The following is a 72,089-nucleotide window of genomic DNA, read 5'->3' on the forward strand; positions in this document are numbered from 1 at the left end:
ATCTACTAGTTTCTGTCATTGTCTTTTGCATCTCAACTCGATGCATAGCAACCATCTCATTAAGAGTATCGTAATTTCTCAAACCATTCTCAATGAATGACAACCCTTTTAAAATTACCTGACTAGCCCAACCATCAGCTGCTTTGTCTATGGCTTGTGATCGTTTGACAAGCTCTAACTTATCAAAATTGATAAATTTTGTGATGGATACTCTCGAGGACGAACTAGTTGCAATTTTTTTGGCAGATCAAGTAGATCAAATGAAGGAAGTGAGGGTGTTTGCATATTATGCAAGCTCCTGACTCTTCCTTTCTACAGCTTTAGTACTTTTAGATAAGACAAAATCAAAGTGTTTAGCGTGATAAATATCACCTTCAGTTGTCAATGGACCCATGTCAATTCTACTTATGTTGAATTCCCCTTCTGTGATTTCTTGCTCAGTTTTGTCTACATTGGGTTCAGCAATCTCCAACACATGATACTCTGTTTGTGGGTCCACAATCATCCTATCCATTCACTTTGCCTTCTTAGGTTTGGATGTTTCCCCTAACAAGCACGTGATGGTATCAGCTCTGATCTCAGTGACCAATGAATTTTGTTTCCTCTATTTCTCAATTGCCTTCTTGAGCCATGGGGTGGACGAAGTGCTTGTTGGAATTTTGATAAACAAAGTAGTGATGGCAGCATCAAGTGTCAACATGGGAACAATAGAGTTGGGTGTTTGTGGATCTACGTCATCAATCAGGGAAATTAGAGGATTGTGTTCTCCTAATTAATGAATAAACTGAGTATCCTCTTCACTATAACTGATCTGCAAGGCTTTTCTTTTCTTCTTTGGTGGTGTTGCAACACTTGTTTCACAAATAAATTTCAGTTTCTGATTTTTCTCAGGGGGATTATTATCTCCACCCGATTGTGAATCTACCTGAGATGCACCAGTCACTAATATCAATTTCCCTGTCACCCATTGAGAGGTTTGAATAGTTGTATTGGTCTCCTTGGGTGTTCCCTTCTATGACGAAGAGCCAGAATGATTTTTAACCACATGACTCAACCAAGCGTGCGACCTATCTAGAACTTGAGAAGTTCTAACTTTGACATATGTTTCTTCTTCATCCTCTGACCATTGGAAAGGGAGAAAGATGGCATCTTGATACAAGTTATCTATCATATTTGAGCCATCATCTGTAACATTTTTCGGGAATAGAAGAGATAATATAGAAATTCAACATTTGGCTTAAGGTTAGTCACATGAAACTTCTTGTGAAAACTTCATTTTCATCAACAGAGTCTTCCTATAAATCTTGTAGCTTGGGTACGTGAACATAGTGAGAAGCTCCACAAAATTTTTATCTAATGTAACCCTTACTATCAAAATGGTCCCTCGTGGGTAGAGAACGGAAACCCAACTTAGCTAGAAACTTATTAGAAAACTTTGCAGACTCATTGTTTTTGCATGAAAAATGAGATAAGCTCATTGGAAAAGAATATCCTTTCTTTCTCATCTATACATATTTAATATTCACAAAAGTCATTTGGCAGCACAGTTCCAAGAAGACGAGATAATAAAATGCATAACCTGGGTAGTATCGATGGGGCCTTCTCGTAGGAGCTTTCGAACTGAATATAGAAGTTGTCATAATTCTGAATTAGGGTCATAGCTCCTTCTGACATTCTCTTCTTAGGCTTCCTTTCAATGTCTCTTATGACTATCATTAAGAAAACATCATAGACGTAAGCTAAATTCCTCATACCTTCTCTTCTCTTTAGTTGAGGAAAACAATTATAGACAGGGGCATCATCCGTGAGATTGCCTACTTGTCTCAAACTCAGCCAACATATTCTCTCGGCAACTAATACATAGGAAAGTACAAAGCACAAATGAATTTTTTTCCTATCATTAAACTTTACAAGTTGCTCATGAAGGGAATCACATATTAACCTTTCCCAATCAATCTAATTTATATCATCACAAACATTGAGGACAAATTAACACATCCATTCTTCAAAGAATTTTGTCCCAGGTCGGCCAACCAAATGGCAAAAAAAAATAATGATATTGACGATATCATCTCTGAAAAACTCTGTTTTCATCCAAGAAGGTAACCTAGATTTACTAGGACAAGGGGTTCTGAACCATCCTTGAGCAATAGTGTCCAAACACCAATCTACCTGGTTTTGAAAGAACTCCCATCCTGTCTGACAAGACGAACTCACCTCCCCTTCTCTTTCAGGAATGTGCAATGCAAGAGAAACATTATTTGTGTCTATTTTGGCTATCAAAGTTTGATTCACACTTCAGATTTCACGAGAGTCGGGGTAATAATGTTGTACACAAGAGAGGACCAATTCTAGACATGCAACGGCAGAAGGATAACCTTCGGCCTGAGATAGAGAAGATTCAATGATTTTCTGTGTATTGGGGGACTTCTCCAAACTATGCAACCTCCTATGAATATCATGCATTGTGAATGGCGCAATTTTTATGTCTTTAACATTGTTCAACTTGCTTTCAATTGGTTGAGAAGGTTTAGGTGCCATCAAAGCTGAATGTGAAAAGGATAGGGTTTTGAACAGAGGATGAAAACTCAAATTGGGATAAAACAGAGGGGAACTATGAGAAGAGCGGATGTTCATGAATGTTGAATGAACAAACTTCCTCTATTTTATCAACAAGAGAACTGAAAAATTCAACAATATGGACAAAGAAAGTTTTTCTCCTCAAACCTAGTTCTATGCTTTCGCTTGAACGCTCCTTCAAGTTCACCAGAAATTTTGAATGTGAATGGAAAGAACAAAGGTGACAAGCATATGAGAGCCTAGAGCAATTAATTCATGTGTTTTGGCGACTATTGTATTGAATTGAGATTTGAAACGAAACATTTTATTAATGTCTCATTTATTGTCCATTACGAAAATGTACTTTATTGATGTCATCGCATGAGTTATTGGTCTTGAGGCTGCTACTATCGAAGTGTCGAGCAATCATGTTCTTTAAGAACTGTGGAACAAGAGAAGTGTGTGTTGAAAAGTCCCTAATGTGCAATCAGCTGATATGACTTGTGAGAGACCCACTAACAGTATTGGGTGGAACAAGGCTCAATGACAATGAAACCTATTGAATTAAGCTTCCATTTCGTAGCGATAAGCCGACAAAGCAAGGTGGGCTCCTTTGGGATATAACAAAGATGTCGCACTTAAAAGAAAAGAGGTTGATTTGTCAATTGGGGATTTTAAGAACTAAAGCAAAGTGGAGTGCTCCCGTGGTGAAGTGGAAATTATGACTTGAGAGAGTGACTATGACCCGATTGAAAAGGCGGGTAACACATTTATATTTCAGATTATTGCTTACATGCAAAAGAAATAAATATTTTATTTTTTTTTAAATTCCATGTGTGTGAAATAGACCTTGATTTTTTATGAAAAACCTATATTCAGTAGAATTTTTTTAAAAAAAACCTTTATTCAATGGTATAATTCTGAATGAAAGTCCCTTTTATGACTTAAAAATATTAAAAATTTGAGGGCCCGTTAAACCAAGGTTTACCTTCTCTTAGAGTTGATTATGGAGTCACCTTCAAACGAAGGTTTTTTTTAATTTATATCTTGACCATCCAAATTTCTAATGTCCCACACGTGGGTCACACAAATGTGGGTCTACCCAAAGAGATATATCATCTAACATCTTATCTTCTATTTTAAAGATATCAATTCTCCTTATCATTTTTAGAAGACTATAAGACTCATCAATTGTTCTCATACCTTGATTGTATACATTATTAATCTATTATTAATTCACCCTTCTGTATGCAACCAGATAACTGAGTTGATTCATCTAAGCGTTATTAATCAGTTCCTTAGTTGGAGATTGTGTGGAAGCACTTTTTGATACATACTTCAACAAATGTGTAAAGTAATTTTACAATTATTTGATATGGTCATTTAATGATTTCATAGCTTTGTCATCCCTAATCACACTATCTTATATATTATCTAAATAAAATTGTAGAAGATTGAGTTTATCTTTGCCTAAATGGTGAACCCAAATCTATTTCTATTACATAAAAATTCAATGCTTCTACCCCTTAATATCTTTACCATTGTTTAGAATGGTCATTGTTGCCATTACATGACCATGGGGATCCTCTTTCAACCTTAAATGCTTCTTTACTTCATTTGAAGCTCTCCCCTAGAGGAGTGAAGAAAAGGCACTCACATTAAAAGGTATTTCTCAAGCAATATTTTTTTGTTAGCTTCGATAGTCTTCACCCAATCAAGAATCCCTTGAATTGTTGCTCGCTTCAAAGGAACACTAGTGGAAGGGGAATAAATTATACAAAGTATATAATAATGAATTGAAGGAGTAGGATAAAGGAGATTATGAGTAGCAAGAGGAGAATGTTGTGAAGTTTGAGTTAATTGCAAGGATTGTTCGAAAGCCTAGTCTTATGAGAAGTAGAAGGCAAATGGAATAATGAAGATGGTGAAGAAAGAAGGGGAAAAGGAGAAATTACTTGTGAAGCATGTTGAGGATCTCCTTGCATAACTAGAGGATATTTTACACTTTTTCATGTAACCAATTTAATTTTCTTCCTATGAAGAGAAGTTGTCTTATACATTATTTTTTTTAAAAATCCTAAATTCTTCTTATCCAACATCACTTCCTCCATTGTCTATTGAATTTAATACTATTTATTCTTGAGTAAATGTTTTAGTCTTCTTCATCTAACCTTGTTATGACCTAGATAATTTTTGTCCTTGTTTGTCTCTATTTTTTTTGTTTAGAGATAATCAATCCATCAATGAGGCAACATATCCTGGAGCTTGTAATTTTTTTAAAATCTAATAAGTTCTAAAGTGATTCTTCTTATACTATAATGTACCTTCTATTTTAGTTTCATGAAGTAATGATTGTGCCCTCTAACCTAACCGCATTTGAATAAGTATCCCAGTAATATTCAATGTTAGGCACATGTGCATAATTATTCCTAAGTCTTTCAACTATAGTTCCCCTGGAATCATGTACCATCTTCATATAAAATTAATTGAGTTAAATTTAGATGATTTAGCATCCATATATTTGGCTTCATTTATTATGTGACATGTTTTGATGTTTATTTAGATTCATAACTTGATGAATAATTTGTAAGAGCAAGTGAGGAATTATATAAAACAATCAACCCACTACAATAGGGTTGACATTGCTTGTTTTAATAACCTTGTATAAAAATGGTTATCTTAAGTTTATAATGAAAATCAAACCCTAATCCCTTGCAAGTGAGACATTCAAAATTGAACCCTAGACCACCTCTCCTTGGGAATGACCTCTTAAAATGTTGGTGTTTTTGTACACACCAAACTCTAGGATTGAAATCGAAATCTAATGCTTTTAGAGGTTACAACAAGCCTATTGTCTTGTTTTGATCCATCCACTATTCTGATGCATGAATCATACATTTTAGCCCCCTCGATACTTTTAAAACGTATGAACCAAAGCACCCAATTATGTATGGAACATATCTCTCTAATCTTGCTACTTCATATAGAAATCACACATCATTGATTTCACTCATGTTTTTATCTCCTTAGCAGTATCTTCCTTTCTTAGACTTTCATTTTCACTTCATTCAAAGTGTTAGAAATATATTTATCTTGACTACATGATAAAATTTGTTAGAGAATTGTTACAACCCTCCTTCTGATATCGATAATGTTTTCTTATTTGCATAGTAATTTTGTGGTGAATATATGATTAGATGTGGAATTGCATCATATAGTTTGTTCCAAGTGAGCTTTCATGGAATGAACGTTTAACTCTAATGTTTAATAAATTTGATTAATGCTTCAATGTTCATTATATTGTAAATGGATATCTTTTATGGCCTAACTACAGTCGTGGCTATAAGTTGGTTGTGGGGCATAAAACCCCACCCTCCAAAAAGGGAGGGAGAGCATTACTATAGAGAGGGTTACAAACACAAGAATAGGCAAGGTTGTCATTTGAGCCATCACACACACTCATGTCAAGATAGGTTGTCCTTGATTGTACCCTTGGTTAGTTATCTTGTGTCGTGTCAAGTAAGTGTCACCGTATTATGTTACCCTATTGTCTAGACCTAGACCTAGTGTTTATTGGTTTAACCGATATCTAGATCGTCACCCTTTAGATCATATTCTATTATTTTAATTAAATTTATCAATATTAGTATTGCTCATTTTCAATATGAATATAGATAGGATGTATAACTACACAATATATATGTACATATACTTACATATATAAATATAAATATATGTATATACATATACGTACATATACATATATGTATATTAGTAATGATGTGATAAGAAAAGAGATCATTTAATACTTAACTCATGATGTGGAAATTAAACCAAGAGCATCAACATAAAGTTGATTAAGTAATCAAGTAGCCCAAGGAACAACTTCTCATTTCTCTTCCTTTCATTGATAGAATATGCCAATATAGTAGAGACTCATTCAGTGTATTGAGCCGCTTGATGCATATGCCAATTTTGATAACCTTTGATGACTTAAAAACAAAGCGATGAAGAAATGTCATACGCATATCATAAATATTAATGACAAGCTTTCTTCAAGCTGATACAAGCTTTGCTTTTAAATTCGGCATTGAATGATAAATGGCAATATGGCAATCTCATTGTGATTGGGAATAACTTTAAACTATTTCTTGAATTATTTTCAATGCAATAGAGTTGAGCGATAAGCTTGCACAACTTTCTCTCTATATGTTATGTTATTTCAATACTTAAAAAGAACAGATGCAGATATTCAAAAAGATGTACATGGAAATTACTTGCTTTAGCATTGTGTAGCATTTCCCATTGTCATTACTTGAAGAAAAGCATAAAAAAATCGTATTCTTAATGATGTTTGTACATTGTCATTACTTGAAGAAAAGCATAAAAAAAATCGTATGCATATTTAGTTAGTATCTTTTACTTTTGTTGAGTGATATTTAGTTACTTTTGATGTTACAGGAACATGTAACATGGTCACAATTCAAGGTTGGTTAGGAAATGGTCAATGTTTTCAAATAAAATATGATCCAATATAAAAATTGTGTATATATATAACACATTACCTTTACTTTTAACTCTTCCTTTGAAATAATCTCATTTGATCATTAAAGAAATCAACAAAAGAAAAATAATATCATCCAAAGGCATAGCAATCCAAGGACATTTGTAAATTGATTAGTGAAGAATAAGACCATCATTGTTCAAGAAGGAAGAAATCAATTTGATCAAGAGTAAATAATTCATTAATAATGTTGTTAAGGAGGAGATCTAATTAAAGATGAAGGAACAATTAATTAAGTTTGTTTACAAGGGATATGGTTGATTATGAGATTCAACTCCTCACATCATGTCCATTCGATGGATACTAAAGGGGAATCATGACTCACCAAGAAGACATATTGAATAATTGTAAATTTGAATATTAGAACTCAAATTCGAAGTGCTCTTTAGAGCCTACAACCTATCAGGTAAGGGTGGCATATGATCCACATATTACAAGATTAAAGATGCAGAAGCACATAGATAATATTTAGACAAGGCATCAAGGAATCACCTCATGAGTATAAGATTTTATTCAGGAGCAACAATCAAATAGAGGCATTATCTCTTACACATAAATGCATGATCATAAGGAAGCAATTCGAAAATAATAATTAAATGTTTTTGTCAAACTTCCATCCTTAAACCAATAATCAAATAAGATTTTATTACTTCGAACAAAACTCCAAAATTCAAAGCCAACTTGGACTTTCCTCTATAAGAGGAGTTGGCATTATTATTGATTACATTCTACCTTCTTCAATTAATGTATAATTTGTTCAATAATCAAGTTTATTGTTGATGAACTTGAGTTAGAGTTATTCTTAATATAATCAAAGGTGTCATATTATATATCTACATCCATTTATATAATCTGATAAATCCTTTAAGAGATATTGGTTTATTTGCAATATTGGTCATTTTAATCTTTTAGATTGAAGAAAAACTTAAGAGATTTCATAAGGGACATTACAGTGGTACTAGAGCCAGTGAACCTACTATCCTTTGGGTAAATGTCAAAAAACTTGATTAATCATGGCAACAGAAGATATCAAACCATTGGCAAGATCACTATTTGAATCGAGCAAGAAGCTTAGCACTCAATTGCAATCAAGGGATGACATATTGAACATGCTTCAATTGGTAGAACAATGTTTGATGCACATTGAGAAGTCGTCCTCTCAAGTGTTAGATATAGCCCTAACTCCTATAGTGACCACCTTTAGACAACACAAATGGTTAGGAATTGTGATGAGTAGATCAAGTTGAGGGTGACCTCTTATTTAAGTGAGATAATGAGAATCTTGGTACCTCTAGTTCCCTATAACGATGACACAATAAAAGAGGTAGTATGCTTGATTGTAGATAGTTTCAAATATCTTGATGAAACTAATAGTACACATTATTCAAGAAGGGTGACCATATTAAAGATATTTGGGTAAACTAGTACAAGTATCCTTCTTGTGGACTTTGTATTGTCGGACCTGGTCCACGACATGTTCCATCAATTCGTCGCCAGATCAAGAACATACATGACAAAGATATTTTTGCAGTCATGAAAGATATTTTGATTCTAACTATCAACAAGAGTGATGTTATCTCCCAACCCATCACATCTATGTTATGGACCCTTTGGAAACAAGAATGGGTTCTCTCTTCATCCACATATACATTATTTCGTGAGGTGTTCTAACAATGTAAGGAAAAATAAAAGCCTCACTTGAACAAAGAAGAATTGGAAAGAATCAAGTTAGAAAATAAATGGGAAGAAGATTCTTAGAATCTTCCCTTATGGTACATGCAAAAATTGAAGGTAGCAGCATACAAGGAGAGGAAATAGTTTATGACACTTCTAAAGAAATAGAAGCAGTTGATTCATGAGGATTGTGAGATAGTCATTAATGTGGAGTTGATGCATGAGGAGCAAGCTAATAATGATAATGGTGTCACATCTATTGTAGGTGATTAATTCTTTCATTTCAATGATACGGGAGTCTTTTGATTTGACTATCAAAAGGATTCTATAAAGAAATTACAAGTCAAATTCATTTTAAACCTAAGATTGATCTTACTCCATCTCAAAGATCATGCATTGAGAAATACATAGAAGGGATTGAATCTAGTGATCATAAATCATATTATTTGAAGTTGCTTAGAGATAAGGATGTCGATCATAATTCGTCTTCACCTTTTGAGTACATGGTATCCACTAATAAGTCAATGATTATGGATGAGAGCAGTAATCTTTCAAATGATAGTGAATCAAAAGATGCAGTGTGCATCAACTCCAATCACTTAGAGGGAAACAAACAAAGAACTATGGCATTGACATATGGGAAAAGGCAATTATGGGTCACAAAAGAGAGAACCAAAGTTAAAGAGTCCACAAAAACACAAAATTCAAAAGATGATAAAGACAAGTAGATGAGGTTGAGGAACCAATGGCAAGCAAAGAACCAGGGAAACTAATGGATAGTGTTGAAGATGTGGAGAGAGCTCTATGACTATGTAAATGGTGAAATGAGAAAGCTAAACATGCTAAGTTGATAGCTTCTCAAGCAAGAAAAAACTTGTAGAAAATCAAGAAAAGGCATGCACACTTAGATGGACAAGAGATGAGTTTCCAAATTAATAGTGTGACGAGAGTCCAGCACACACACACACCTAGTCAAATACCTGAAAAAATAGCATTGAAGGCTTTGGAGAATGAGGCGCCAAAGTTAAAGTGTAAAAATATCAACAGGTAGATGCCATAAGGTCTTAAATTTACACAAGCAAGAAACAAATAAGTGGGAAGATGTTCATAAGACTTTTCAAGAGGCATAAATCGAATGTAGTAACTGAACACTTCAAGGGGCAAGAAGACAAAGGAAGCACTTTAAAGAGATAGAAGAACCAGACAACACACAAGAAACCTATGAAAATTATCCCAAAGAATTGGCTTATAGAAGTTTGGACCAACTAAAAGATAGGTTTGATTTCAGAATCAAGGGTAACTTTAGGTTTTTTTATAACCCTTTATTTGAAGTTGAAGCTTATGCAACTTATGACAACCCGTTCTTTGAGTTGAATAAATTATTTCTTCATGGATGTTGTGACAAGATTGAAGACAATCATAGAACTTGGAACCCGAGAATTGCTATGGTAGATAGATTGCATGATGATGGATTGCTTCATAGTGTGATAAAGGTTGGCAAATTTTGTAAGTTTAGTAACAACACCATGAAGCAATGAATAGGTGTTGAAGCATTCTACGGGCTTATCTAGGACCTTGGTATCAAGATGAAAGTCTAAGGTTGCTTGTGGGCAAGATATTCCAAGGGAAGGAGAGTGAAATAATCACATTCGGTCACTAAAGAAATCAACCAAGGAAAATGTCATCATCCAAAGGCATAGAAATCCAAGGATGTTTTATACATTAATTAGTTAAGAATAAGACCATCACTGTCTAATAAGGAAGAAATCAATTTGGTCAAGAGTAATTAATTTGTTAATGATGATGATAAGGAGGGGATCCAATTAGATATAGGGACATAATTAATTTTGTTTACAAAGGACATGGTTGATTGTGAGATACAACTCTTCACATCATGTCCATTCGATCAATACTTAAGGGGAATTGTGGCTCACTAGGAAGACATATTGAAGAATTATAAATTTGAATATTAGAACTCAAATCAGAAATGCTCTTTATAGCCTATGACCTATCAGGTAAAGGTGGCATATGATCCACCTTTACAAGGTTAAGGACACACAAGCACATAGATAATATTTAGACAAGGCGTCAAGGAATCATCGCATGAGTATATGGTTTTATCTAGAAACAACGATTAGATAGAGGCATTCTCTCTTACATATACAAATGCATAATCATAAGGAAACAATTCAAAAACAATGATTAAATATTCTTCTCAAGCTTCCATCCTCGAATCAATAATCAAATCAAATTTCATTACTTCAAGCAAAACTCCAGAATTCATAACCGACTTGGACTTTCCTCTATAAGAGGAGTTGGCATCATTATTGATTGTATTTCACCTTCTTCAGTTAATATATAATTTGTTCAATAATCAAGTCTATTTTTTTTTATTAGGGTATAATCAAGTCTATTGTTAATGAACTTAAGTTAGAGATATTCTTGATATAATCAAAAGTATCATAGTAAATTTGATACAATCATTTAAGAGCTATTGGTTTCATTGCAATATTGGTCATTTTAATCTTTTAGATTAAATGCAAACTTAAGAGATTCTACAATGGACATTACAACCCTTTTAGTGTCAACCTCCAATATATTATAGTTTCTTATACTAATTATACTACTAGTGCCACTTCAACCACTACATCGAAGCCTATTTATACCCACATGTCCACCCCTCCATCAACTATTAACCAATATATTATTGATACAATCATGAATAAAAATAATGGCACTCAAAGTAGAGTGAAAAAATTAGCTTTAGACACATAATATTACTAGTGAGATTAAGCATAATCCTCTTTTTCTATACAAACATGTGTGATAAAGGTAGACATGTATCATTTGCACTACTTCCTATGCTTAAATATATGTGTTTCTCAAGTAATAAATCAAACAAAGAATGTAAGAATGTAAGAATAATAATATGTAGACAAAAAAGAAGAAAAGAAAATAGAAAAGCAAGACCAAAAAACATTGAATCCGAATGTTGAGAAACAAGATCAACAAATAAAGTGATGCTTCAAAAAGAAAATAAAAACAGATTTGAGTACAACAAAAAAAAAAAAAATTAAAAAAACCTCTTAACTAAACATTTATAAAGGTGCCTACATTACATGGTGATCCTAAGCCAATCACAAGAAAAATCCTACATGATTACTTTTAGAGATTTCACCATTGATGATTAGAATGATTATGATCTCTTAATTTATCACAAATTTTATAATTTGTGTTTGATTCATATATTTACTAAATTCCCTTTACATTTCATGTTCTATTTTGTCTTTCTTTTGATTGTGTTTTATAATTTTCTCACATTTTGTTAGTATATGGATGAGGCAAACATGTTTTAGTGATGCATGTTAAAAAAAAGTGGTCATGGAGACTTTTTGATTCATGTCTCCTTGTTTTCCTATGTTATCTCTTTGTGCATTGGTCCATAGGGACGTGACCCCAAAAAAAACCTTATGTCCCATGTGTGGGGATGTTTATGAGATTTGGGGACTTGGGTAAATGTCCCCCTACAATAGAACCACCTCTACCACCTCCATAGGAATGTTGTTGGGTCACTTGATATATGGCACATGTCATTACATATTGATTGCAACCTTTAACTTTGTGAAAACTAATTTGCATTTCATGGGGCACGCATAGAGATATTATATTGCATATTTTGGATTTCAATTCACCTCAATTTATATATTAGTGTTTCTCTCCCATCATCACTCTATCGTCATTCCCCACCATCCCCTCGCCATCTACAAATTTAGACCCTTGGCCCCCCATCCTTGAAAGCCATCCCAACGTCCCCACATCCCCCATCAAGAAACTCTATGCAACTATGCCTTTGTGCTCTTTCCTATGGATTTGGGATTATGCAAAATCAATACATATCCTCAATATTTTTATCATGTCAACCAAAAGCAAAATTGATTTTGATCTTTAGCTTTATGCCCTAGACTTTTTTATGGTGCCACAATTTTTATGATTCTCTTTTTATCATTATTTTTCAAAAGCGTTGCTTCTTTTGACCTTTGCATCCACCTCATCTATTGTTTTCTCCTTTACCTCTCTCTTTTTTGTTGAATGAGATACTTAGAATCCCCTGTATGCTTTGCTATGTTTCACTTATGCATTCACTATATATTTGGAATGAAGCAAAATCACATTGTGTTAAAAGACACTCATTATGTTTTAGCAAACATAGTTGCTTCGAGTTCTTGGTTTTACACCGCAACCTTTGCTACATGGTTGTTGTGATCTTTCTTTTATTGCTTTTCATTTGCCATTTCTTTTCTCTTGGCATTTCTTTTGACCTTTTACTTTAGCATGCTTCTTGTACTTCTCCTTTATTTATCTCTTCCTTAATGGTTTATATTCTTTAGCTACTTTAATTACACCTTATTTGTTGTGATTTGCCTACGCACATTTCAAACTTCCCTTTTACACTTCTTCCTCCACACTCGTGGCACATAAAATTTGGTTTGTTTTCCCCTACTTGGGGACATTCCTCAAGATATTTCCATCTATTTTTGGAATAGAACATATTGATACACATTGTACTGTGCTTTACACATTCCCATCTTATTTACCCTTTTCTTACATCATATCTTCTTTTACTTGTATACTTGGAAGAAAAGCCTCTTCAAAAATGTGCTTTCATTGCTTTATCATTTTCACACACTAGGGCCAACATTGCTATGTGATTATTTTACTATCTTCTCTTCAAATTGAATCCATCATACTGCACACATATCTAATTTGAGGGAGGCATGTGATCAGTGTGCTATCTTGGGCTCATCTGTACGTATAGAGGGGGCCATATCAATACCAACTCTTCCATGACCCTATGTATGGGAATTTTCATTTTCAACTCTCCTCGACAACCCTACACATATCCCCTTTTCAACTTTGTGTAGATAAAGTGAGCCACACTAGTTCAAGCTCCAGCCCTTATTACCTATTTCCTCCTATACAACTTGGAACCTATTTCCTTCTTACAACCTTTCACATGGTTTCTTTTAGGCCAACTTGGTAAATTCCATAACTCCATCTTCACCTACTGATTTTCACTTGAAATGAAAATTCACACAAATATATGCAATCCAAAATATTCTATTCATATTCATTTTATATATTTTTCAAAATGACACTTTCATGACACACTTCTTCAATTGTAAATCCTTTTTGAAAACCCTTATAGGGATATGAAACCCATCATTGATGATTTAAAAAATTCAAGGATGAAGCTAGAGATAAATCTATAGATCACTCACAAGAATAAGCAAACCCCTTTCATTGAATTTTTCAATACTTATTGACCTCGAGAGACATTTTCATTGACCTACCCTTAACCCTGATTGACACAAAAGCCTACCTTTTGCCTAATCACTATCCTACTCATCTCAACAAATCTTTCTTTGCCTCACCTTCACCACTTCCATGGTTCCTTTGCTTCTTTCTTAGCTCACAAACTTTGTCTCCGTGCTCATCTCTCACTTAATCTCTCATTTCCCTAGGTTAAATCACTGTGGTTTAAAATATACATAGTTATTGTAAAAATGTCAATAGAAAACACATTTCAACCTATATTGATCGTCTCTTCAATTTTTTTAAACCTGGCGAGAGAAACAAAGCCCATTATCATATGTTACAACCAATTGCTTCTAATTTTGCCCTATAATCAAATATTTATTTTTCCCGAGTGTGAGCAAGAGAGGGAACACGTAGCTAGCTTCAACATGTTAACTCTCTCGCACAAGGCCAGCATATAAAAACGTTACATTTTTACAAATAACTATATGATTTGCTTATAAATTTTATATTTTTGTTAAATTTAAACAACATTTATTCTTATACATTTAGATTTATCTTGGCGGCCTCGTTGAAAACACCCAAGTTTTTTATGTTTCTTTGCATTTTTCAAGTTGAGACCAAATTATTGACCCAGTTTTAACATAGTTTTAGAGAATACTTAATGAAGATGTTTTAGCTTGTTTACCCGATTCAGGCTACATAATCACTTTCTGGCAAAATTCTGTAGTTTTTGAGAACAAAATTTTCAACTCTGCCATCAAATTCAGTTAGTGTATGGGTGTAATCCTAAACAAAGCAACTAACAAATTTAAGAAGCCATGAATTTCATGTTGAACACATAAACCCAAGGTCTTCAAAACATGGTTCTTGGACATTTTACTTTACAGATATTTCTTCTTTATTCTGGGTCCTGCTCATATTATAAACGTTATTAGCCATTTCCACTTCTAACTAAAAGCCAAAAGGAATTCAGGGTTTCAGTTCATTCAAAAATGGGCATTTATCCCACAGTTAAACCAAAAATTTCCATTCGTTTATTAGATAATATTCAAATGATAGTGCTGATGACAAGAGACAACACCAGATAAAGTGAAACCATTGTAATGTGTGACCAATAAAATGTATAGTATACGCTACCAAGAGTGGTGATGGCATGATGCAGATTAAATACAGTTCTTAATTATCTGCAAGTTGTGAGATATATGTGTGTACATTAAGTAAAATATGAGCATATGCATACATAACCGCCACTTGAAAAAAGTATTGTGTAAAAGAATCTTAGACTGCTAAATATATCAGATAAATCATCATTGATCATAGAGGCCCAAAATATACATCAAACACTGTCAACTACATTATGGAAAAGATTATAATGATGCACAGAGAATCTGAAATATTACTTTCAATCCTTTAACGAATACTTTTTTCCAGTGAATGCCTGGAACTTTGGTTCTTCCTTTGGTACTTCCTGTTTGATCTCCTTCGCGGAAGACTACAGGACGGCAAAAACAACAAATTAGAATGATATTTGAATTAAGTATCAACTCTCTCGTCCTGTGAGGTAAAAAATTTCAATATACCTTGGGTTCATCAACATGATTACTTCCAGCACTTGAACCAAATACAAGTTTCCCTGAGGGGCGACGCTGTGGAGCACTTGAGGGAGGGCCAGAACTCGATGACTTATTTTTCACAGCATCAGAACTTCCGGAAGAAGTTATTGGTGCTACTGAATACTTCAGAGGTTTCCCATCCAGACGCCTTGCAACTCCAGTGAAGGGACTAAATTTAGCTTCTTCTGCCTCCTTTGTTTCCTCTAGATTTACACAACCACCATGTTATAGGCTCAATATATATAAGCACAAATCCACTGAAAGCAAGAAAGCTGAAACAAAATGATTCCTTGAACCAATCACGCATAGTCAAACCTAAAATCTGAATATGATAGAGGTTGCACAATATGCAAATATGCAGACCTGAAATTATCTGATTATGTAATGATTTCTAACAAGCATGTAAATTGATAGACTGCTCGGTGAAGTAAGCTTAATGAAGAAAGTAGCTCTATTTTTCCTTTCTAATATTCTTCTAAGCAATTGTACCGAATCTGCTGATGCAAGTACTGCTATAGAACTATGTTTTCATAAACTAGAATTTGCACATTGAAAGGAAGCAATCCATGCACTCATAATATACAAAGGCTAAAACTAATCTGATATTTGGTCCTTGCTTTTGTGAAAAATCACACATACGATTTTCTGAAAAATCACATATACGACATATAGAAGACCCATTTATGCTACAAAACAACAAACCCAACCCCAGCCAATTTTGGAGCAGCAGTGTCAGATGCCCACATACATTGCTCAAATGTGCAAGCAACCTCTAGAGAAGGCCAATTCCTATCTATCAGGAAATGCAGAGAAAAGCGATTACAAGCAAAGGGTAAAAAACAAAAAAAATAGGAGACAATGCACCAAAATAATAGATAAATAGGATCTCCTCATCCGAAGCATTATGATTGACCAAAGCTGGTTCAACCCGCTTTTCACAAGGACCATAAGGAAGCAGCTGTTATGCACAAAACAGCAACTCCAAGGAGAATGTTTAGCAACAAAAGCAAATACAATATACTGATTAACAAACCCAAAGATCCTTTACAAAGAGGGAAAACCCTGTATATATAGACTGCCACAGGGGAAAAGCAATCTTAACCATTGATCCAAAACGGCAATCCGATGGATGAAATTAAATAGCAAACTAACCTAAAATGAACCTCCTTATTTTTACTTGCCATTAATTTTATGGGTTGTCATTAAAAATAACAATCCTAACATGCTATGCTCAAAAGGATTTTAATAAACCAGTTTCTTGAGGTTTATGCCCCATCATAATTGGAAATTTAAAATTCTCCTTTCAACAACCAGAATGTATCTTCCACAAATTCATATTGTTTTCCTACAGAAACTGTTCTATTGCATTGTCCCTCCCTGCTATGCCTCTCTTGTTCTACCTGCTTAAGATTGTCTATGGTGGATGCCAGCTTTTTTTACTCTGTTTTCAGATGACTACATGTATCTTGATTAGGCTAGGTTGTGTACTTCTGGTTATTTGTGGATAAATTTAGATTCAGGTTAAATTATGCATTCTGGTGATGATGATTTTTATATAAGGGCTGTAAGTTGAATGCTCTAATCAAAATTTATGATATAAATGCAATCTTAAAATCATTGTGGAAAATGTTGTGTTTACCAGATACCTTTGGATAGTAATTTTAATGTTAAAAATGTTACAAGGTAATGCAATCCCATGTAATTGCATGTGCGCAGATCATACATACTAAGAATCACCAAAAACAGAGTTAAGTATAAGGGGGCGTCTAGTTCCATGAAGCACAATTGAGTCAACCAAACAGTGTTAGCCCAAACAATTGCCAACGGGGCAGCCAGAAGTCAGAAGTCTTACCGGTCAGTATCTGAATCAGAGTGGTGCAGCGGAAGGGGGAATGCAGTGAGTCTGCAGACCAGTTAATGATAACTTAAGTTCTAGATTAGAAAATCTCTCATTGTGAAGTGTGAACTGCTGAGGAAAAACAAGGTTAAATGCAGTAGAAAGCTTTGGTTCTTAAAAAGAAAAACTGCAACTATACAAGTGAAGGCAGCAGCAGTGACAGCAGAGTTTATTTCTTTATACATATGTATGTATGTTCATAACTTATAAACTATAAGTCCACGGGGTACGTCACAAATACATTACCCACATAAGGTCCACCATTAGGAGACATCCCCTATGGTAAGGAGTCATCCCTAAGACATTCCAATTTTTTTCAAAAAGATGGGGCAAAGGAACAGGCTAGGGATGTTCTATCCCCACCCCTCTGTCCCAAAAACACCCATCCCCAACACAGGGTAAAAACTCCAATGACGCATCCCCAGGGAACACTAGATATGAGCAAGAATGTAAGATATGCATTCTCACTAGATATGAAATTTGAATATATACCAGTATTCTTATGTTTTTCTATAATCATACGTAGTGCAGAAAGCAACATGAACTAGCCCATGGTTTAATCAAGGAAGGTGGCTTGTCTGAAGATGAAAGATGAGAATAGTAATTGAGTCCTCAAAGAACAAACATGTTAAATGAGATGTAGTGTTGTCTTTGCTTTGTAAAGACAGAATGGAATCATGCTTTGTATGTAAATGCATTGGATCTTAATATATAAAAACTTTGTTAGATTTTTTCATTCTAATCACCTAACTCTAAGTCCAAGTTCAAATCTGGAAATATATTATAATTGTCAACTGGTTTGAATTCTGTTGGATAGCCTATAGTCGCCCAGCCTGTAAATTCTTTTGAGACTTGAGAATTTGTAATAACTTTGAAATAAACTGAGTTTCTCAGAGTGTAGAAGTACTTATAGTTGCTGAGATTACACGGTGATTAAACTTGATTGATCGAGTCCCAGTACTCTTCTTGGTAATACACAATCTCCAATTATTTCTACTTTTAAAATAAAAAGCATCAATGCCTCAAACATCAATACCTCGCTCTTCTAGAAAACTGTTATAATCTTCTTTATTACTATTTGCACATAGAAAACTACAATTTAAGGACTTTCAAGGATTTTTTATGCATGTTTGCTTTAAAATAGGCAACTAGATAACTCAAGAATTGATTGGAATAAATGAGATTCACATTGATAGAGCAAGAAGTGGAATTACCATCCTGTTTATTAATCAGATTATGTAATGTCCCCTTGTATTATTCTTTGTGAATTTAGGAACAATAACTCAACCAATAAATTTTGAGAGACTTCTTCTCTTACAGTCTTTCTTACACCCAAGAATGATGGACTATGGCACCATTTATGAATGCTTAAGTATATAATAGATAGCTAGATTACTGCTACCTCTGATAAGTAAAGTGGAAATATGCAAGTGATTAAGTCTCTATGATATGAGCAGTCTGTATTTAACACGAAGATTGGATACTGGATTGCTACTGTATCTGATATGTCTTTAGGAATTAAGCCAAGTAAGATATTCCAATCTGCAGATAATTAAGGATCTCTGCAACGAATCTCTTCCTGAAGATAACAATAAAACTATATAATACTGTGACTGATGTATCGGTCTAATGTGCAATTATAATTCCATTGTAACATCCGATATGTCAAATTAATTATATAATTAGGAGTGTACTGTTGTGTTTGATGTATCAATATGAATGCACAGTTACATTTGCTGGTATCACATATAGTGGTATGTCACTATCCCGATCTGAAGATGTGTGCTTGCAACCAGACTTAATGGTACTCTTCCTGGTTTCGATTTTGTTCTCTATGCAACTTTACTGACACTTGGCCAATCTGCTCATCTTTTAAAGATCCAAGGGATCCGAAATTCCGATAATAAAAACTTCTTGCTTTGGAAAGTCTTGGAACCGCCTTTATGTATCTTGCAATAAGATACATTGGGCAAAGTTGTTTCCTTCACAACCCTTGACCAAACCATGCCTCTTCTTTACACTTAATGTGTCGTTAGTTAATTTACTAATGCAGATCGAACACCTCCTCTTTGGACAATGATATTATAGAAGATAACCTCTTGTGCAGGGGTCAACCAGGAGTATTCTCTTGACAGCGGTTAACTAGACGGATATTGCTTGTTCCTTGATTGGTGTTGCCTCCTTATAGACTCGCTTGAGTCGTGGATGACAGCCAGACAACAGGATCGCAGCCACGAACATATAATGTCTACCTCGATACAAACTCTCTTCCCTAATAATAATATCGCATAGAAAGAATATATTTGCAGGGAAAATATAATCCCAATTATCGCAAACCATACACAAAATTAATTAAAGGCTCAATAATATTTGCCTCACGGCGGCTAAAGAATGAAGAATAACTTCTTAGGTGATCGCAAGGACCAAACACCTGAGAAATCTTCTTCCAAGGATTATTTACGCCCATCATACAAAGTGTTGCCCGATCTTTAAATCTCTAATTATTACAAGTCATGCGGTTTTCTCTCCTCCATTTAGCATATCATGAAGCATAACGAATTGGCTTCAACCATTAAATGGGTTGATTATTACAAACTCAGTTTCTATGTGTAATTCCTTCGCTGATTAATATTAACCCGCTATCTTACAGATATTTCTCATTCACTTACAGGAATCACTCCCTACAAACTTAACTCTTGTAGGAGACTGACCCATGATGCATCCTGGATAATATTCTAGTGTTCAACACCAATCAAGATCCTACATTTGCAGCACGTCATGACCTTAGTCTTATCTCCTGGCGTCAATAAACTTCTTTCAAATTCCTTAATTCACAGCGAAGTCGGTAATACCTCAACTCATCATCGTTGATAATGGCTGTCTTGGGACGCTGATTACTATGTAAGTTGACCACAGACTGTATAGCATAAGGTCAATCATGTGCTGTATAAAAAGTTGATCATACATTGACCATACTTTGACCATTACTAATCACATAAAGTCAGTTGCCACCCTCTAGCGAAGCCAATTGTTATAATGTTGCCTGTATAGTTTTTGGTCTTATGAATCATTATCATATATCATAGACTATTCACTGTTCCTTATTTGCACCATGGTAAGATAATACAAGGAGCTTTCTCCATATTAACAATACTTGAGGGAAACTTATTTGGGGGACATCACAGATTACTATCAAAGCATGGTTTTTCTATTCCTGTTCATGTGGTTTGTGTTGTGTGTTTGCAGTTTTGTCCCTCAACAGATCAACTAGTACAAGAAAAGATGATTCCTTCATTCCTTAGCAACAAGCAATGTCCACAAGAAAGTGAAAAAAGAAATCAAAAGCTTCGTCTTTGAAGAGGGAGGTAGAAGAGCTTTCCATGATGAATGAATTTGAAGATGACATTGCCAACATCACTCGATTTATGTGGAATCTTGAAAGAATAGTAAAATATTGGACGTGTTCATGGAGAAACTTGGAATGTTTGTTGAGATGCCAAACAAGTAAGAGCTATAGACTCAAGCAGAATAAGAAGTAATCTTCAACATTCCCAAGCTCTTCCTCCCTTCAAAGTGCAGGCCGAAATAGAGAATCATCTGTATGAGGATACAAAGTTGGATGCTACAAAACTTTATCGTTGGCTTGCTCAACTAGAGGTCTATTTCATTGAATCCTCTTAGTGAAGAGCAGCAAATTTCTTTTGCAAGATTAAAGCTAGAAATTTATGTTTTGACATGGTTTGAGATTTATGTTAATTCATTGACTATGAGAAAATTACCACCCAAAGTACATGAGATGAATTAAAAACATTGATTAAGAGAATTTATATGTCATGACAAGGATGGATATATTGATTGTCAATATTTGAGCTAAACAAGGGCATAGTGTGTAGTTCTACAAAAAGCGAGGTTGGCAGGAACACAGTCCAAATGGGTGAAGAAGACATGGACTGTGATGTGCCTATGAAACATGTAGGTGGGCTACATAGTACATAGTGAACTAAGCTAGAGGTTAATCCCCATAACCATCCTTTACTATTTGAACTTCTCTGCATTCACAGGCTTCAACATGATGAGCTGAGCTAGAGGTTGATCACCATTGCCATCCTTCACGATCTACAATTCTTTGCATTCACAAGATTTGTCAAAACATCTACAACATTCATTGAGACATCCACTTTTTGTATCATGACCCTCTTGTCCACCACCATGTCACGAACAAAGTAATATTGCACATCAATGTGCTTTGTTCGGACACAAAACCTAGAGTTCTTTGTTAAGCCAATGGCACTCTATCACATTGAATCATCTTTGTTTGTTGCTTCAACCCAATGTCCGAGCATAACCTTTGAAGCCAAACTACTTCCTTACAAGCATGAGCTACCATTTATTTTGCCTCTACAGTTGAAAAAGGAATCACAACTTATTGTTTTCTCATCCAACTAATCACACCACTAGACAAAGTAAGCACATACCCACAAGTAGACCTGCTTTTATCTACATCACTAGCTCGATCAAAATTCATGAATCCCTATATATCCATTGTCCTACTCAAAGTCAATCCTCGGTAGCAAATTGAATAGTCTAATATGTTTCTAAGATACATGATGACCATCTTTACTATAGTCCAATGCTCTTTATTTGGATTGGACTTCCATTGCTTGGGCAATGCCTAGTCTAATGTTGACCATCGAATACATAAGGCTACCAAAAGCACTTGCATTGAAGACTTGGCTCATGTCCTCTATCTTAGTGTTGAAGGGCACTAATAAACCAAAAGTTTGGTTATCACAAGAATGGGAATACTTGTTGGTTTGCAATCTTGTACCATGAACCACTACAAAACAAACTTAAAGTACATCATCCAACTGATCTTCAGTTTTTTGTTTGTTATCTCTCTCTCAATCTCCATCTCTAAGATGAACTTAGCTGCTCCCAATTCCTTCGTATCAAATGGTGCTGAGAGTTGAGTTCTCAAACCCTAAGCATATCTTTACCATTACTTATCAATAACATGTCATTAACAAAGACAAATAAAAATAAAAATCTACCATCCTATTTAAAGTAAACATAGTGATCTCACTCAGCTCTAAAATAGCTTAACTTCAAATAAGTGTCAAACTTTGATACAACATCCTAGGGAGCCATTTACAACCATATAGAGACTTTTTCAACCTATAAACCAAGTCTTTCTTACCCTTGACCATAAAGTGCTTTGGCTATGTCATGTAGATCTCCTCTAGATCCCCTTGTAGAAAAGTTTATCTTTTAACCCATGTAATCAACCTCAAGGTCAAACACAACAACAACAAATAACCAAAATCTGGTGGATGTCAGTTTCACAAGTGATCTCACTAAAATCAATTCCCTCTATGTGGAAATAACCCTTACCCACTAGCCTTGCTATGTACTTCTCAACTTTGCCCTCTAAGTTTATAATTGTTCTTGAAAACCCATTTGCAGCCAACGAGTTTCTTATTCTCGAGCCGCTTCACCAATTCGCATGTGTTATTGTTCTCTAGTGTGGCTATCTTCTCATCCATATCCTTCTTCAAAGACTTATTCTTTGCAAATTCCACTACCACTTTTAATATTCTACGCCCATCCTCATTAGTAGACAAAGCAAAAAAATGCACTTGAAATCAAGTGGTTGTATCTATCAAGTTGCATACTCTATCAAGTAGATCTCCTCAAGAGTGGGGTTTGAGATTGTTCTTCATCTAAACTCTTTCAATCATCCTCCACATCCAACCCATTCTTAACCTCTAGTTAAATATCAAGTGAAACATTTTCATTCTTTGGCTTTATTTGCACCAATTTGTACTTCTCATCTTTAGATTGCACAAGTATAGGAGATGATTCGATCTTCCTAAAGATCACATTCTAACTATACATTGTCTTTCCAAGCTCAATATTTGAAAGCTTGTACCCTATCACACCATCACTACACCTGATGAAGATACACGTATCTGCTTTGAAATCCAACTTATATCTCCTCTTTATGCACATGTACAAATCTCTCAGAACCGAAAACCACAATTTGCTACAACAGAGGCTTCTTTCTTGACCAAGCCTCCACAAGAACTAAGAGACCTAAAAATCAAGTAACAAACCATGCTCACAACTACCGAAAATTTTTGCTCCAAACTCTCTACAACTTTTTCCATCAACATCCTGTTTAAACTCTCTACAACACCATTTTGTTGAAGCGTATCTATAATTGTCTTATGCCTTGCAATTCCATGTTTCATGCAAGTGTTGTCAAAATATATAGAACAAAATTCCCAGCCATTATCCATCCTCAACACCTTAGTCTTTTTATTTATCAAGTTCTTAATAAACGATTTGAACTCTTTGAACTTTGAGAAGACCTTGGATTTATGCCTTAAAAAAAAAACCTATGATTTGTTAGAGAAACCATCAATAAAAGAAACATGATATAAGAATCTACCTAGTGATGGTACATCCATAGGACTAAAGACATCTCCATGAATTAAACTTAAAAACCCCTATAGACCTAGCAAAGCTCAAAAAAGACTCAACATAACTCTTTTTTTTCATATATACAATGTTCACCCCTCTACTAAGTTTTTATATTTCAAAACTTGTAGACCTTTTTCACCAATGCGGCCCATATACTTGTGACACACATGGTCTTCTATATTGGAAGCTTGTGATTCCTTGAATCAAGAATCTCAAAACTATAACGTTCAATGATGCCAGCATCCAAACAAAACAAGCTTCCAAATCGAACTCCTTTAGCCACAATCATGATCCCAAGCACCATTTTGCATCCACCTTTGTTGAAAAGCACCTATACACCAACATCATTCAATTTATTAGGTTTCTTGCCAAACCAAAACATGCAAAACATTGAGAGTGTTTTGGTCCTTCTATCTCCAAATGCAAACATGACTCCACCTCGATCAATGAATTTGAGAGAAGAGTTATCTCCCAAGTAATGCCATTCACCAATGAAGCTCTCATAATCAAAAACAACTTCATGTTAAGAATCCTCTGAAACAAGGCTCCATAATCAATTAGCCATGCACCCCTATGTGAATATGTAGCAAGGCTTCCATGAAAGCATCACCACCATCATTTTTATATACTCTCAAGTTTGAATCACCACTACACTCCTTTGCCTTCTTTTCCTTTAATGCATCCAACATTGACACAATTCCAATAGTTGACCTTGGATTTGCCATGAGACTTAAATCTCCCCTTAAACTTAACCCTTGTCCTTAGCACAACCTTTGATAATTGGAGCACTTCTAACAAAAAAAATTATTTTTTCTGCCTCATCTCCTCAAAGAGTATTGCACCCACCACCTCATCAAGTTTCAACTTTGAGACAATGCTACTAATTGTCATGGCCAATTTATGCATTGATCCTCTTCATCCATCTCCAAATCCACAAATGTTGACTAGCTCACCAAACTGTTGATTGTATTTTGTTGCTCTATTATAGCATCTACATCACCCATCCTCAAGGAGTAAATCTAATTTTGCAAGTTTAGTTTGTTTACACGAGACTTTGCCTACTACAAGTTCCATACTTCTAGAGGCTCTTAGTAGTAATTTCTCCAATAATATTCAAGAGCACTGAATCTGCAAGACAAAGGCAAACCAGGCTCCTTACCTTTCTCTCAGCAACTACCTAGTCTTCATCTTTCATTCAGAAGGGTTTCTATCCAAAAACTACAACCCATAAACCTTTATGAACAAAGAGATGCTCCATCTTGCCTCAAATGTGAGATCTACCACAAAACTCTCACTCAAGAGAGCTTAATACAAAAAAGTCATACAACTCCCATGAATATAATAAGCTACTTAGGCTTGAAAACCAAATGAAAGGAAATGTGCACTAAATCCTATTTAATCCAAGAGAAGAGCATTGCAAGTTACTTTGATCTATGTATATTTCAACATAGTTACGACACTTAGAAAGCAAGTAACAAAACATAAAAGAATAGAACACGACACAAAACATATCTTGAGAAAACCCCTACAAAGGGAAACACCTAGCCTCAAAAGCACATACCCAATGTATTATTCAACAACAAATAGTTTAAATACAATAATAGAGTCTCAATACTTCAATGACACCTACACTTTGATCTTGAAGGTATGATGGCAACATAACCCTATATAAACATCCAATCTTCACCTCAAGCCCTACATATAGACCAAGAAAACCCAAGAAATCATGCACTCAAGTCCAAGAGATCCACACTCAACCCATGCACCCCACTCCAAATGTAGCTCCTCTCCAAGCCCTTCATATAGGCCAAGAAAACCCAAGAAACATGCGCTCAAGTCCAAGAGATTCACAGTCAACCCATGCGCCCACTCCAAAAGTAGCTCCTCTCCACATAGAATGTAACTCTCAATTTGACCATTTTGAACCCTATGACCAAGTGTCCAATTGTAACTCCCAAGTGCTACAACATGAGACAATTTTTACACTTACAAAACTCTTACACATGGCTATAAATACACATTCAAATATGCTATTCGTAATCCACCTAATAACAACCTATTCAACGACTTCTTGTAACTATTAGAAGACCACTAACACATGGCAAAGAGTGCCAACGATGAAGTATCCAAATTCCATGTAAATGGGATTCCCTTTCCCATTTGGGTACATTATTTACAATATTACAAATATTAAATAATTAAACCTAGATCTAGGTCATTACAAGGTGTACAACAACACCTAGACCACTAATCCTAACAATATTCTTTGAGAACATCATCGAATAGGCAATATCATAGCACGAGTTCATGATGAGGTTTTTTATATTGAAAAAAAAAGATAAATGTATTGCTAGATATTAAGGGTACACAAAGTAGTTTTGTTAATGTTTCTTCTCAAGTATTAGGGGTAATAAAGTGGAAGGGCTGGAGGTTTGGCGTAAAGGATGTGAAATTGAGTGAATAAAAAAACATGTGTAAATCTATCCCTCTTTTCTTTTGGATTACAAGAAGGCACGGTGAAAAAAATTTATGGCATTTTATGAAAGACTTGCAACAAAAAAATTTAACTCCTAAGTTGACATGTAATTGAAGCACACATTGCCCAATCAGCTCATCAACAACAGACTTATTCTCTCTCTCTACAAATGATTCAAAATAATATAAGATAAATGGAAAAGGAATTCTCGTAGACATCCACCAAGAGGATCTCATATATCAAGTTGATGCTAACTTAACAAAGATAAGAAAAGCAATCTTTAATTTTTTTACCCCTTCAAAATAATTTAACAATTTATGTTGGCATATTGTGGATTGTTAAATAATATTTTATTTTAAAGATTGCAACATAATAAAGCAGGAGAGGAATTTTTAAATGTTTGTGGATAGATCCAAGGTGGGTGAAAAAAAAAATTTTAAGATTCTTGCAGTTTACCCTGGGCATAAGTATTAATTTATTTTGTCAATCCAAAGGCGACAATCCTATATTCACATGAACTATTTCCCCTTAATTTTCTTGAATTAGACTATTGATCATTTTAAGAAAAAATATTTCTAATGTATTTCATTTTCATAATCTCATATCCAAACTCATTAAGAGTTCTCATTTGGAGATGGATGTTATTGTGGTTGAAATGAAATTTAGTAAAAGTTAAAGCATGAGACGCATTAAAAAACATTATGAAAAAATACAAACTCAAGATATATGGAAAAAAGAAAGGTATAATTTATTAAAATATTTAATTATATTTTAGTCACCTATATTTAGTTCCTTGTTTAATGGTCATTTAGCTTTTTTGTTAATTAGCTTTTAAGCTTTATTTAGCATTTAGCTTTTTCTTTTTAGTTAATTAGCTTTTAAGCTTAATTTAACTTTCATGCTTAATTTAGCGATTAGCTCTTTAATCTTTTACTTCAACGTTATGTTTTAATTATAGAACATCATCTTGTAACCTCTATATATACGTGTGTATATCTTTCAATGTAATCATCCGATTATTGAATCATTCATTCAATTTATTTTTCATGGTATCAAAGCGGGTCGATGGGATTCTTTAAAGTTTGGCGAATTTTTTAATAAAAAATCATGGCCTTCTTTCTGGAATATTTTCCAGATTTTTTTTAATTGTTTTTAGAAAAAAAAAACGATTTTGCTTTTTTGAAGGCTTTTTTAGGGTTTCGAGGGTTTCTGGTTCGTGGGCGATTTTCTTTGTGTTGGGCAGCAGTTCATGTTTTTTTTAGCGTTCTGGAGATTTTCGGGCTTGCAACCTGGAGTTTTTTTGCAGATTGAAAATTTTCCTAGGGTTTCTGCAATTTTCGACTAGGGTTTTGACCCTTCAGTTCAAGTCGAAATTTTATTTTTCTTGCAGATTCTTGGTGGGTTTTTTGAGACCTCAACTGGGTCGTCGTCAGATTTTTCGGGGTGCATCGTTTTCCGTGCCTCGATTTTTGAGCCGTCGGATCTGTATTCTGATTTTAGATTCTTGGTGGGTTTTTCGAGAGCTTTTTTGGGTTGATCTCAAATTTTTCTGGTTGTCTCGTTTTCCGTGCCTCGAATTTTGTGCCAACGAATTTGCCTTGGAATTTAAAAACAGTCAGCGATTTCTGCTAATTATGTGGGCGCTATTTATGCCATACATCCAACCTAGGGTTTCTGCCCTATTTTTTTTTGCGTTTTTTTTGGAAAAAATGTCGTCAATATTTTTCTATTTTTTTTACAAAAACAAAAAAGAGGTATTTTTTTATTTTCTGCAGATTATTATTTTTTTCTGATTATTTTCAAGAAAAATTTCAAGTTTTAAGTTTGCAGAAAATTTTAATTTCTGGGTTTCTTTCAAACCTCGAAATTTGCGCTTTGGAATTCATGCCAGAATTCTCCTCCAGGGTTTCAAATTTTTTGTGCAACTGCTTCTATTCTGATTTTTGAATCAGATTCTTTTGTCTCGTGCCTTCACTAGGTTGACCACGTTCAACCTCAGTTTCTGTGATGACATCTTTGACCAACATCATGTTGGAACACAGAGAGAAGTTCAACAGCTGCCACAACACCTGGAAACAGTGCATGTTCACGATATCTGAATATCGTTGCCTTCATCAGATTGATTTAGGCCAGACTTCGTCTTACAGGTCCCGGGGTTTTCACGATTTTTTCCTGAAAAAATCGTGAAGTCGGTTTTCTGATTTTTTCCACAAAAAATCATGGGAGGGTTTTCACGATTTTTTGCTCAAAAATTGTTCGTAGGGTTTATAATTTTCCCTTAAAAATTATCTCATCTGTAATCCGCGATATTCGCGTAAGATTTTAGTTATCTGGGTTTTACCGTTTTTTTCTACAAAAACAATGATTTGTAACCTCAGATTTCTTGGTTTTTCGATTTTCTCCTCAAAATCGTAAATTCTCTTTTCAAGGGTTCCTATTTCAGGGTTTGACAGTTTTTTCCCCAAAATTGTGCTTTGTTGCAGTTAGTTTGGGTCGCACCTGCCAAGGCGAACATCTGCAACCGTGGTATCTTGCAGTCAGTTTTGGAGTTGATACTCTTCTTCAAAAGGGTTTGCCGATTTTCCTCAAAATCATGGTTTCAGGTTTCAATTTGGTTACCCAACGTCAGGTTGGATGGATTCTGGTATTCTTGGTCATTAACACTTTTCAGATCCAGGGAGAGTCTCCATAAAGCAAAGTGTTCTTTTCATTTGTGATCAAAAGACCTGCAATGTCTTCTGTAGGGTAGTTAGTAGATAGAATGACCATTAAGGGAGGGTATTAGAATATTTAATTATATTTTAGTCACCTATATTTAGTTCCTTGTTTAATGGTCATTTAGCTTTTTAGTTAATTAACTTTTAAGCTTTATTTAGCATTTAGCTTTTTCTTTTTAGTTAATTAGCTTTTAAGCTTAATTTAGCTTTCACGCTTAATTTAGCGTTTAGCTCTTTAATCTTCTACTTCAACGTTATGTTCTAATTATAGAACATCGTCTTGTACCCTCTATATATACATGTGTATATCTTTCAATGTAATCATCCGATTATTGAATCATTCATTCAATTTATTTTTCATAATTTGACATTCTATGAACACAAGTGCAAAAGGATAACTTCACTAAATGGATACCATGGGTGATCTTCCTTTCTGCTACTTGCACTTAATAACTACAATTTAAGAGCATAGGACTGTTTAATATGTGTTGTCATCAATGTCAGCAAATAGATTAATCAAGTATTGAGATTGTGACAAATGAGATTTGTATTGATAATGAAGGAGTGGAATATCCAAACTATTTACAAATCAAATTTGTCCTTGAGAAGAGATCTTTGCCATCCAATTTGAGATTGCATACAATAAAGAGCTTTATATTGATAATTTTACATGGATTTGTAATTTTCTATGATGATTATCAACCATCATGACATTATGATGTTTGTTGTAACCCTTTTTGGCTTAAAACTTATAGAAAATAATACCCATGTGTTCTCTAAATTCATTTTCTATGCTTTTAAACAGTATTATGTTAGTTATTTAAGTTTATTTACAAATTCATTTTTTTTCTCGATATCTTGAGTCCCTAGTTTGAGTCAAACTTTTGAATTCCAAGGTTTTTGCCTAGTCCAAATTTGAAAACTATGCTTTGACCATTAGAAATGATAATATGGTAATAATGATTAACTACATAAAATGTCATAGTACTAAAATCTCATTTAATGGGATACACCAAGGTATGTTCCACCTAGGCTCTAGTGTTATCAAAAATTCAAATTCTAAAATACATTTAACAAATAAATCTCAATAGCACAACACCCAAAAAATGAAACAACAATTGGAAGAAACTCACTGCTAGAGCTCATCAATTAATTCCATTTCTTAAATAAATCTATAGTTTGTGGATTAGCTTAATTGCTCAAGTAAATCTATAGCTCAAGATTTGATTTCATAGAGACATGTTAACCCTCATAAAAAACGATAAATTTCAATAAAAATTAGCTTTGATGAATATTTCAAACGAAATACCATGCTAAAGAAAGAAGCTAGTGTTTCCAAGGTAAGTAGTGGGTCCCTTACAAGATTCTGCACTATACAACATGTCAATATATCTATGAAACATGCTTCAGAAACAATGCCACTATATACCGCTTAGTTTATTAATTGATCACTGTTTCTTCAATTATCCATCAAAATAAATTCTCTAAAATAAGGAAAACAAGGGTTTATACTTCAGACCTACCCACTTCACTTGCATGCTAGTCAATGAAATATCTATAATTTATAAGTTATTGAAATTCATAGAATCAAAGATTTTTGGAGGTAAAGTAAAAGGAAGATTTTTAGGTCACTTTCAAGAAAAACACCAATTTGCTGTGTGAGACTCTTGTCGAAGCCCAGAAGGAAATTAGTTTCTTGTTTTTCAAGTTATATGTTGAACAGTGAGGCACATATTACCTACCCTCTTCCAGGTTCCAGCCTGTGCCTCCTCTATGGATTACACATAGCCTTCACCGTTGGCCTTACTCGGATTGTACTATTGCTTTCAATCTCAGTATTAAACAGCTACTAAATTGCTAAAAATGTTAATCATAGAAAGTGCCAAATTAGAGAAGCAAATATAGACCAATAAATGTGCACCTTGAGAAGTACTTGCGGCAGCAGGTGCAGCTGGTACTTTTTCTGGTTCTTTATAATCAAGAGGAGGAGCAAAGTCCACTTCACAATCCGTCTCAATAATAGTTATTGCAGAGGCAGGTTTTGTTTCAATTATATCTATGTAATATTTCTTGTTGTTATATGCTACCATAATGCTATCACCTGTGGTCAAACAGGAGAAATTCCTTAAGGTAGTCTCCAACCTGTAAGAATTAAAAGAAATAATTAACCAACTTTTCGAAATAAATAATCCAAATCGATGCATGTTGCATTACATATAAATAATTGCCACAAATCCTTATCATCAAGCAGAGAATTTGAATCTTTAGACTTTGTGCTTAGAATGTGAGGTATAAAACATAGAGCATATGAACTCACACAGCTTTTGGATTGGATATGTCCAGAAAATCCTTTGTGTGAGGCTGCAATTTGACATATGTCCCTTTTGGAAGAGTAGCATTTTTTACTTTCACTGTATCTCCCTCTTCTAATAGCATATTTTGCATCATCTAATAACAATAAGAGCTCAAACACAGTGTGAGTTTTGTAATTCCAAAAATGGTATAAGAATCCGAGTGAAACAAACCTGAAAGAACTCTCACAAAAATTATTGATATAGATCATAATGCATACCCAATAGGGCATATAAATCATGCCCTCCTCTGCAATGAATTCAAGCACCCCACAGTGTGACATGCGCTGTGTGCTTGGATTCTGAAGCTCAAAAAGCATGGGATAGTCTATGTGTAAAGATGCTGCAAATGAGTAAAACAAAATCTATAAGGCTTAGGGTCTATGACACAAGAAAGAAAACCTACTATCATTATTGGATGCACACAGAAAACAATGACTAAAATAGAGTAGATGGACTTTTAACTTTTTTTTTCTTAGAACCAAGAAATACCATTAAGGCACATACTCACCCAGACGATCAAGAGCCGAAGGAGGCATTATAACTGTAAGTTGACACAGACATTTATATGAGTAACCAATCTGAACGAGATGAGACCAAAAAAGTGTTGGTCTCTAAATTATTGACTAATAAGAATGATGTGAAATAATTCTAGAGAGCACATTCAAACGATTTCAATTAACATACCCTTGTCACCACTTTCCAACTGTGGCTGTAAAAGGAAACCAAAGCACCATCATTAGAACTATATAACAAGAAGAAAACAAATGACTACCATCAGAATCATACAGCACTACTTACTTCATAAAAATGAAACTTGTATAAATCAAATGATCATATTCTAATTGAATGAGACAAGCAATTTCAAGTTTTGCTTTTTATGGTCTACAATTAGTGAATTTGAAACAAGAAGATTTGCACGAAATGAAACAATATTTTCTAACTGGATTAGACAATAAAACTAATTTCAGGTGCTCCTTTTAAGATCTACATTAATTGACCTGCTCAAAAGATACCAAAACAGAAGATGTCGGCATCAAGCAAGTACATGCTCAACAAAAGGCAAATTACTATGATATCAAATGCTACCGAACTGAAATAACAAGAAACATAAAATTAGTTATTACCAGAGTGTAATCAAAAGCTTGTCTTTGTAAATGATGCACAGTTACTAAGTGCACACACTAAGTCAAGATGCTAACTCTCATGAGGACTAAAATATGATGCATTCTAGAATATGCTACAATAATTAGAGAAGATTAAATGTCATACCAAAAAAGACCAATGAATAATATCCAGTATTAAAGGGTACAGTAGCTTGCACGATACAAAAACTCGGTGAAGAAAACAATCAGGGCATTGGTTTCTTTCATTTGCACATTACAGTGATCAGAAATTTTTGCAAAACCATGGAATAAATAAATTGCACAGATAAAATTGATGTAAATAACAGATTTATTTCAAAGAATATCCATGCGTCAGCATAAATAAAAACTGTGCAGTTAATTGACACCATTTTGCAAATTCATGCAGCACACACAAGAACAACCTTGAACTGCAAAAGTTGTGAACTTAAGGTGACTTTTTCTTCTTAAGAGTTGAGTTTCACAATTCATTCATGGATGAGATATAAAGAAGCACTAAGTTACACAAAAAAAAACAAATTGAAAGAATGATATCCAACAGTAGGAGAAGGGTATTTATTCATGATAACATTCTTTTAGTTTTGAGGCTTTCTCCAGACCAAGACCAGACATGAGCTTTAACCCAAGTTACGAAATATGCCACCCTGAATAGGCTCGAAGAGTCCTTGCATATAGACTCTTTATACACAAAGCAACATATAGCGATTTGTTGCTTATGGACTATTGATCCACCAAACAAAAAGTGGTTATATTGCACACCTATGGTCTCAGTGAGGCTTACTAGGATTGGCTTACTGCAATAAGGAACGCTGCTTACAATAACTTACATTCTATGATATCCTGTATAAAATTGTGTATGCATAAATGAAATTCAACTAGATCTAGCATTACTTTCCAAAAGAAGAAAGTTACAGTGCAAAAAAAAAATAGCACTTAAAGCCTGAAATACCTTATCAATAAACGAAGCTGGATAACATCGATAGGTCTGCTCAAATGAAGTAGGATACCCATAGCCTCCGAAAAACTGCAAACATGGCCAATTATTAACAAATTTATTAGACAAATCCTCCCTCTCACCTAAAGCTGCCCTCAGAAAACAAATTTGGACTTGATCAAACCAAATTTGCCTTTTTCGTAAAGCCTTGAGAGCACCAAAAACAAAATTTCAACTCAATTGCCCTCTATGATGCTGGCTAAAACAGCTGACATAGAATAATATTACCTTTAAAGTCCTTTGTAGAACTGACAAGCATAAATTTTCATTCAAAAACAAACAACTTCCCAAATTTGGTAGCAGATTGTAATAAAAAGCATACCATAGTGAAAACAGTCTGAACAAGCAGGCACCTTGAATTTGCAAGATGGGCACTGCAAAGAACAAACCACCACATTAATTGACCTATTAAATCAAATCAATCCCACAAAGACTGCAATATTATCTCGTAATATGCAAAAATTTAACAAAGTTTTTTTCTAAAAGCATTCCATTGATTCACACTCCTAAACTGTGAACATCCTATGTTTATTATATGTAAAACAGTAAAAGTAATATGACTGTTCAATCAGTCTCATATAACACTATAAACTTTGTTAGCTTCATAAGCCATGCAATATAAATAAATTATCAAACAATTAAAATGAAATCATATCACAAAGCTAACAGTGAAAATTATTCTGGAATTATCATGATAAACGTAAATCTGGAATTATCGCTGAGAGATTGTTTGGCATTAGTGCTCACATGGGTGAATGCTACTGTGTTGGTACTCCACATTATTAGTTGTGCATGTGGGTAAATAATAGGTGGTGAGAATAATGTAAATGATTAATTATCACATTAAATTTGTTATTAGTTAGTAAGGTTGTCATGGAAGTAGTTATAGCTGAATTTGTATACATATATAGCTCATGTTAATGAATAAATGTGGAAGAGACTGATTGATTATGTTTTTTGAGCCTTTGGCTCTCTTATTTTCAATATGGTATCAGAGCAGGTTTCCTGTGAGACCCCCCTGTTTGCCCTTCATTTGATTTTCCTTGCTTTAAAATGGTTGACACAATGGCTATGCAATGCAGACCACATGCAAGTTATGGACTAAATGTGGAAGAGACTGATTGATTATGTTTTTTGAGCCTTTGGCTCTCTTGTTTTCAATATGGTATCAGAGCAGGTTTCCTGTGAGACCCCTTTGTTTGCCCTCCATTTGATTTTCCTTGCTTTAAAATGGTTGACACAAAATGGCTATGCAGTGCAGACCGCATGCAACAACCGTTGTTTTCCCCATCCACCATTCTTGCATTTTGCCAACAATTTTGCAGTGCATACCACATTTGTGCTTACCGTCATGCATCATTCACCTGCACTCTCTTCTCTTTCCCTCACTCTGTCGTCTCCATTTTGTTCATTGTTTTTTCATACAAAAAATAATGGAAAAATAAAAAATATATAGAATCAGATCTATATTTCAGTTGCAGTTGTTCCCAGCACCCTAGCACTCGTATTCAAAGCCCTGAAGGATGCCTCCATGGAAATGAATGGTGAACAAAGCATACAATTATCATTTTGTCTTGGTCAAAAAGATCATTTGATTTTGCTGAAGGAATAATCTTCATAGGAGAGAACCAAAAGATTACTTGGTAGTTGTCAATGGCAGTTGTGTACAATAAGTAATCTGTTCTCATTATTTTGGATTAAAAACTGTGGCCAGTCCCACTGGATGCTTTCCAAAGGTAATGCTCTGTTTTATGGTTATGTATTTTTTGTGTTGATTGGTAACAAACACAAAACTGTAGTTTTCCTCTATATAGCACTTATTCTGTGTTTTCAGCATCTCAAGCCTTGTGCCTACTACTTGTCAGTGAGCCTGTACATGCAACACTGTCACTGCTGTGTCGATTATGCCACCGCACCTATTTGTCACAAACAGAGAAGTCAGTTTTCTTCACTTATGAAAAATGTTGTTGGGATCATTACAACAGCAGGCATTGAAACCAGTTTTTGGCTGAATTTAGCATTAAGAGAAAAATCTTAGAGATCCAAGCATCTGTTAGGTTTTTTATAAATGTCTCAAGTGCCAACCTACACAAGTTTATCCAGTGAAGAAGCAATTGCGCCGTTTGTGGTATCTTTAATTTTATTTCACAGCATTCTATTTCGAGACACAGTTGCTGGAAAATCAAAATCTCTATGATGTCAGTCAAAAACAGGAAAATTCAAATAGAAAGATTCAGTTACAAACATATTTATTCAGCAGGTGTGACAATTGTCAACTTTTTCATAGCATTTGTATGCTTGCCACAGTAATGGTACCGCACCTTATTTGTGGTGTATATTATTTTACAATTGATGATTTGTTCCCCACCTGACTATCATTAACAATTTGTCTGTTATTCGTAAATAACACAGATTTTCTTGATTCTTGTAAATGGTTATAAAAGGGGGGATATTGTATCAAATTTTTGTTTCACGATCAAAAATTTGTTAGGGGAAATACATTTCTCGAAGTGTAAATTTATTTTGTAAAAAGTGTAATTGCATATTGCATGGAAAAAATTTCAAAAAAGGGAGGAAATTAATCATTTTTTGTATAATGGGTCGAGTGATTAGTTTATTGGATGCATTATCAGTAGAAACCAACATCCAAGGAGATTCAAGATTTTCCATTGTCGGGTAAATATGAAACAAGTGAACATCACCAAAAGAAGACAAGCAATGACTAGCCAAGCAAACTGTCGATGTAGCACCAGCATAAAGTTCCTCACCGCATGTTAGCACTAGTGGGGGGGAACGCTGGGAATAGTACTTACATGGGTGCATGTTAGTCAGTTGGTTCTCCAGATTATTATTTGTGTGTGTAGGTAAATAATATTTAGAGGGAACAATGTGAATGATTAATAATCACATTATTTTTGTTATTAGTTAGTAAGGTGATTGTAGAAGTCATTATAGGTGAAGTTCTTTTAAATAAATGTAACTCATGTTACCGAATAAATCTTGAAGATGACAGATTAATTAAGTTGTTTAAGCCTTTGAATCTCTCCTTTTCAATAGAGATACATCTGGCTTGAATTCTAAGTCACAATAATAATGTTTAACCACATAGATTTACTAAGGAAATCTAGGGCTGCTTTTAGTCAGATGGACTCATCATTCATGCTGCAGCTCAAAACCCAAAAACATAGACTGTATCTTAGATTTTGGAATTTAATCCTTAATTATAGATTTGCAAGACCTCATACAATTACTGACCTGATATTTACATTTGAAGCTATAAATCAATATTCATAAATCTAACACTGACTTGTGAGAAACAACATCCCATAAACATGGGTGCCAAATTTGAAACTATGTCTAGGCTTGTGTATTTATGGGCATCATCCTATAAGACTTTCATTGTCAAATTAGTAGCACTTTCCAAAGACCTCATACAATTACTGACCTGATATTTACATTTGAAGCTATCAATCAATATTCATAAATCTAACACTGACTTGTGAGAAACAACATCCCATAAACATGGGTGCCAAATTTGAAACTATGTCTAGGCTTGTGTATTTATGGGCATCATCCTATAAGACTTTCATTGGCAATTAGTAGCAATTTCCAAAGACCTCATACAATTACTGACCTGATATTAACATTTGAACCTATAAATCAATATTCATAAATCTAACACTGACTTGTGAGAAACAACATCCCATAAACATGGGTGCCAAATTTGAAACTATGGCTAGGCTTGTGTATTTATGGGCATCATCCTATAAGACTTTCATTGTCAATTAGTAGCACTTTCCAAAGACCTCATACAATTACTGACCTGATATTAACATTTGAACCTATAAATCAATATTCATAAATCTAACACTGACTTGTGAGAAGCAACATCCCATAAACATGGGTGCTAAATTTGAAACTATGTCTAGGCTTGTGTATTTATGGGCATCATCCTATAAGACTTTCATTGTCAATTAGTAGCACTTTCCAATTACAATATCACACAAAATGTAATTAATTGGCACCAAACACAGTTACTCGACATTGTCTTGACCCTCCCTTAGACATCTTTTTATGATAGGAAGAATCGGCAACCCAATGACAAAGTCCCCAAAAACTTCCAAAGATTCCTAGAAGTGGGAGAGTGCCCTACACTTGGCAAAGCTTGTATGTTGGGTTTCTAACATATAAACATTGTCTATGTCTTTCAAAGGCTCGATCATCCAATCTAGCCTAGGGGAAACCCTCCACTTTAGAGTTATTGTTGATCATTTTATAGATTTGTTATATCTAATTTAAATGTTTATACCTACTAACTTGATAGTTAATCACTTGTTGAAACTAACAGTAAGGTCCTCTACCTGCTATTTCAATATATTAAAGTTGATTGATATTCTTCAATTAGTTATTAACAAGTGCTTATCTATTTTCCTCATTAGATGATTAATATCATTATTAATATAGATATCAAACCCTGCTACTACTTCAGTTTTAAGGGATAAGGGTTTACGTATGTTACCAAAGCGCTTAGAGACCAACTACAACAGGTTCCCTCAAAGTTTACAGATCCAAGCCCTTACCAATCTTGGATCTATACCCTCAAGGTTTATACCCTCACCTATCTTGGGTCTATACCCTCAAGGCTTATGGGTCACTGATCCCCACCCTATCTTGGGACTTAACCTATTGCTTGGATTTAGACTGCCCCTCTTTGGAACATCTACATTAATAAAATGATTTAGACTATAAGTACACTAACTTCTAATGTATTATGAACATATATGATATTAAGTATGACTGTCATACATATTGCAGTTTATAACAATATTATTACTAGATTCTGCATAACAACTTTATCAGGCTTCATATACTAAGCATACATATTAAGCACATCCCCATGCATACCACCAAGAAAACAAATGTTACTGCCTGTAACTTGACAACAATTCTGATCTGATCTGATCAATGGTGATGTTATTGGTTGCTTTGATTCCTTTCCTTTATATCTCTCAATGTGAGGGAGAGGTCACACCTCTTCATCATGCATGCCCTTTGGCAAGAGACACGCCCTTTCACCATTAGCACCTTTTGAAAGAGTGCAACTCTTCATTATTTCTGCCCTTTGAAAGGGACATAACCTTTCATAATCAGATCTGCACTTCTCATTTTTACAAATTCTCCCCCTCTCAAATGAGTTTCTCTTCTCCCTTTTATATCTCACGTTTGAGGAAGTCACAACTTATCATTTCATGCCTTTTGACTTTTCATTAACTTTAATCAAATTTTAATGATATTTAATTATATTCTTTTATATTTTAATTTTAATTTTTATATTTATTCATTTGTATTTTAATTTTATTATTATTTATTATTAAATTATATTTCAAAGTAGGGACATTACACTAACATTCTTTTGCAGCATGTAATGTCCCCTACAGGAACCTTACTCAATTTGCCCTAAATTTCCCTAATTAGAGTTTGGATGATGCTTAAAAATGTGTATTGTCGAATTAGTATCTTAATCTTGACCCTGCAACCAGGTTAGTATCACAACAAAATATACATAATATTCAATAATGTACATATAGAGTTACAATTTTCAAGATATTCAATAGATACCTTTGAAGTTCTATCTAAACAATTCATAGCCATTATGGAGCACCCATGGGAGATCATACAAGGCGCCTTTGAGCCTATCCAACAAGTTCAGGGGCATGGAAGTACAACCACCATACTGCCTCCTGCTTAACTCCTCGGAGTTCAGGGGTATGAAAGCACATCCATAATTCTACCTCCTGATTAACCCAGATGGATCTTCGGCTACCTACCCTCCTTGTATGTTCCATATCTTCCCTCCACAATGGAATGACTAGTTGGATAGAGTTCTAAAAAAATCATTACAGCTATCCTATATCATATATATATGCAGATTAAGAATATGGAATAGTAACAGTAATATCATATTCTGAACAATGATCCCCACGACAATATTATAGTATATGTCATGCCACAATTATAAATATGGAAATGCAAGCTGCTGAGAACAAGGTTTATATCTGAATCTGAAGACGTTTCAGAGTACTTGTGATTGTACTTCTTTTTGCCTATGATCCTAAGATCTGAAGATATATTGGATTGTTTGCTGATGATTGAGGCTGCTATCTGAAGATGTGTTTTTTATTGATTGATGCTCAGTACTCTGGAAATATCTTCTTCTTCCATATCTTTCTCAATGGCCAAAGTGCTCCATATATATCCCTTCAATATGAATGGGAGGTCATGTCTCTCCCAGTGGTCACCGTCTTTGCAAAGGTGGTGACTCTTGTAACTAATTAAGTGGCTGCCCCTTCAACAGTGGACACAACTCCTTTGTTAATTGCACCCTTTCACTTAATCGCTGTCTCCTTAATCTTATTTCCATTAACCATCAGTTTATTAATCACTGCATCTGGTATTTAAGCCTACATACTGTGATCACTTAGTCAATTGCAATCGCTGTCCTAAGTGTCTTAATTGCTATTAGTCATGGACTGCCTTTGTTTCCTTAAAGTTAATATTAATCAGTGCTCTTTTTTGGATAGAGCCACTGTCCAAATTTTATAGGGGTCGTTGCTTAGTTAAGATTAAGAATCACAGTTTTAACGAACATAAATTCCTGCTTCTTAACTGGCATAAAGTCTCTCCTTGCTAAAGTCTTTGGCCAAGGTTGTATAGCTGTCTTATGCATCGGTGCAGGGTCGATTTATTTGGTAGGATGCGATCAGTCTTAGAAAATTGTGAAGTGTCATAAATAAGACAATTTTCTATCAATGATGCCTTTAGATTTATTTATTTCTGTTACCTCCCTGCTTGAAGACAGGTAAGAGGTTGTTAATAGGCAGGGACATGACACAGCATTGTTGCACTTGCAGGATTCGAAATGGCAAATTGTTACAAATTTGGTTGATAAAGTTATTGATCTTATGATGTTATGATACTGACATAATAATCAGATTATTCACTATTATATGATATAATGATGATGCTAACTTAAGTACGGTTACTGTTTTAAGTGTACCAATCAATCTACACAAAACATTAGTGCATTAAACACTAAGCAAGGATTGTTTGTGTATAAACTCAATCAACAAATTCAAAAGATAAAATCTAAAATAAATTCTTGAATATAAATCTCTTGCGCTTAACTTAAAGAGAGGTAAACCCTGAAAGTAGATGTGGGGGAAATGTACAACTGAGTTTACATTCATAATATTTCCATTTGATCTATCATATTGATTGAACTATTAAGTAAGAAAATTAATAGGTAATAATAATTTGCTATACTTGCACAATTCATCCTGGAGAATTTTAACCCCTAAGCTTAAAACAAGTTTAATCAATTCAATATATTCAATTGATCTAGCATTATTTACAAAGCAGCTAATATTTGTGATAAAAAAAAGTAACTATATACACTAATATATTCAAAAGAGAACCTTACAAATAAAGCCATGAAAGGTTATAAGTCCTAAGCTGAATGAGAGTATTAAATAAATTAGATATGCTTAAATGTCATTTCTGCAGATACATACAAGCACTCAATTGAAAGCCTTTAGTTAGTTGGATGGATCAACAGGGGCCCAAGAGAAGCAAAAGGGTTAAAGAGAAAGGTATCCAGAAATGGCTATTCCATGAATGCCTTGAGAGACAGGGGCTGATCAAAACTCATTGATCTGACCACATGTTCCTCAAACCAAAGCCAATGTCATTTGTTTCACTTTGCCCCTATTTTGAACCCCGAGTGCATTGATTGCAGTGCCTATTTGTTCAATCACCAAGTAGCTAGCCAGTGTAGGTTTGAAATTTAAATTAAGATCAATGGTAGAGCTAGGGAACTTTAGAAATGGAATAAGCTACACAATCAATACAAGTGTTAGTAAGAAAGTTGGTAGAATGTAAAGGGCTAAGGACATTCGATGTAAGTCTTGAGCTCATAGGTCTCATATATCTCGCAGAAGGATCAATCGGAGTAGCTCCAAGGTTCTGATTGTAGGTTCTCTATGTGTGGATAAGCTTCTCGCAGTATGATGTGATTTTGCTGGAATCACAAGGGGACTTACATTCGATGACCTGAGCGTCTGATTTGCTTTGGATATTACTGGAACGTGGAATTTCACTGGCCCTTGATTTTGAAAAAGGAAAAAAGGATAAGGGTTGAAACGGGATCTATTTCTAACACTAAGAATGTAAGAGCAATGGATGACCTATGATGAAACTCTAACTAAGTCTTGCTTTGACATGCTAGGATCATCTCCACAAGGTTAGTGCGATCTTCTAAGGATGGCTTTATGATGTTCAAATCACCACTACAAGCATAGATACCGTCAAGTTGATGCATATCAATGAAGAAGCGATAATTGAAGTTAAGCTTAAGCTGAATGATTCTAGTTGACTACACAAGGCAAGTTTGCAATCAACAAACTGCTAGTAGTATGGATATACAAATTTCACCATCGATCATACACATTTCTTCCACTCATCTAATAACATGAAATCAAATTTGAGAAGTATAGAGACCATGCAAATTGTTGAATCGACACATAGAATTCACCATTTCTTCAATGAAGTTTACAAGTCTTGGCAACAATCTTTGCCTTCTCTTTCTACTCTACTCTAAAATGCTACGAATTACTGACTATTCTCTCTAACTGTTTCCTATTCTCTGACTATTAACTATTAACTCACTATTAACCCTTACAAATGAGGAGTCAGGGCTTTATATAGAGAACCTTTTACAAATTGACAGCTCTGATTAGCTTAGAATCAATGGCTAGGATTACAAGATAGAAACCCTTATTAGGGTTTGTTATAACAAACTTCCTTAACCAATGAGAAAATTACATTCCAGGAGTGAGGACCAATAGGAAGCATGGGTAGGTACATCGAAGTTTGTGCCGCCTCCGATAGATTAGATACATTGAATCGGGTCCTGCTGAGGTGGACCAATCCGACCGGAGGAATGATGACTAGGATGCCACCTTGTTAACGCTTGTGACTTGGTTGATCCTCCTCTGTCTCTAACGCGATAAATGATGTACTTCCTTTACTCCCATGCTTGACGAGGTTTCCTTATTGTCAAGTCTTCTTGCTCCGGTAGCATATCTCGCCTTGAAGTGCTGGCAAAGCCTTTCTTTGTCATCTTGTGGTTCCTTAGTGTGGCGAAATGAAGGTTTTGGAGATGGCTGGCAACTTCTTGAACACCTATAGTCTTCTGAAGCTTCAAAACACCTTGAGTCCACCTTTATGCCTTAGGAATGTCCTTGATGATGATGGACTGGAATAGGTCGTCCTTGTCCTGGCTTGGTCTCCACCTATTTGCAAAATCAATCAAGGATGATTAAGTACATATGACATATTCATTTCAACATAGCATTTTCCACCTTAAATCATTAATGAGAAGACATCAAAATGGACTTTCGCTCAATATCCTCTCCAAGGACAAGCCCTATTAGAATTTCGCTCTAGACCCTTTGGAAGGGTCAGGAGCAAAATTTACATTTTAGCTCAAATTGCATCATTTCTTCACTCCAAAATGCCTCCAAGACAAGCATTTGCTAGCTTTCTCTTTCTAAAGCCTAGGAATCCACAACTTGGCCTTCATCATGAGCAAATTAGGTGAAGTTGAGAATTTTGCTCTGGACCCTTTGGAAGGGTCAGGAGAGAAATTCAAGTTTTAGACTTGATCCTTCATTTTCTTCATTCTAATTCACCTTACAAGGCAAGAATACCTCACTCCACCTTCAACCATTCCATAGGGATCAAAGTTTTGGCTTCACACAAGGAGAAAATAGGTGTTTTGAGGAATTTCGCTCTAGACCCTTTGGAAGGGTCCAGAGCAAAATTCTTTCTTTGCTTGTTTTCTCTTACTTAGCTCCATTCTTCTCACTTTGTTCTACCTTGACTCTCCCTTTGGATCCTTCTCTCATGCTTGCAACACTTTGTTTGACCTCAAAATGGCTAGAAAGGAGAATTTCGCTAAAAATCATGGCCAGGGATAGGACCTATCTAGGATTCCGCACCTATCTAGGATTTTGCTCTGGACCCTTTGGAAGGGTCAGGAGCGAAATTCATGTCCTAGCCTAAAATCTCCATCATTGGTGGCCACAATCCATTCCAAGGCATGCCTAGGGGTCCTTCCAAGCTCAATCTACCTTGATCCACACTTAGCTTGACACAAAAATGAAAGGAAAAGGTGGATTTTAGGAATTTCACTCTGGACCCTTTGGAAGGGTCAGGAGCGAAATTCACCTTCTTAAGCTTATTTCAATTCCTTCAAATTTGTTGATTACTAGCAACTCAAGGTCATGCCTAAGGACATCTCCAATCCTAGTTCAGCTTGACCCACACTTGTCTTGGTATAAATTTGAGAGAAAAGAGAGGTTTTGGGGAATTTCGCTCTGGACCCTTTGGAAGGGTCAGGAGCGAAATTCACACTCTAGGCTTGATATTTCATCTTTTCAACTCCAATCTTCTTTGTAAGGCAAAAATACATCATTCTACGCCCAAAGAACAAGGTTGGTAGCCTAAGCAAGGAAGCAAATGAGGTTAATGAAGAATTTCGCTTTGGACCCTTTGGAAGGGTCGAGAGCGAAATTCACAATCTAGGACAAAATCCCCACCTTTTAATGTTTTCAATTACTTACCCAAGGCAAGAATATATCAACCTACCTTCCAACATGCCTTAACACTACAAACTCGGCCAAAACAAGGAAGAAAATGAGGTCTATGTGGATTTTCGCTCTGAACCCTTTGGAAGGGTCAGGAGCGAAATCCTCAATATTGGTTGATTTTCCACTTCATTCATCCAATTCTCCCTCAAACTTGATCAATTTCAAGCTCCTTTCACCATAATCAAGGCAATCCACCATCAAACTAGCTCAAGACAAGGTCAACCTAGGGCTTAAGGCAAAAAAGAAGGTCAAATTGAGGATTTCGCTCTAGACCCTTTGGAAGGGTCAGGAGCAAAATTCTCCTTCCAGGTTGATTTCCATCATTTCTTCGCCTCAAACCTCCTCTCCAAGGCAAATATGCATCCAAGCCTTCCAAACCATGCCTTAGAAGTTCCAAACTTGGTCAAGTTAAAGAGCAAAATAGAGGAAATATGAATTTCACTCTGGATCCTTTGGAAGGGTCAGGAGCGAAATTTTCCTTCTAGGCTCCTTTTCACTTTTTTTCCTCCCTTCTTTGGCTTGGATATAACTCATTAGGCTTCTCCTGATCATCCTCCAGTCCAAGTTAGCATTCACTTCAAGGTTTTGTGAAGAAAAAAGGGTCTTGTATGAATTTCGCTCTGGACCCTTTGGAAGGGTCCAGAGCGAAATTCCTCCTTATGCTCAAATCCTGACTTCATTTTCATATTTCTTCACTTCAAATAAGCGTTTTGCCCTCAATGATGCCTGGGAATGAATTAGTTCTAAGTTTGGATCAAAGTAGAATGTCCTATAGAGGAATTCGCTCTGGACCCTTTGGAAGGATCAGAAGTGAAATTGAAATTTGCTTTGGACCCTTTGGAAGGGTCAAGAGCGAAATTTGACATTTCGGTCTCTCCGTCAAGATTCATATATGGAATATAACATTTAAGTATAAGTGACATTTCCTTATATCTTTAAGTTATATTCCATATATACTGTCAGGATGTTTGAGAGTGGTTTCGGACCTCCAGGAGTTATAATGCAAAATCTAGTTTTTGGAGGATTCTTCAATTTTCCAGACTTAGTCAAATTTCAGGATCAGGATGACATTCCAGACTTAGCCAAATTTCAGGACATTTGAAGAACAGGATGACATTCCAGACTTCATCACTCACCAATTTGACCTAACTCAGATATTCAAAGATGATATTCACTCCACAAGCTTCATTGACCTCCTGAAACTCAAACAAGACACTATTAGCAACAAGAGCAAAACTAGGCCTAAGGGAGACTTTCAAAGAAACCCTAACCTGGAGCACCTGCTAACTCCCCCTGGCTCAAGCAGAGCCTGCTATCTTAGTGATCCCTCTAGCAACACTCAGCATGCAAAGGCTAATAGACAAAACCCTAAAAGACCTAGAAAAACAAACCCCAGAAAGCAAAAAGTAAGGGGTCCCCATTTACAATGAGGTGATGTGTGAATACGTCACAACAATACCATACCCAACAAAAGTTACAATAAAGAGTCATAACTATAGTGTACACATTCGGCAAACTATAGGCACGGCACTAAGTTGTCCATCACATACACTCATTAACATTATATAAAGATGTCATTAAGGCTTCAACCCACTTTAGACAATAGTCAATCTTAAACCATTGGATAAATGTACGAATTGAACCATTTAGAGTGAAAACGTAGTGTGCCAAATACATTCACCATGAGGTGTGAATGATTAGATAATTATTTGTCTGTAAACAAAACAAAAATTCTAGCCCCTGTTTTGGGCACGTGACAAGCATCCACAATTTTTTGTTTCTCCGTTTTGAAATTGTCAAATCAATCCAAAGGGCCTACTGTCATCAAGGAAATCAATCACTCTTCTCTTTGTGCAGAACAAGCTCCAAATGGTGTTCCCCAGCACCACAATATTTTCAAACACGCGCGCACAACCAAGCAAACATTTTCTACAGGAACAGAGGACAAACTCAACAATGACCAAATCATGTGCGGAATCCATTCACAGGCCTCAGAATGCTCAGGTTACCTTCATCTCAGATCTCTGATCATTGATCCAGTTCCAGATTATGTTTTTCAGCTCTGTCACGGTCAAAATTCACATTGTGATGATTTCCACGTAAGCCCTAATCTCTCTGACTTTCGTTGGCCATTTCCATGTACTTTTCTTGGCATCTCAGATCTCAGCTGGTATTAGTTTAAGGTATAATTGCATTCTTTGACTTACCATCCCCTATTCAGACATATAAATTAATAGTAGAGTCATATTATTTCCCTACAATTAAAAACCCCAGATTGTTGTTTGCAAGATCAAGAATCCAAGGAAAGCAAATATTCTAGATATGCCTTTTAATTGCTGAGTTCTTGACTCAGTTCTCATTCAATGTTCAAAACACAGACAATGCAGATTAGTTTTTAAATTTAGGAGCATAGATTTGTGACAGCTTTTACTATCACTGATCTTATCTTAAACATGTGGACAAACATTAGAAACCACATACCGTTCGTTGTATAATCAATGTCACAAGAGCACAACTATGGGCCAGGGGCTTCTTTTGTTAGGGTTTCTCACACTTTGACAAGCATCTAAGCAGCAGGAAAACCAGAGTCTCACAATAAGTTGCATCTAAACAACTGATAACACCCATCAAAATGGATTCCGATGATCAAGAACATGCCATCAAAGATTAATTACAAGCATTGTGTCCAACTGAAAGGCCTGGTCTAGCCACATACAGAACACCTGAAGCCATAATCATCCACACTGTCCCACATAGCTGGCCAGAAGAAGAATTATAGAGTCTCACAGTAAGTTGCATGTAAGCAACTGATAAAATTCAATAAAATGGATTCCAAAGATCAAAAACATGCCATCAAACTTCAAAGATTACCAGCCATGTCCAATCGGAAAGCCTGGCCTACCCACAGGGAGACCACCGGAAGCCATAATCATCAACAGCGTTCCACAGCTGACCAGAAAAAGAATTATTGGAGGTGCTGAAGACTCTTGCAGACTCCCCATAGAAAGTTGCAAAGCTTCATTCAGCAAAACCTAATGATCAATGCCGACTGGTAGGCACACTTGCTTTAGCTCGTAGAGCATCACACCTCAGAAATTATAAACTAGCAAAGGCACACAATGTGCCAACAATAACTGTCAGTTATTACAAAGCTGAGATGATAGGTTAGAAGTCTGGATACAAAGAATAAATTCCTTTCCAACTATTGCAGTTGCAAACCATCATGCCAAATAGCTTTGGAAGCCTGCTAAATTGTAACCGATTTCCTTCATAACTAGCGATTGGAAGTAAGAGACCACTTTATATGGCAATACTCATGTTTTACAATTAGAATAAAGAAAAGATGTCAGTAGTTGGGCACCTGTGTTGATGGATTCACTGCACATTTAAAGCAATGCCAGTTAGCCAATTTTTAACCGTAGGACTAATAATATGTGCTGAAGCCTAAACTTTCATTTCAGGCATTAAAATTCTGTGGAAGACCATTTTTTAGAGCATTAAAAAGAGGATGTTTCCTATTTAAAAGAAATAGGATAAGTTTTTTATGTTGACTGTTAAAGTGACGACATTTACTCAAATACAACTTTTGAATATCACAACTAACATCACAATTGTTGGAGCACAGTCAACTATTGGTTAGCGGAATTGTGTTGATTGATGAGCTAGACATAGAGTGAAGTTCTTGGCAAAGGAGTATTGAAATGTTTAATTGCTTCCACTGGGACAAACAAACTTCTTAGCTATTCTACTTAAGTCTATTTCAAATCTTGAAATGGACCCTAGCCACTTGTATTCCTATACATAGTTACTGCATCCTGTTGGATCTGGCTCCGATCCTGTGTGACTGTAACTCCAGATGTACCAAATTGACTAGATCTCATTAGGACACTTACTTCTTTAATTTCTTGTGTACAAAGAATAACAATCCATTTATCTATAAACCCATCTCTCCACGGTTTATATTTTACGTAAGTTTATGTTTATAAAATATTTTTATTACTAGACAGAAATAACATATACGCACTTTTTTTCCTAGACTGCACTTTCGAATTTTGCCCGGAATCCTAGGTTTTGAGATTTCTCCTCAGATGGTATGAATTCAAATTTTCAAAGGTCTCCTCAGATGGTATGAATTCAAATTTTCAAAGGTGGTAACAATGTTCCTAATCTTCACAATCTTGGGCTAACTTACCACTGAGAGGATTCTCCAATGCAAACTCTGATATTAACTATGCTTTGGCATGTTTCAGCAATACCCATCATGCGATGGGCGTGGTCTTTGCATTAAATATGCTTTAACATACCTTTTACAGAGAGAAAACCTCAATTACAACGGTTTGGGGATTTGAATAAGTTATGGCAGAGGCGAAGAATGAAAAGAGCTAAAAACCCCAAGTTGGGTAAGGTGAGGAAAAATTTCATATTATCTATCGTTTTCCGAAGACTTCATTTTGGTTTGGGTAAATGGCTGCAGAGAAAAATAACAGGCAAAGACCTAACAACGCTCATGAAAGCAAAAGATGCTTTCCTTGTGAGCGTAATTCAATTCCCTTTTATTTCTGCTGCGACTCAACAAGGGCGTGAAACCAAAGCTACCACCAAACCAAGCTTAATGTACTTCACGCTTAAATGTCCTTCCGCTAATGCCTACTCTTGGAATGTTTTCTTGTTAATGTCAGGCTTTTTGAAGTTTACTTGCATCCCTCTTTCAAGAAAAAAATAAAATGATTGATTAAAAATCCCATCTTCATTCCCCTTTATAAACCCAATCGGCAAGATGCTCGAGGATTCGTACTCTGAATTCCAAAAAACCAAATATACTCCTCGATTACCCATAATCCGCGGGTTACAACAGGATTAACTGCTCCAATTGCAGAAAATATCAAATACAATTTATCCAAAGCAAAACGAAAATATGGTTAATTTTTGCCCATAAAGAAACTTCGAAGCTGTGTGAGTAAAAAGGAGATGCTGCCACGCTGTTGTGAAGAGACTTTTGAATTCCTCTGATAAATATCAAGCAAAAAAGTCACTAACCCCCAAAGCAAACAGGATAACTTTCAAAAAAAATAACCTCAAGAACAAGGAAAACAAAAATTTAGAACCACCAGATAAATGTGAAATTCAACTCACAGCTCAAAATATCTCGACGTGAAGAAACAAATAGGGATCTAACACTAGATATTACAGTAATATTATATGAAAACAGCCATATAGATAAAATTATGGATCCAATTCCTTCATTTAACAGATAACAACATAATTGATTAAGAGTGAAATAAAACAAGACACAAAATGATCCGGCTGCGTATAAATTCCCAAAATGAAAAATCAGGGAAACAATGGCAAGTGGCTTACCTCAAACTTTAGCACAAATTGTAACGTGTTGTCAACTATGCCGACGAGAAAAGATGTGCAGAGTTTGCAGGAAAAATATTACGAAACCCTGCCAAAGCAGAAGTTTTCAAATCTCACGAACCAAAACCAATCTCGCTGCAGCTTATGCTTCAAGCTATTCACAATAAACGAAGATTAGATCTTAATATATGGGGGTTTTACAGCTACCATGGATTCTTGAGCACGAAAAGATTTTTTTTGCATCGTTTTAAATGAAAGTATTGGTTCGACGGCGAGTTAATTTCGTTTTCAGGCAAGGCACGTTTACCGGTTAATTATGGACATGGAAAGCCAATCGGCTAAAAATAACAAGTGCTGAAAAAATATATTAAAAAAAAATAACAATTGCTGAAAAAATATATTAAAAAAAAATAACAATTGCTGAAAAAATATATTCAAAAAATAAAAGTGCTGGTACTAGCTTAATGTAAGGGAAATTTAAATTTATTTTTTAAATATTAATTTAGATTGATTACTAAAGATAGAAATATGTTATGTGCATTAATTTAGGTTAATTAAATAAAAGTATGTGTTGAAATTAAATTAGATTAAAGTAAATGTTAATTATGGACATGGAAAGTCAATCGGCTAAAAATTAAAAAGTGCTAAAAGAATATATAAAAAATAACAAGTGCTGAAAAAATATATTAAAAAAAAATAACAAGTGCTGAAAAAATATATTAAAAAAAAATAACAATTGCTGAAAAAATATATTAAAAAAATAAAAGTGCTGGTACTAGCTTAATGTAAGGGAAATTTAAATTTATTTTTTAAATATTAATTTAGATTGATTACTAAAGATAGAAATATGTTATGTGCATTAATTTAGGTTAATTAAATAAAAGTATGTGTTGAAATTAAATTAGATTAAATTATTATATATATCTTTAGTAAATAAAAGATATTAAATATATGTATTTATGTATTTTTTTTTAAATGTGTATTTATATATAAAAATGTGTACATCTAAAGTGGAATTCTAAGCTGTGACTCTTGGCCTTCAGAAAAACTAGATGTTTTTACATGAATTTTCTTAAAAATAAAGTATATTAATTTTACTTTTAAATTATTTATGATTAATATATTTATATTAGTTTTTATTAGAAATACTATAATAAAAATGGTAACTAGTTCTTATGTGTGTGTGTGTGGAGGGAGAGGGAGAGGGATATGAAGAGGAGAATGAGAGATGACGAGAGAGATTATATATATATATATATATAGAGAGAGAGAGAGAGAGAGAGAGAGAGAGAGAGAGAGAGAGAGAGAGAGAGAGAGACCTAAAATTGTTCTAGCCTTTTTTATTTAGTTAGTTATTTTATCTTAAGCTTTCTATAAATTAAATGAATCTTTATTTTTTTAATTAATTCATTAGTTTTTTCTTTACATGACAAGTGTCATTAATCTCTCAATCTACCTCTAACCACCACTCTCAATATTCTAGCCGACCATTTATCCTTCCACCTCTTAATCTTAGCCCTTTATTTTAAGGGTACTCTCTATAAAAGAGGCTCATTTATCTCTTTTCATTTCAACCAAGTGTAAGTGAAGAGGGGAAAACAGATTTGAAGGTCAAATGATCAAAACATAACGAAATAAACATGCATAATGCTAAAATATCATTAAAAGACCATTTCACCTTGCTATTTTACCTTCTCCTTCGGATTGAGCTTGATGAAGTGAAGGCGCCCCTTGATAATGCTCCACTTGATGTGCTCCTTTGATTGCTGGATGTGGATGGCTCTCCAATGTTGTGCATAAATGGAATGAATTTGAAAAATGATAAGGATGAGATGATCAAGTTGCCAAGATGATTTCCTGGGCTCAAAAGGGCAGCATAAACTTACTGGATTTCAAGATGTTTTGAATGAAGGGATGGAGCCCTATTTTATAGGAAGAGGAGAGGAAAATGAATGGCTAGGATGAATTTGAGATGAAGGGCTAAGATTTACTTGTGAGCTCATACAAGCTCCAAAAGAGGGTGTGGAGACCAAGAAATATGCCTTAAAGGCATTTCGTATCTCCACCCTCCACAAGGTGCATTGAAGGAATTAAAAATTCTCCAAAAAAGGATATTATGGGGATTGGAGGAATAAAAAAGAATTAAAAATTCATTGGGAGAGGGAATGCTTAGAGGAATGTGTGATTTCGAAAATCTTACATTCACCTAGGAAAAGAGCATTTAAAGCTAGTGGCTGGATGAAAAGGACAAAGAGTTGACTTTGTGGCTAATCATGATGATTAACCATTAACGACTCATTAGGAGGGGGATTAGAGGAAATGTTAGGTGGGATTAATATTTGTAGGAGAATTTGACTAGGAGAGAGAATGAGTGGAGGGAATAAAAAATTAGAAGAATAATGTTAAGTGAGTTTAGGGAGTTTCTAGAAGAATGAATTAAGAAGATGATTTGTAGGAATCATGTAGGTTAACTAATTAATTGAAATTAATTAGCTAAGAGGAAGATTTGTGAGGATTTGATTTTTTTAGAAGAATAAAGAAAGGGATTGATTTATTAAATAAATCAATCATATGCTATAGTGACAATATTAATTATATTTAATTAATATTGAGAGGAATTTGAATTAACATAATTAATTAATTAATTATGCGAGGAATTAAAAATAATTAAAATAATTATTTTTAAGTGTCTACAGTAAGGATGCTTAAACTCTACCAAATTGTCTACTACAACCACATCCAGACTCTATTGAGCTCTTGTGCAAGCAACAAATCTAAGAGTAACCATACTAAACAAGATCAATGGAAATAGGAGGACAATGAAAACAAGCCCTTGGAATATGTGAATGGTATAATCTAATTTAGTTTATTGTTTTGCATGTTCTTTAATTCTTCATCGGTTTCGTGTTGGATTTCTTTGTAGGTCTAGGGTTTTAGTGGTTGAATTTTATTTAGATTTACAATATTAGAATATTCAAATTCAAAATAAACATTTTGGCACACCCAGTGGGACTCTTGTCCCTTACTTCTAACATTTGTTTTGAGTTTTTACATTTTAAGACTTTCAAGTCCACATTTTGCGATGATTTTCATATGATTCTATGTTTCTAACAGTTTTTGTCATGTTTTCGTTGCTTTTGTCAGACCTGGATTTTTCATCACATTTTTAAACCTTCTTGGTGCGTTTGTGTCTATTTTCAACACATATATGGTTGTTTTTGTCATGCATAGGGTTTTTGTTTATTTTATTCGGTCTATAGTTTCTAGTTTCTAGCACGTTTTTGGCTTGTTCTAGCATGTTTTTGTACTATTTTGACGTGTATATGCTTTATGCTAGCACATTTTTTGTTTATTAGGATTTTTTATTTTATGCATATTTGGTTTTTTTATGTGTTTTTGTTACTTCTCGACGTGTATTTGTTCAATTTTGTCATGTTTAAGGTTTTTATTCTATTGCGTGTATATGCTAACTCTTGACGTGTTTTTGGTCTATTATGTTGCATTTGTGTTTTCTGTAGGTATCCCAAACCTTGAGGTTGTTTAATCCATTCGTAGAAAGCCCCTTTTTATCATTTGTTGTTCTAACTTTTGTGTTTGTAGGTTGGTGTTAAATTCTTGAAACTACTAATTCATGGTTTTGTAGGGGTAACCTAGGAGTGTGTTTGCAATTTTTATAGATTAGATAACATTTGGATTTGGTGCACTTAAAAAGAACCTTGCTTGAAGCATTTGGTGTGCTTGCACACTTTTTGTTGTAGAACTCTGAGGTGATTAATGAAAGTATCCTCTCCTCTCACCTTCGTGGATCTTAGGTGCAAGAGAAATCATTAAATATCTTATTTTTCTTTTGTAGAAGGGCCTACCTTGGAAACAAAGGGATGACCCTAAGGGGATCTTTCCTTTGGGCCGCTATATAAATCGATCGAGATGAAATTTAAGATCTAACCGACATTAGCCTTTGTCGTACAGTGTCAATCCAAAAGGAAACCCCATACCCACATTTATGTGAGGTATTCTACACTCCAAGTAAGGTTGATTAAAGTCTCAAGTGACTTGCTAGACGCTTGCAAGGTGTTGGTCCCTCAAATTGTGACTAGAAACCTTCGTACTGGCCTACCCTTATTTTGATCGAACATTGTGTTAATTTTAGTGCAAAGGCATAACTGGTTTTGCCCCCAAGATACCATATGGCTCCCTTAAGATGAGAAAAAAATCCTCAACTTAGCATAAGCTACAGGTAGCTTTCCAGGGAGAGTGATTAGGTCATCCTTCCAATATTGGAGGCCCCTACATGTCCACACTCACAAAGCCAAGAGTTTATATAGCCATTTTAGGTATTCCTACATTTGCGTCGACGAAGATTCCAAGTTGTGGGCTGAAGTTATCACAGTGCAGCCTTAACCTTAGGGATAAGAAGTGTTTGAAGTGTCTTCGATTATGTTTAGACCCATGAAAATTGAGCTAAATTTGGCTAATGAACATACACATCATGCTCAAAAAAATTGCACAAAACACCAATAGACATTGTGTCTTCTTTTTTGTTATGTTTTCTTGCCACAACAATCACTAAACAATCAAATATGATCATATTGGACATTCAAAAATTAAAATCAAACACAAACAGATTTAGCCAAAAACTGTTCTTCACCAAAAACACATCTGTGTCACTTTTTGGTGTGTGTATATGATCATTCTGGTCATGTATGTGCATCTTACCATCATGTATCTAAAACTTATTAGCATGTTTGTGTCAACTTTCTAACACATATATGAGCATTCTTATTGTGTCTATGAATCTTTCTAGCGTGTATTTGGATATTTCTATTGTTACACAACAACAACAAAATAGAAAATACGTACTTGAGACATTTTGTCGTGTATTTGGTTCACCTTAACGCATATTTGGACACTAAAACTGCATATTGGAACAATTTTTCTTGATATTTAAAAACTGTGAAATCACATTTTTGGACTCTGTTATTGGGTCTGTGAAACTTCCTAACACGTCTATGGTTTCTATGTTGACTTGAATTTCATCTTCAGAATACTACCTGTAACATATTAGTTTCACAAAATACAAAGGAAATACTACAGGAAATCCAAACTCAATCAATGAAACTACATGAAATGAATATTAAAATAAAACTATATTATTACCTTCATGATTTAAGTCTCGTTGTGTCCTAACTCCATTGTTCCTAGTTGCAGATGATTTGCTCTTAGACAAGAACTGGTAGCTTCCAAGATGGCATATGAAGAATGGACTGATAACTGATAGTTAACTGATAATATGATATGCAATGCAAATGATTTAAAGCTAAATGAGAAATGCTAAATTGGTAAATTGCTTCAAGATAAAAACTCACGGATGCATAAGTTTACTCAAATTGTTAACTTGAAGACTAACTCTTTCTCAACTCAAACTCCTACTTTTATAGACTTTTGAGAGGATAAGATGATGTGTTTGAGATCAACGGTCATGATCAGATCTGCAAATTTGGATGGTTGTGAGCAAAGGTGAAGGTTGAGAGAAAGAGGGAAGGAGAAGACAAGTGTCACTCATCTCACCTTGACTAAGTTGTAGACTGGGGGGATCTAGGGATGGTTGGAGAAGATTTAGGCATGAGAGGACAAGTGGACTCAAATCCTTCCTAAGATATAGGGATGTTGGAGAGAAAATAGAAGAAGGTTAGGAAATATGTGTACGTACATAATATTTCATTTATTTTGGAAGTTGGAGATAAGTGGCTAATAAATGTTTTATTTATTTTAATATTATTAAATTAATTTAGCCACATGATGGATGAGTTGGCAAAGGAAAGATGAAGTGGAGATGGAAGGTGAGTTGTAAAAGGGATTAAATAATTAAGAAATTATTTAATATTTGAGACTATAGGATAAAAGAATAACCATTAAATATTGATTAGAAGAATAATTAAATATTAGATATTTAATTATTTGATTAGAGGAATAATTAAATATTAGATATTTAATTAATTGATTAGAAGAAAAGGATAAATGAATGAATTAATAAAATATTTCAATTAAATTAATTAATAGAAGGACATGAAATGAATTAAATAAATTAATGTTTTCAAATTTATTATTTAATAGTAGAAGAATTATTAAATAAATATAAAATATTTATTTAATTGCTCATAGCCATTTTTATCTGTATACATTTTACCCCTCTTTGAAATGATGTTGAGACAACATTGTTTCAAAGATTAAATCAAGTCTTGATAATGCGCCTATTGGAGATAAAAATCCTGATTGTGTGCCCCCTCGAGAGATTGATCGTGAAATTATTGAAAATTTTGGATAAGCGATTGATCTCACAATAATTGAAAAGGTCCTTCAATTAAATTTATTTGTGAAAAATAAATAAAATTGCCCCACTTAAAAGCATTAATTACCCTTTCAAATGGTAATTATAAAATTAACCTAGGTTAATTTTATCCTCATTTTCATCCTTGTTAGATTGTGGAGTGAAAAGAATTGTCTCGCTGAGCTGGCAAAATGGTAATTTCATTCAAGAACCATCGATTTGAGCGTGTATGATGGTATTAGCGACCTCCTGAGTATGCTTATCTAGTATCTACCTTATCCCAAGCTTGTTAGCAACTTTTCGTACCAATTTCCTTGCTTTTTGGCACGTTTTATGGTTTGTTTTTAATTTTTCGATTTTTGATTTTGTGTATTAGTGTTTTTTCTCTGTAGGTTTGCGCATTTGCTTTTTAGTTTCTCACTTTTTTTAATTTAGCGCATTTGAATGTTTGGTTACCGCCTTTGTTTTGACTATTAGCACTTTTATAGATTTCTCGCTTTTGATCCATGTGTCCGCGCATATGTTGAAAAGGTTAGCGCTTTTGTATGATTTAGCGCCTATGGTTAATAGAATAGTGTTTTTGTCTTGAAGAATAGTGCATTTGCTTTAGATGAATTTGTTTGATTTTATCCATGTTAAAATTCATTGAGATGATTTGATTTAGGCATTTTGATGCGCAAATGTGATTGATAGGTATTCAATTGATGTCTTGATTGATAGAAATTTTGATAATGTTGATTGATAGGATAAACGATTGATTGATTTGATTGTTAGATTGATAGATTAGCTCTAAGAGACCGATTCAATTTCTAATGAAGAGCATAGCAGAGTTTGATTGAACTCATTGATTGATAGAAAACCATGATTGATAGTTTTAGGTTGATTTTGATAGCCTGATTTGCTTGGTTGAAAAGATTTACCAATTGTTGATGTGATAGATTAGCGATCACTTTGATTTGATAGATAGATGATTGATAAAGATCAAATTCTCTTGTTAAATAAGAGAAACTCGATGTTCTCCAGTGTCGGGAGAAATTCCCAGCCATGCGCCATTTAGTGTCAAAGCTTACATAGGCTAAGATTAGACATATAGATGCCTACGGATTACGCCATTTGTTGTACATGCCTGATATTACCCATAATAGGGGATTGTTGACTGCCTGAGCAGAGAGATGGAATAGCGAGCATAACATTTTCCACCTGCCCACTGGTGAGATTAGTGTAACACTCGAGGATGTCTACTGGATTCTTCACATCCCCGTGACTGGTGAGTTAGTCCAGTATGATTTTCAGGATCTTGGAGGGATAGAGGCTTGTAGAGCTGTACTTGGTGATGAGAGAATTTCTAGAGGAGAGATCCGATGGGAGGATATGATCATGTACTACAAGACTCTCCCAGTGATTCTTGCAGGATTGATTGGCGGATTCATCTGTCCAGATAAGAGATCTTGAGGTTTTGTTGTTGGTTGGGGTGAGATTCTATAGAGCATGATGCAGCATTGGACTCGATATGCGTGGGGTGTTTGCATGCTTGCTCATTTGTATCATGATCTTCATCAGGTTATTTTTTATGACAGTGCTAGTCTATCTACATGATGCACGCTTTTACAGATCTAGTGTTGGGAGCACATTGTTATTACTCGGCCTATCCATCATAGAATTCGTGGTGAGAGGCAGTCATATGTCTATTTATATGCAGGTATCCTTCCTCAGCATAAGATGGGTAAGATGGAGTATTGGCGTTGGGTTCTGGATAGCATCATTTGGAGACCTTATATCAATTGTGAGCCATGGATGGATGATGTACGAACATTACCATATATTCTGCAGAGTAGATATCTGATTGGTCATACTCCATATATTATTGAGCGACAGTTGATGAGTTGCATTTTGAGACAGTTTGGTATCATTCAGCACATGCCTATTGGTGTCACTATATATGCACGACAGTACAAGGGTGGGGGAGATTGGGGACCTTCTTTGTCTTTTGAGATAGCATGCATAGAGTTTATGGCTACTCCTAGGGTAGCTTGTGATTTGAGATTACACATTCTAAATCCTGGGGTGACTACGGATTATGTTCAGTACATGCTTGCACACCATTTTCCTCGGATTACTAATCCAGCAAACCCTCCTCCTAGCTCGAGAGTTGAGGAGGATGATTACGATGATCCCATCATTAGGAGACGAAGATGGAGACGAGAGCTTAGAGTTGCTCGAGAAGTCGAAGGTGAGGGAGATGAGGGAGGAGATGGAGGCGGAGGTGGTAGGAAACCCAGACGAAGAGGAGGTCGATTGAGAGTCTATGGATGACCTTTTGGACCGATTGGTAGGGTTGGGAGACCACTTACCATGGGAGGGAGAGATGCAGGACGGATTGGGAGGGATACTGGCAGAGCAGGTATGATATCAGTGAGAGGATTACCCTCTGTAGGAGGAGGCAGGAGCATTGGACTGGATGGGGGTTGCGGGAGAGGCATTGATTTTGGTCAGATTCAGCCAGACCCCAGGGTTACTGTAGCTCATGGTGGAGAGGAGGAGGATTCAGAGGATCATGTTCCTCTTATTAGATGACGGGTTATGAGGGCTACTCAGATTGAGATTACAACAGGTGGAGAGGGAGGTGGAGATCAAGGGATTCAGGATCATGTTCCTCAGCAAGATGTGCCAGAGCAGGAGACCTTGGATAGTCTCATAGCATAGATAGATCAGCTTAGGGCACAAGTACAGACACTCATGACAGAGAGAGACAAGGTTGTTAGGAGACAACAAGATACTCAAGGTCTTCTTGATCACATTCAACAGGTTGGATATGGCACTCTCTCAGCTGATACCGTCAGAGCACTATTTTGGGTCGGGAAGGAGACAACACACTGGCAATGATTATATGAGGATTTAGTCGCAAAGAGCCAGATGGCAGGTAGCTATCATACTACTGTGAGGATGGATACTAGCAGCGGTGGAGTCATGGGACCTCCTCAGAGGAGTGGTGATCAGGGGGGACAACCATCTAGAGGATCTTCTCGCCCACAACCACATAGATAGACATAGTCAGGTGGTAGTGGTGCAATACCCTAAAAATGGTGATCTAAACCATGGGCCCCTAATCTCGACAACATCACCAAGGTCCTAACCAAAGGCAATTAAATCAACCTTGAGCACATTATTAATTCCTTAATCATCAAAAATCACATGGCAAATCAATTACTCAATATTAATTAAATATTCATTTAATTAATTGAATCATTTCCAAGAATATCACTTTGATCAATTATCCTATTTTAATTTATTAAATATCCTTGAATATTTAATTAATTAATAAAGTTTCCATTTAATCATGCAAAAGGAATTAATTTATTACAAAAGAGGAATTAATTACAAAGCAAGAGTTGAATTGAAATTAAACAAAAAGAATTGAATTGAATTAGAAATCAAACTTGAGATATTATTTCTTTTTCTAAATTTAGAACTTGAAATCAGAAAGGCAATTAAATTGAATTATTTGAATTATTCTCTAAAATTGGAACTCAAAGCTTTTCAGAGAAAAAGAAGTTTTGTTGCATTGAAAAGACCTTTTTCTTGAATAAATCAAATATATGCATGAAATTATCTATTTTTATCACAAATGCATGGAATTAATTAAACCTTATTTCTAATGCAACTTGAACTTCTTATCTAAATGCATTTCAATTAAACTATAATTGGAATCTATCTCAAGGTTAACTGAATCTGATTTCTTAATTATTCAATTAATCCTAAATTGAGCTTTTCTCTTGTAATTCTCTATAAATTCAGTCTTCAGCTCTCATTCCAATTCGCCCCAAAGATTTTTGAGAACACGCTTGGAGATTATTATCACACTAATTTCGCTCTGGAGTCATTGAAGATCATTGTGCTTTTTAGATTATTTGCATCCATATTGCTTGAATCCATATTGTTTGAATTCGTTATTGCTTGAATTATTCATCCATTTTGCATCTATATAGTTAAATATCATATAGATTAAATCATTCGTCTTGGTGTAGTCTAGTCATTGGTATTGCTTATAAAAATCTGAGAGCAATCTTATACTCACATCTTTTAGAAGGCAATTAGTCGCTTTGTTATGGTTTTTTATTTATTGATTATTTATTTATTAACCATACATGTAATGACTTAATTGAAGTGTTGTGCTTATAGCTACAAACCCTTTTTCACACACACAAGTGGCACAGGACAACCTTGACTTGATTTATATTGATGAGGCACTTGTATTATTGATTTGATATCATTGAATACTTGGACTTTTTATTGTTTTATGATGATCTATATGCAGACATTGACTCTATATGATGATCTTTAGTTTATGCATGTTACTCTATATGATGATGATTTATATGCATTGATTACGTGGATGATGTTATGATGATATTTTCTTTCCTTTATTTTCATGATGATGATGCTCTATACGATGCAACGATAATGAAATGCAAAATGCAATTGATTTTTATTTTTTTTTTATTTTGATGATCATGGATGCAAATGAATTTATTCTATAATGCTTTACTTAAATGATGCAAATGCAATGATCTATATGGGAATGCTTCAAATAATTTCCAATTTTTCATTTTTAAAGTATGCATATTATTGGAAATGCAAATGATCTATATGAAATGTTTTTGATTTCTTATATGTAATGTTTTATAATGATTATGATGAATGAATCTAAATGCAAAGATGCAACTAAATGACTTTAATGAAATGAACTCAATGAAATGTAAACTAATGCAATGATTGAAATGCAACTAAATGAAATGAATGATGATAATTTAAATGATTCTAAAGATGAATGAACCTACAATGATCAAATGCAAATTTTTTGTTTGTCCAAGTATACTCAATCTTTATTTATGACTGTTGATCTCTGAATGGAATGAAATGCTTATAATGCAACTAATAATGAATGCTTATAATGCAGATGAATAATGAGCTAATCTAAAATGATCTGACTAAAATGATACTTCTATTCTTCATATGTTGTCTTATAGTAGTGCTTGATTTCATCATTGAGCTTTAAAATCTTGTAAGAAAATACAAGCAACTTGACATAATGATTCAAGTTGACCTGAGTATTTCTTACATGGATTTTGATATAGAAAGTTTATACAAGCAACTTGATATAATGAATCAAGCTGACCTGAGTATTTCTTGCAGAACAGATAAGGATTATCTCCTTTCAAGCATGACTTGGAACGTCCTCCTTGATCTTTTGTCGATCATATCCTTAGACAAGTACATACCTTAATAAGAGATAAACCACAGACAAAAAAAGAAGAAAATAATCATGCCCCGTCATAGCTTCTCTAGTCATGGACATCCTTGAGTCGCATAGAGTACATGATTAGCAATAAAATCAAGATATAAACACTAAATCTTGTATGCCATTCACATGTTCTCATGGTCATTAACCGATATAATCATCTAGATGAATGATCATTGAAGATCTTTTATTACTTGTTGGTGTATTCTTTGTTTTATGAGTTTCACGATTTAGTTGTTATAAAAGGCCTTAATCTTCGTTGCTTTGTTGTTCGTTATCTATTTCAAAACCCTAGGTGTTTTGTTTTCCTAAGTTTTCTGAATGTTTTGGATTTTTAAAGATTCAAAAGATCACCTTAGCAAAAGGATTTAGGATTTTGCCCCCAGTGGAAACAAATCTTTATTATGGATGTATGAATTGATCAAAATCCAAACCATGGCGAGATATAATGCAAATATGATTGATTCTAATAAAATCTAAGACAGTGACTATGACGAGTATGTCAAAGATTGATAACTGTTGGTAAGTTGCATATTTCCTACTAGTGGTTCAGAGCAATGGATGTGAAAGATGAAATAGATAGGCTAAGATAGATAAAAGTGATAGATGCGATAGGATTGAGTGGATAGGTGCGAAAAGCGATCTCATAGATGGAAGAACTCACTTTTTAGATAGCGATTGTTTACTAGGTTTTCACTATCTAAATTTATTACATTTTTTTCCATATTTTGATTTTTTTCTTCTTCTGTTTTCACTGTTTTACACTTTTTAGGGATTTTTTGCTTTTCTGATTTTTACCGATTTCTTCAGGACTTTATATACTTGTTACTGATTTTTTCAGGACTTTATATCTCCAGCATATAATTTCTTGAGATGGATGGAATTGATAGGTTCATCAAACCAATCACCTTCAGGGATAGATAACTTGTATGCTCCTAAGCTATATGTTGCTACTATGCTAAAAAGACCTAACCAAGTTGGTTCAAATTTACCCTTCTTTTCTCGGTCTTGTCGATTAATTGGATTCTCCCTTAGAACTATATCTCCAATCTGAAAAATGTGTGGCTTGACTCTGTGATTATAACTTCTTACCATTCTCTGTTGATATGCATTCAAATGATCTATTGCATTTTGGCGACATTCCTGAATCAACTCAAGTTCTCGAAGTCTAGAGACTCATTGTTCTTCTTCTGGTATAAGACCTTTCAAGGAAACTCGTAGAGAAGGTATCTCTACTTCTACTGGTAACATGGCTTCTGATCTATAGACTAAGCAATATGGAGTTTCCCTCATTTGTGTGTGGATGCTAGTTTGGTATGCCCAAAGAGCAAGATTTAACTGAATGTGCCAGTCTTTACCAGCTTCATTGACTGTTTTCTTCAGGATTTTCAAGATAGTCTTATTTGATGCCTCAACTTGACCATTTCCCCATGGATAATATGGTGTAGAAAACCTATGTTGGATATGGAATCGCTCACATAGTTCCTTCACATCTTGATTCTTAAATGGTCGTCCATTATCAGTGATAATGGTCATAGGGACTCCATAGCGACAGATTACATATTTCAAGATGAATGATGATATTTGTTTTCCTGTCACTTTCGTCAAAGGTATTGCTTCAATCCATTTAGTGAAATACTCAGTAGCAGTCAAAATGAACTTATGTCCATTAGAGGATGAAGGATTTATCTTACCTACCAATCAAGGCCCCATTGGGAGAATGGCCATGATCCTACCATAGGATGTAATTCTTATACTGGTGCATGGATGAGATTCCCATGGATCTGCATTGTTTGCATTTCTTGGCATATGTGAATGAATCTCTCTCCATAGTAGGCCAATAGTAACCCATACGAAGAAGTTTCTTAGCCAGTGTTAATCCACTTGAGTGTGTGCCACAAATACCTGCATGAATTTCATTAAGAACTTTCTCAGATTCTTATTGTTTGAGACATCTCAATAAAGTGCTATCTAGACCTCGCCTATATAAGGTATCAACAATTGTAGTGTCGTAAATTGTACACCCTTCCTAGGGTGGTACAATTTCACACTTAGGTTAGCACCTGCCTTAGTGTGTCTTACATCTTGCATTATTATTTCCCTTTAAGCATTTAATTAAACAATTTAATTAAATATAAAGTCATATTTCATCACTTCATACATCATAAAATTGGGCCCTTTACCCTAAGTGTGCCCCTTTTTATTTTATTCCTCCAATAAATCATTTAATCATAAACCTTAATTATGTCCTATTCCGACCTTTAAGGCCCAATTTTGCATATCAAAACACCTCAAAATTAGTTGTAACTTTGGGATTCACTCTAATATCATCATATCTAACGGCCCTGAAAATTTGGCGAAAAGTTGGTCGGACCATGTGCATTCCCGCCATGGTCCTCGACTTTTTTCCTGAAATTTCGGGAGCACAATTCTATGATATTGTAGCGTTGTAAATTATACGCACTTGCTAGGGTGGTACAATCTCACACTTGGTTTAGCACCCGCCTTGGTGTATTTTGCACTTTGCATCGCATTTTCCTTTAGCACTTAATTAATCAAATTAATTAGGTCTAAGGTCCTATTTCATCATCTTCTAGTTGGGCCCTTTCATTAAAGTGTGCCCCTTTCATTTTATTCCTCTAATACATAATTTAATCAAAAACCCTAATTAGGTCCTATTTTGAACTTGGGGGCTTGATTTCGGGGGTCAAAACATCTCGAAATCACCTGTAACTTCGGGATTCTCTCTAAAATTATCATATCCGACGACCCTGAAAATTTGGTGAAAAGTTGTCAGGACCATGGTGCCCGGAGTGCACATAGTCCCCGACATTTTTCCCGAAATTTTAGGAGTGCAATCCAATCATAAAATAAAGCTTAACCCCAAGAAATTGGTGGGAGATTCAATCTCTAGGTCGGCCAAAAATTGAAATTAAGACCTAGGGTTTCATATATAAGAGCTCTCTTTCTTCATTTGAAACGATCCGAATTTTGGTTTCAAGAACCTTCTATGTAGCGAAAGAGCACTTAATTAATCAAATTAATTAGGTCTAAGGTCCTATTTCATCATCTTCTAGTTGGGCCCTTTCATTAAAGTGTGCCCCTTTCATTTTATTCCTCTAATACATAATTTAATCAAAAACCCTAATTAGGTCCTATTTTGAACTTGGGGGCTTGATTTCGGGGGTCAAAACATCTCGAAATCACCTGTAACTTCGGGATTCTCTCTAAAATTATCATATCCGACGACCCTGAAAATTTGGTGAAAAGTTGTCAGGACCATGGCGCCCGGAGTGCACATAGTCCCCGACATTTTTCCCGAAATTTTAGGAGTGCAATCCAATCATAAAATAAAGCTTAACCCCAAGAAATTGGTGGGAGATTCAATCTCTAGGTCGGCCAAAAGTTGAAATTAAGACCTAGGGTTTCATATATAAGAGCTCTCTTTCTTCATTTGAAACGATCTGAATTTTGGTTTCAAGAACCTTCTATGTAGCGAAAGAGCAGATCTTTGAAGACTTCAACAACATTCAACATCCACCCATCAAGCATTCATCAATTTCATTCATCCATTTAGGACTTTGAAGACATTGAAGAGCAATAGGGGATCACCGACTGAAGATTGGCTTGTACCCCTCCCTTGGGGTTGGGTATGATTTCATCTTGTTTTCATGTCTTTGCATAAGCCTCATTATATCATTTGTATTCATGCTTTAGATCACTTTGCATATTGATTTGGAGCATTTACATTATCATTTACAAGCAATTAGGGTTTACTTTCTAGGTTGCTCTAGTTTGCTTACTTGCATTTTAGGATCTTGCACACACACAAGGTCTGCACACACACTACTTTTACAATACAACTTGGCTATTCGTGGAGGTGGAAATCACCAAAGCGGGGGTTTGACTAAGGCAAAACCCTATATAGCCGCCCACCAAACCTTTTCAGATATAAGTGTAGATTTCGGGATTCGGACGCCGCCGCAAATTGCAGATCCGACGGAAGCAGACAGAAACTGAGCTACGCACCAAATTTCAGGGCAAAAGACCAGGACAGGGGCGTGGGGCGCCCTGGTCCTACCAGGACAGGAGCGCTGGGCGCCCTGGTCCCTGGGACAGGGGCGCTAAGCGCCCTGGTCCTTCTGTCAGACAACAAGTTTCAGCATTTCCGACAGTTTTCCAGGTTGTAAAACAGCAGTTTCAGAAGCAAAATCAGGACAGTGGCGCCTGGGCCGCCGTCCCGAACATTTTCACTCAGATTTTAACTCCGGGTACGCATCTGCACTCTTGTCTTGTCCTTGTGTTTACAGCTTTTCATTGTTTAGTTTCAATTCTGCAATCTTGTTAGTAGTTCATACTTGCACTTTGGGGTTAGGAATTGAACTTGCATCATTTTATCTTTCAATTACAACAAAGGAATAGAAACCCTAATAGGTAGCCCGTGGCTCTCTCTTCCACAAAAAAAAGTAGCCAATTGTGTGATACCTCTAGGCTCTTTCATATTCCACAATGTGTGTCAAAAGGTAGGATTAGGGTATGTTAGCCTAGTCTCGCTTTTTCCCCTACACATTTTGGTGAAACCGACGTGAATCTTATTATTGCTTTCTCTTGCATTGCATTTGTTAGATCTAGACCTAGATTTAGTGTGTTTCATTTAAATTTCATTTTCATTTAAAAAAAAAAAAAGAGTGTGTTTCTTTGTTTCTTTGCATTGTGTGTTTAAGTTTTATGCAACTTTTATTTCAAAATGTCGGATTTTTATTTGCAAGATGTTCATATTTATGAGGATGTATGCAATTATGTTGATTATGAGTATAGCCAAGATGAATTAGATGAAGCTTTAGATGAGTTTTTGAACCCTAAAGATACCAAACCTTAATTTTACCAAAAACTCATAAACATTGTTACTATGCCATTTCGTTGTGATGAGAAAGATAAGTCGAATGATTCCTCTCAAGGGTACATTCCTATCAACTCTTCCACTAAATCTAGTAACATGGTTGTTTTCAATGATCCCCTCTATGAAGAAATGTCTCCTTTTGAATCAAAAGATAAACCTTTTAATAGATATGATCATGCTTTGTTGGATGATGCTCTTGATGACTTTGTGGCTTTATCGAAATCTTTAAACAAGAACAAAACTTCTAAATTAGTTAACATGATAAACCTGAAAGAGCATAATAAGCCTCTCTTTGAAGTCCAAGGTGCTTATCCTTCTCCCACCTTTCAAGTTCCTAAATCACCTCTCCTTACTGTCCAAGGAGGGTATGGTCATGATTCCTTTCTTACTCCGAATAAACCTATCATCACTGTGCAAGGAAGAAAACCTATAAGTCCTTATAGTTATGCCAAGCAATTAACTAGAGAGAGTTATAATGCGGTTGCCCATACTTATAATACTAGAAATAATAGGCACCCTAATCCTCCTCCTGTTACTCCAGTCTCTCTTCCTAATCCTCAACCAATTCTTCCGCAAGCTCCACGTATTTCACAAGTTCCTGGTAAGGAATATTATCTCATAGAACAACTTAAAGCTACCCCTGCTAAGATATCCCTTTGGGATTTGATCCAAACTTCTTCTGCTCATAATGGAATGTTACAAGATGCCTTGAAAGATTTGAATGTTCCTCCACCTAATACATCTAGTAATATAGTGTCTTTGGTTAACTCTGTGATGAATCCTAAAGCTCAAATTGTGTTTACTCAAGATGAATTGCCTACTAGTGAAATTCAACATCAATATGATCCCTTGATGATTGTGGTTATCATAAATGACACTGCTATAAGACAAACACTGGTAAATAATGGCTCTGGCCTTAATGTGTGCAGCATTAATCTATTGCATAAGATGAATGTGGATACATCCCTTATTGAGCCTGACTCTCGTCCCATTCGAGGCTTTGATAATGTGGCTAAGTCTTCATTAGGTATTATCACCTTACCTATCATGGTGGGACCGGTTACTTTGCCTACTCCTATCCATGTTATGTCAGGAAATCTAACATACAACTTGTTATTAGGGAGACCTTGGATTCACAGTATGCAAGTTGTCCCCTCTACATTGCATAGACAAGTTAAATTTATTTATGACAATAAGACATATAACTTGATAGGTGATACTAATTTTCAAGCTTGTTTGCAAACATCTACTTCCAAAGGGAGTTCTTCTAAACCTTCCTCTTCTAGTGATGACTCTTTAAACAAGATACCTATGGACGAATCATCATCCTCTGATAGTCAAAATTCTTTGGATGAGCCTGAAGTTCCTGAAGAAGATTCTTCTCAACTTGAATCTACACATGAGAGGGCTTTTGATCCTGAGAAGGTTCTCGCAGAAGACGATTGGGGATCTCTTGATTTTAATCCCACCTTTGTAGGTGAGTATAGGGTTCCTCCTAGAGAGCTCAAAGTTAAAAAGAAGGAAGAAACTAAAAATCAATCAATCTTACCTGAACCTATGAACAATAATTTTGTGGCCGCTTCTCAAACTTCTTCTCCTCACACCTCTAATTCTAAAGGATTTGATTCTTTGTCTTATGAAAAACCACCTTCTCTTTCTGAAATGGCTAATCGTTATGGTCATGGTTTTCATATTTTAGCTAAGTATGGGTATAATGGAAATGGTTGTGGCGCTCACGAACAAGGGATAAAGGTTCCTCTAGGGAATATTCTCTATGATGAGACCTTTGGACTTGGTTATAATCCCTACAAACGCACTAAAGCTTCTAAGAGACCATGTATTAGTGTTAATGTTATTTCTACGTCTCTACCAATGAGACACCCTGAGTATATTGATGGGGATCCTTCGTGTGCCTATGCTTTGGATGTCTTTCCTACCGATGATGCTTTAGCTGAGTTTTTGGGAGCATATGACACTCTTCCTCGTTATCATCATAATAGGGGACTTCCTTATTGTTTGAACACTGAAGCCTATTTTGGAAAAGAGACTGATAATGATGAGATTGTGGAAGAATTCCCTCAGTTAAAGGACACGCCTCAACAAAGTAATCTTCTCATAAGTGACACCATTGATGTTAAGATGGATCCTTGCAATGAAGAAAAAGTTATTAAAATTGGAAAGTGTTTGGATGAAGAAGAACAAAAAAAAATATGCAGATTTATTGCATGAATTCCCTGAGATCTTTGCTTGGACATATTCTAACATGCCTGGTATAGATCCTAAGATTGTTACTCATAATATTGTCTTAGTTCCTGATGCTAAGCCTATGAAACAAAAGATTCGAAAAATGAATCCTAAGGTAGCTTTGCTTGTTAAGGCTGAGATTGAAAAATTATTGGAGACTGGATTTATCCACCCTATTGATTATTCCCCGTGGATTTCAAATATTGTCACTGTGGCTAAATCAGATAATAAAATAAGAATGTGTACCGACTTTCGAGATTTAAATAAGGCTTCTTTAAAAGTTGATTTCCCTCTTCCAAACATTGACATGATAGTTGATTCTACAGCAGGACATGCTTTGTTATCCTTCATGGATGGTTTTTCAGGATACAATCAAATTTTCATTAATCCTCAAGATCAATTCAAAACTGCTTTCACCACTCCTTGGGGTACGTTTTGTTGGGTAACGATGCCTTTTGGGCTTAAAAACGCTGGCGCAACTTATCAACGAGCGATGATCCTTATCTTTCATGATTATATGCATAAGATTTTAGAAGATTATGTTGATGATATTTTAGCCAAATCCATTCTCCGTATAGATCATATTAAGATCCTTCGTCAAATCTTTGAAAGAATTCATAAATATCACATGCGCTTGAATCCCCGAAAATGTGTTTTTGGTGTGGATAGTGGAAAACTATTAGGATTCATAGTTTCGCATCGTGGGATTGAGGTGGACACTAAGAAAATAGATGCTATTGTCAACATGCCACCTCCTAGAAATGTGTCTCAACTCAAAAGCTTACAAGGAAAGATTCAAGCTATTCGTAGGTTCGTATCTCAACTTGCGGATCGTACTTTTCCTTTTACTCAACTTCTCAAAAAGAATATCACTTTGCAATGGAACGAAGATTGTCAGCAAGCATTTGAAGATTTAAAAGTATATTTGGCTAATCCTCCTATCCTTCAACCTGCCGAACCTTCTAAACCCTTTCTTCTTTATACAACTGCTTCCCCTCATGCTCTCGCAGCATTATTGGCACAACATGATAAAGATGGTAAGGAGTGTCCGGTTTATTACATGAGTCATACCTTACTCGATTATGAGATCTGGTATTCTGCGATAGAAAGACAATGCTTGGCCTTGGTGTTTGCGACTCAGAAATTGAGACATTATCTTTTAAATTCAGAAGTCCACGTCATGGTAAAGTTTGATCCTTTGAAGCATCTTTTCTCTAAAACTAACTTATCAGGACGCCTAGCTAAGTGGGTCATGATGTTAACTGAATTTGACCTTAAATTTGTTTCACAAAGAGCAATTAAAGGGCAAGCGTTGACCGATCACTTAGTTGAGGCCCCTTCACCTTTCTCCTTCCCTAACCCTGAGTCTTTTCCCGATGACTTCATTCTTTGTATAGGGAAAGATGAAACTTGGGAGTTGTACTTTGATGGCTCTAAGTGTCGTACGGGATCGGGGGCAGGTGTTGTTCTAATTTCTCCTACAAAGAAATCCATTCCCTTATCTTATCGTCTCATTTCCTATGTACCAATAACATTGCTGAGTACGAGGCTCTTATAGCAGGAATAAAGGCAGCCTTGGCTTTGAATATAAAGCACATACATATTTATGGAGATTCTCAATTGATTATAAGACAAGTAACAGGACTGTATCAAGCAAAACAAGACAAATTATCACAATATAAAGACCTTGCTATCTCTTTGTTACAAAAATTCGATTCTTATACCATGGAACCTGTTCCTCGAAAAGATAATCGACATGCAGACGCAATGGCATGTGTGGCTTCTCTTGTATCTCTAGAGGACCCTGTGGTTGATCTTAAATTTGTTATTCACAACCTTATTTCTCCAACTATTGTAGATGATTCTAGCTTGGTGACATATTGTGACTTTATAGACTCAGATGAATGGTATTCGCATATCGTAAGATACTTGACCGATGGTACCTTTCCTGATTCCGCCAATAGGAAAACTAGGGCTAGAATCTGCAAGTTGTCCGCTAGATATATCGTTCTTTCTAATGTTCTTTACCGAAGGGGTTATAACGGTCTTCTCCTTCGCTGTCTTAACAAATCGGAAATCCCTATTGCTCTTAAAGAGGCACATTCAGGTGCCTGTGGGGGGCATTTTGGAGGCAAATCCTTGGTTCAAAGATTGCTTTGTATGGGATACTATTGGCAAACTATGCAGAAGGATTCTTTTTCATTTGTTAAGAAATGTCATCAATGTCAACAACACAATAATCTGATTCATGCTCCTACCCAAGAACTTCGTTCTCATGTAGCTTTTTGGCCTTTCTCTGCATGGGGGTTGGATCTCATCGGTAAAATCTCTCCTCCTTCATCTCAAGGACACACTTTCATTATAACCGCAATAGATTACTTTACAAAGTGGGTAGAAGTTGTTCCCCTTCGCTCTACTACTGCTGAAGTGATTTGTTGATTTCTTCTAGAAAACATTATTTCTCGATTCGAGATACCTTCCACTATAATCTCAGATAATGGGACATCATTTAAGAACAAGGACGTGAAGAAATTCCTCGAGAAATATCATATCAAACATCGATTTTCTACACCATACTATCCTCAATCAAATGGTCAAGCCGAATCATCCAATAAGATAATTGAACAAATTCTTCACAAAACCGTGAATAAGCATGGTAAGGATTGGAGTACTCAGCTAATCTATTCTCTTTGGGCCTACCGAACGAGTGTACGAATTGCTACAGGAACTACCCCTTATAATCTTGTTTATGGTGCTGATGCTATTATGCCTTTAGAGTTAGAGATTCCATCACTTAGAGTTTCTATCAAAGGTATAGTAGATGATGACTCTTATAGAGAACAAAGACTTCAACAGCTTGAGATGCTTGATGAACAGCGTATAAATGCTCTTGAGCATATTCAAGCGTATCACAAAACTCTACAACGAAGCTATAATGATAAGGTTATTCAACGTTCCTTCTCAGTAGATGATTTAGTTCTCTATGAGAATCAGCGCAATGTGAATGCCTTACTTGAAGAAAAGGGAAAATTTAGTCCTAATTGGCTTGGACCGTATATTGTTATTGAAGATTATGGATCAGGTGCTTACAAAATAGCGGATGTAGACGGTACGCCTCTTAAAGAACCTATAAATGCTATGCACTTGCGTAGATACTATGCTTAATTCCTCATTCCTTATCTTTCATTTCATCTATCTTCTTTTCACTTCTTCAAAATTGGATAATATGTTAGCATATCTTTGTTAGAGCAAATAGAATTAAATGATATTTTGTTTAATTTATATGGCTTTGTTCTTGACAAGCGTGTTTCTTTACTCTATAGTTTGTCTTGAATTCATTTATGTAGATTTACATTTCCATTATGCTGGCATATTATACAATGTCTTTATGTGTTAAGTAGAATTGTATCATGTTGTGTTTAAGTTTAAATTAAATCACATTAGTTATATGATTCTTAG

General features: G+C 35.1%; 1 protein-coding gene across 1 annotated transcript; it reads right to left on the reverse strand.

Annotated features, from left to right (window-relative positions):
• Positions 1 to 15,201: 15,201 nt before the first annotated feature.
• LOC131079875 (uncharacterized) lies at positions 15,202 to 50,152 on the reverse strand. The gene is made up of 10 exons (XM_058017915.2): positions 49,860 to 50,152; positions 34,115 to 34,166; positions 33,748 to 33,822; positions 32,341 to 32,365; positions 32,165 to 32,197; positions 31,875 to 31,996; positions 31,620 to 31,750; positions 31,224 to 31,444; positions 15,697 to 15,932; positions 15,202 to 15,608 (listed from the first exon to the last, which is right to left on the reverse strand). Exons 2-10 carry the CDS (start codon positions 34,115 to 34,117, stop codon positions 15,519 to 15,521), a joined length of 936 nt encoding a protein of 311 aa, XP_057873898.1. The 5' UTR covers positions 34,118 to 34,166; positions 49,860 to 50,152; the 3' UTR covers positions 15,202 to 15,518.
• Positions 50,153 to 72,089: the final 21,937 nt, after the last annotated feature.

The sequence above is a fragment of the Cryptomeria japonica genome, chromosome 10, assembly GCF_030272615.1.
Source record: "Cryptomeria japonica chromosome 10, Sugi_1.0, whole genome shotgun sequence".
NCBI lineage: Eukaryota > Viridiplantae > Streptophyta > Pinopsida > Cupressales > Cupressaceae > Cryptomeria > Cryptomeria japonica.

Excerpts from the sequence above, each read along its gene's own strand:
- LOC131079875 (XM_058017915.2), bottom strand. Across the intron at positions 32,366-33,747 it reads CAGCTTCGTTTATTGATAAG|CCACAGTTGGAAAGTGGTGA; the intron begins GTATTTCAGGCT and ends TTCCTTTTACAG. Across the intron at positions 32,198-32,340 it reads GTTGGAAAGTGGTGACAAGG|TTATAATGCCTCCTTCGGCT; the intron begins GTATGTTAATTG and ends GTCAACTTACAG.